We start from the raw sequence: 72,089 nt of genomic DNA on the forward strand, positions 1-72,089 counted from the left end.
TTATACGTTATTCTTTATACGTCATACGTTATACGTTTTACGATATACGTTATAAGTTATACGTTATACGTTATACGGTATACGTTATACGTTATACGTTATACGTTGTACGTTATACGTTATACGTTAAACGGTATACGTTATACGTTATACGTTATACGTTATACGTTATACGTTATACGTTATACGTTATACGTTTTACGATATACGTTATACGTTATACGTTCTACGTTATACGATATACCTTATACGTTATTCGTTATACGTTCTTTGTTACACGTTATACGTTATACGTTATGCGTTATACGTTATACGTTTTACGTTATTCGTTATACGTTATACGTTATACGTTATTCTTTATACGTTATACGTTATACGTTATTCTTTATACGTCATACGTTATACGTTTTACGATATACGTTATAAGTTATACGTTATACGTTATACGGTATACGTTATACGTTATACGTTATACGTTATACGTTATACGTTATACGTTATAAGTTATACGTTATACGTTATACTTTATACGTTATACGTTATACGTTATACGTTATACGTCATTGGTTATACGTTATACGTTATACGTTATACGTTATACGTTATACGTTTTACGTTATACGTTATTCGTTATACGTTATACGTCATACGTTATACGTTATACGTTATACGTTATACGTTATACGTTATACGATATACGTTATACGTTATACGTTATACGTTATACGTCATAGGTTATACGTTATACGTTATTCTTTATGCGTTATACGTTATACGATATACGTTATACGTTCTTCGTTACACGTTATACGTTATACGTTATACGTTTTACGTTATTCGTTATACGTTATACGTTATACGTTATTCTTTATACGTTATACGTTATACGTTATTCTTTATACGTCATACGTTATACGTTTTACGATATACGTTATACGTTCTTCGTTACACGTTATACGTTATACGTTATACGTTTTACGTTATTCGTTATACGTTATACGTTATACGTTATTCTTTATACGTTATACGTTATACGTTATTCTTTATACGTCATACGTTATACGTTTTACGATATACGTTATAAGTTATACGTTATACGTTATACGGTATACGTTATACGTTATACTTTATACGTTATACGTTATACGCTATACGTTATACGTCATAGGTTATACGTTATACGTTATACGTTATACGTTTTACGTTTTACGTTATACGTTATTCGTTATACGTTATACGTTATACGTTATACTTTATACGTTATACGTTATACGCTATACGTTATACGTCATAGGTTATACGTTATACGTTATACGTTATACGTTTTACGTTTTACGTTATACGTTATTCGTTATACGTTATACGTTATACGTTATACGTTATACGATATACGTTATACGTTATACGTTATACGTTATACGTTATACGTTATACGTCATAGGTTATACGCTATACGTTATTCTTTATGCGTTATACGTTATACGATATACGTTATACGTTATTCGGTATACGATATACGTTATGCGTTATACGTTTTACGTTATTCGTTATACGTTATACGTTATACGTTATACGTTATACGTTATACGTTATTCTTTATGCGTAATTCGTTATACGATATACGTTATACGTTATACGGTATACGATATACGTTATGCGTTATACGTTTTACGTTATACGTTATACGTTATACGTTATACGTTATACGTTATACGTTATTCTTTATGCGTTATACGTTATACGTTACACGTTATACGTTATACGTTATACGTTATACGTTATACGTTATACGTTATACGTTATACTTTATACGTTATACGTTATACGCTATACGTTATACGTCATAGGTTATACGTTATACGTTATACGTTATACGTTTTACGTTTTACGTTATACGTTATTCGTTATACGTTATACGTTATACGTTATACGTTATACGTTATACGTTATACGTTATACGTTATACGATATACGTTATACGTTATACGTTATACGTTATACGTTATACGTTATACGTCATAGGTTATACGCTATACGTTATTCTTTATGCGTTATACGTTATACGATATACGTTATACGTTATACGTTATACGTTATGCGTTATACGTTATACGTTATACGTTATACGTTATACGTTATACGATATACGTTATACGTTATACGTTATACGTTATACGTTATACGTTATACGTTATACGTTATACGTTATACGTTATACGTTATACTTTATACGTCATACGTTATACGTTTTACGATATACGTTATAAGTTATACGTTATACGTTATACGGTATACGTTATACGTTATACGTTATACGTTGTACGTTATACGTTATACGTTAAACGGTATACGTTATACGTTATACGTTATACGTTATACGTTATACGTTATACGTTATACGTTTTACGATATACGTTAAACGTTATACGTTCTACGTTTACGATATACCTTATACGTTATTCGTTATACGCTCTTTGTTACACGTTATACGTTATACGTTATGCGTTATACGTTATACGTTTTACGTTATTCGTTATACGTTATACGTTATACGTTATTCTTTATACGTTATACGTTATACGTTATTCTTTATACGTCATACGTTATACGTTTTACGATATACGTTATAAGTTATACGTTATACGTTATACGGTATACGTTATACGTTATACGTTATACGTTATACGTTATACGTTATACGTTATACGTTATACGTTATACGTTATACGTTATACGTTATACTTTATACGTTATTCGTTATACGTTATACGTTATACGTTATACGTTATACGTTATACGTTATTCTTTATGCGTAATACGTTATACGATATACGTTATACGTTATACGGTATACGATATACGTTATGCGTTATACGTTTTACGTTATACGTTATACGTTATACGTTATACGTTATACGTTATACGTTATACGTTATACGTTATTCTTTATGCGTTATACGTTATACGATATACGTTATACGTTATACGGTATACGTTATACCTTATACGTTATACGTTATACGTTATACGTTATACGTTATACGTTATACGTTATACGTTATACGTTACATGTTAAGCGTTATACGTTTTACGTTATTCGTTATACGTTCTTCGTTACACGTTATACGTTATACGTTATGCGTTATACGTTTTACGTTATTCGTGATACGTCATACGTTATACGTCATACGGTATACGTTATACGTTATACGTTATACGTTATACGTTATACGTTATACGTTATACGTTATACGTTATACGTTATACGTTATACGTTATACGTTATACGTCATACGTTATACGTTATACGTTATACGTTATACGTTATACGTTATACGATATACGTTATACGTTATACGTTATACGTCATAGGTTATACGCTATACGTTATTCTTTATGCGTTATACGTTATACGATATACGTTATACGTTATACGGTATACGATATACGTTATGCGTTATACGTTTTACGTTATTCGTTATACGTTATACGTTATACGTTATACGTTATACGTTATACGTTATACGTTATTCTTTATGCGTAATACGTTATACGATATACGTTATACGTTATACGGTATACGATATACGTTATGCGTTATACGTTTTACGTTATACGTTACACGTTATACGTTATACGTTATACGTTATACGTTATACGTTATACGTTATACGGTATACGCTATACGTTACACGTTATACGTTATACGTTATACGTTATACGTTATACGATATACGTTATACGTTATACGTTATACGTTATACGTCATAGGTTATACGTTATACGTTATTCTTTATGCGTTATACGTTATACGATATACGTTATTCGTTATACGTTATACGTTATACGTTATACGTTATACGTTATACGTTATACGTTATACGTTATACGTTATACGTTATACGTTATACGTTATACGTTATACGTTATACGTTATACGTTATACGTTATACGTTATACGTGATACGTTATACGTTATACGTTATAGGTTATACGTTATACGTTATACGTTATACGTTATACGTTATACGTTATACGTTATACGTTATACGTTATACGTTATACGTTATACGTTATACGTTATACGTTATACGTTATACGTTATACGTTATACGTTATACGTTCTACGTTATACGATATACGTTATACGTTATTCGTTATACGTTCTTCGTTACACGTTATACGTTATACGTTATGCGTTATACGTTATACGTTATGCGTTACACGTTATACGTTTTACGTTATTCGTTATACGTTATACGTTATACGTTATTCTTTATACGTTATACGTTATACGTTATTCTTTATACGTCATACGTTATACGTTTTACGATATACGTTATAAGTTATACGTTATACGTTATACGGTATACGTTATACGTTATACGTTATACGTTGTACGTTAAACGTTATACGTTCTACGTTATACGATATACGTTATACGTTATTCGTTATACGTTCTATGTTACACGTTATACGTTATACGTTATACGTTCTACGTTATACGATATACGTTATACGTTATTCGTTATACGTTCTTCGTTACACGTTATACGTTATACGTTATGCGTTATACGTTTTACGTTATTCGTTGTACGTTATACGTTATACGTTATACGTTATACGTTTTACGATATACGTTATACGTTATACGTTCTACGTTATACGTAATATGTAATGCGTCATACGTTTTACGTTATTCGTTATACGTTATACGTTATACGTTATACGTTATACGTTATACGTTATACGTTATACGTTATACGTTATACGTAATACGTTATACGTTTTACGTTATACGTTATTCGTTATACGTTATACGTTATACGTTATACGTTATACGTTATACATTTTACGATATACGTTATACGTTATACGTTCTACGTTATACGTAATATGTAATGCGTCATACGTTTTACGTTATACGTTATACGTTATACGTTATACGTTATACGTTATACGTTATACGTAATATGTAATGCGTCATACGTTTTACGTTATTCGTTATACGTTATACGTTATACGTTATACGTTATACGTTATACGTTATGCGTTATACGTTATACGTTATACGTTATACGTTATACGTTATACGTTATACGTTATACGTTATACTTTATACGTTATACGTTATACGCTATACGTTATACGTCATAGGTTATACGTTATACGTTATACGTTATACGTTTTACGTTTTACGTTATACGTTATTCGTTATACGTTATACGTTATACGTTATACGTTATACGTTATACGTTATACGTTATACGTTATACGTTATACGATATACGTTATACGTTATACGTTATACGTTATACGTTATACGTTATACGTTATACGTTATACGTTATACGTTATACTTTATACGTCATACGTTATACGTTTTACGATATACGTTATAAGTTATACGTTATACGTTATACGGTATACGTTATACGTTATACGTTATACGTTGTACGTTATACGTTATACGTTAAACGGTATACGTTATACGTTATACGTTATACTTTATACGTTATACGTTATACGTTATACGTTATACGTCATTGGTTATACGTTATACGTTATACGTTATACGTTATACGTTTTACGTTATACGTTATTCGTTATACGTTATACGTTACACGTTATACGTTATACGTTATACGTTATACGTTATACGATATACGTTATACGTTATACGTTATACGTTATACGTCATAGGTTATACGTTATACGTTATTCTTTATGCGTTATACGTTATACGATATACGATATACGTTATACGTTATACGTTATACGTTATACGTTATACGTTATACGTCATAGGTTATACGCTATACGTTATTCTTTATGCGTTATACGTTATACGATATACGTTATACGTTATTCGGTATACGATATACGTTATGCGTTATACATTTTACGTTATACGTTATACGTTATACGTTATACGTTATACGTTATACGTTATACGCTATACGTTACACGTTATACGTTATACGTTATACGTTATACGTTATACGTTATACGTTATACGTTATACTTTATACGTTATACGTTATTCGCTATACGTTATACGTCATAGGTTATACGTTATACGTTATACGTTATACGTTTTACGTTTTACGTTATACGTTATTCGTTATACGTTATACGTTATACGTTATACGTTATACGTTATACGTTATACGTTATACGTTATACGATATACGTTATACGTTATACGTTATACGTTATACGTTATACGTTATACGTCATAGGTTATACGCTATACGTTATTCTTTATGCGTTATACGTTATACGATATACGTTATACGTTATTCGGTATACGATATACGTTATGCGTTATACATTTTACGTTATTCGTTATACGTTATACGTTATACGTTATACGTTATACGTTATACGTTATTCTTTATGCGTAATTCGTTATACGATATACGTTATACGTTATACGGTATACGATATACGTTATGCGTTATACGTTTTACGTTATACGTTATACGTTATACGTTATACGTTATACGTTATACGTTATTCTTTATGCGTTATACGTTATACGATATACGTTATACGTTATACGGTATACGTTATACCTTATACGTTATACGTTATACGTTATACGTTATACGTTATACGTTATACGTTCTACGTTATACGTTATACGTTATACGTTATACGTTATACGTCATACGAAATATGTAATACGTTATACGTTATACGTCATACGAAATATGTAATAGGTAATACGTTTTACGTTATTCGTTATACGTTCTTCGTTACACGTTATACGTTATACGTTATGCGTTATACGTTTTACGTTATACGTTATGCGTTATACGTCATACGTTATACGTTATACGTTATACGATATACGTTATACGTTATTCGTTATACGTCCTTCGATACACGTTATACGTTATACGTTATGCGTTATACGATTTGCGTTATTCGTTGTACGTTGTACGTTATACGTTATACGTTATACGTTATACGTTATACGTTATACGTAATACGTTATACGTTATACGTTATACGTTATACGTTATACGTTATACGTTATACGTTATACGTTTTACGTTATACGTTATACGTTAAACGTTATACGTTATACGTTATACGTTATACGTTATACGTTACATGTTATGCGTTATACGTTTTACGTTATTCGTTATACGTTCTTCGTTACACGTTATACGTTATACGTTATGCGTTATACGTTTTACGTTATTCGTGATACGTCATACGTTATACGTCATACGGTGTACGTTATACGTTATACGTTATACGTTACACGTTATACGTTATACGTTATACGTTATACGTTATACGTTATACGTTATACGTTATACGTTATACGTTATACGTTATACGTCATACGTTATACGTTATACGTTATACGTTATACGTTATACGATATACGTTATACGTTATACGTTATACGTCATAGGTTATACGTTATACGTTATTCTTTATGCGTTATACGTTATACGATATACGTTATACGTTATACGGTATAAGTTCTTCGTTACACGTTATACGTTATACGTTATGCGTTATACGTTTTACGTTATTCGTTATACGTTATACGTTATACGTTATATGTTATACGTTTTACGATATACGTTATACGTTATACGTTATACGTTATACGTTATACGTTATACGTTATACGTTATACGTCATACGAAATATGTAATACGTTATACGTTATACGTTATACGTTATACGTTATACGTTATACGATATACGTTATACGTTATACGTTATACGTCATACGAAATATGTAATACGTAATACGTTTTACGTTATTCGTTATACGTTATGCGTTATACGTTTTACGTTATTCGTTATACGTTATACGTTATACGTTATTCTTTATACGTTATACGTTATACGTTATTCTTTATACGTCATACGTTATACGTTTTACGATATACGTTATACGTCATAGGTTATACGTTATACGTTATACGTTATACGTTATACGTTATACGTTTTACGTTATACGTTATTCGTTATACGTTATACGTTATACGTTATACGTTATACGTTATACGTTATACGATATACGTTATACGTTATACGTTATACGTTATACGTTATTCTTTATACGTTATACGTTATACGTTCTTCGTTACACGTTATACGTTATACGTTATGCGTTATACGTTATACGTTATGCGTTACACGTTATACGTTTTACGTTATTCGTTATACGTTATACGTTATACGTTATTCTTTATACGTTATACGTTATACGTTATTCTTTATACGTCATACGTTATACGTTTTACGATATACGTTATAAGTTATACGTTATACGTTATACGGTATACGTTATACGTTATACGTTATACGTTGTACGTTATACGTTATACGTTAAACGGTATACGTTATACGTTATACGTTATACGTTATACGTTATACGTTATACGTTATACGTTATACGTTTTACGATATACGTTATACGTTATACGTTCTACGTTATACGATATACCTTATACGTTATTCGTTATACGTTCTTTGTTACACGTTATACGTTATACGTTATGCGTTATACGTTATACGTTTTACGTTATTCGTTATACGTTATACGTTATACGTTATTCTTTATACGTTATACGTTATACGTTATTCTTTATACGTCATACGTTATACGTTTTACGATATACGTTATAAGTTATACGTTATACGTTATACGGTATACGTTATACGTTATACGTTATACGTTATACGTTATACGTTATACGTTATAAGTTATACGTTATACGTTATACGTTATACTTTATACGTTATACGTTATACGTTATACGTTATACGTCATTGGTTATACGTTATACGTTATACGTTATACGTTATACGTTTTACGTTATACGTTATTCGTTATACGTTATACGTCATACGTTATACGTTATACGTTATACGTTATACGTTATACGATATACGTTATACGTTATACGTTATACGTTATACGTCATAGGTTATACGTTATACGTTATTCTTTATGCGTTATACGTTATACGATATACGTTATACGTTCTTCGTTACACGTTATACGTTATACGTTATACGTTTTACGTTATTCGTTATACGTTATACGTTATACGTTATTCTTTATACGTTATACGTTATACGTTATTCTTTATACGTCATACGTTATACGTTTTACGATATACGTTATAAGTTATACGTTATACGTTATACGGTATACGTTATACGTTATACGTTATACGTTATACGTTATACGTTATACGTTATACGTTATACGTTATACGTTATACGTTATACGTTATACTTTATACGTTATACGTTATACGTTATACGTTATACGTCATTGGTTATACGTTATACGTTATACGTTATACGTTATACGTTTTACGTTATACGTTATTCGTTATACGTTATACGTTACACGTTATACGTTATACGTTATACGTTATACGTTATACGATATACGTTATACGTTATACGTTATACGTTATACGTCATAGGTTATACGTTATACGTTATTCTTTATGCGTTATACGTTATACGATATACGTTATACGTTATACGTTATACGTTATACGTTATACGTTATACGTTATACGTTATACGTTATACGTTATATGTTATACGTTATACGTTATACGTTATACGTTATACGTTATACGTTATACGTTATACGTTATACGTTATACGTTATACGTTATACGTGATACGTTATACGTTATACGTTATAGGTTATACGTTATACGTTATACGTTATACGTTATACGTTATACGTTATACGTTATACGTTATACGTTATACGTTATACGTTACACGTTATACGTTATACGTTATACGTTATACGTTATACGTTATACGTTATACGTTATACTTTATACGTTATACGTTATACGCTATACGTTATACGTCATAGGTTATACGTTATACGTTATACGTTATACGTTTTACGTTTTACGTTATACGTTATTCGTTATACGTTATACGTTATACGTTATACGTTATACGTTATACGTTATACGTTATACGTTATACGTTATACGATATACGTTATACGTTATACGTTATACGTTATACGTTATACGTTATACGTCATAGGTTATACGCTATACGTTATTCTTTATGCGTTATACGTTATACGATATACGTTATACGTTATTCGGTATACGATATACGTTATGCGTCATACGTTTTACGTTATTCGTTATACGTTATACGTTATACGTTATACGTTATACGTTATACGTTATTCTTTATGCGTAATTCGTTATACGATATACGTTATACGTTATACGGTATACGATATACGTTAGGCGTTATACGTTTTACGTTATACGTTATACGTTATACGTTATACGTTATACGTTATACGTTATTCTTTATGCGTTATACGTTATACGATATACGTTATACGTTATACGGTATACGTTATACCTTATACGTTATACGTTATACGTTATACGTTGTACGTTATACGTTCTACGTTATACGTTATACGTTATACGTTATACGTTATACGTTATACGTTATACGTTATACGTTATACGTTATACGTTATACGTTATACGTTATACGTTATACGTTATACGTTATACGTTATACGTTATACGTTATACGTCATACGAAATATGTAATACGTTATACGTTATACGTCATACGAAATATGTAATAGGTAATACGTTTTACGTTATTCGTTATACGTTCTTCGTTACACGTTATACGTTATACGTTATGCGTTATACGTTTTACGTTATTCGTGATACGTTATACGTTATACGTCATACGGTATACGTTATACGTTATACGTTATACGTTATACGTTATACGTTATACGTTATACGTTATACGTTATACGTTATATGTTATACGTTATACGTTATACGTTATGCGTTATACGTCATACGTTATACGTTATACGTTATACGATATACGTTATACGTTATTCGTTATACGTCCTTCGTTACACGTTATACGTTATACGTTATGCGTTATACGATTTGCGTTATTCGTTGTACGTTGTACGTTATACGTTATACGTTATACGTTATACGTTATACGTTATACGTAATACGTTATACGTTATACGTTATACGTTATACGTTATACGTTATACGTTATACGTTATACGTCATACGTTATACGTTATACGTTATACGTTATACGTTATACGATATACGTTATACGTTATACGTTATACGTTATACGTTATACGATATACGTTATACGTTATACGTTATACGTCATACGAAATATGTAATACGTAATACGTTTTACGTTATTCGTTATACGTTATGCGTTATACGTTTTACGTTATTCGTTATACGTTATACGTTATACGTTATTCTTTATACGTTATACGTTATACGTTATTCTTTATACGTCATACGTTATACGTTTTACGATATACGTTATACGTCATAGGTTATACGTTATACGTTATACGTTATACGTTATACGTTTTACGTTATACGTTATACGTTATACGTTATACGTTATACGTTATACGTCATACGAAATATGTAATACGTTATACGTTATACGTCATACGAAATATGTAATAGGTAATACGTTTTACGTTATTCGTTATACGTTCTTCGTTACACGTTATACGTTATACGTTATGCGTTATACGTTTTACGTTATTCGTGATACGTCATACGTTATACGTCATACGGTGTACGTTATACGTTATACGTTATACGTTACACGTTATACGTTATACGTTATACGTTATACGTTATACGTTATACGTTATACGTTATACGTTATACGTTATACGTTATACGTCATACGTTATACGTTATACGTTATACGTTATACGTTATACGTTATACGATATACGTTATACGTTATACGTTATACGTCATAGGTTATACGTTATACGTTATTCTTTATGCGTTATACGTTATACGATATACGTTATACGTTATACGGTATAAGTTCTTCGTTACACGTTATACGTTATACGTTATGCGTTATACGTTTTACGTTATTCGTTATACGTTATACGTTATACGTTATACGTTATACGTTTTACGATATACGTTATACGTTATACGTTATACGTTATACGTTATACGTTATACGTTATACGTTATACGTCATACGAAATATGTAATACGTTATACGTTATACGTTATACGTTATACGTTATACGTTATACGATATACGTTATACGTTATACGTTATACGTCATACGAAATATGTAATACGTAATACGTTTTACGTTATTCGTTATACGTTATGCGTTATACGTTTTACGTTATTCGTTATACGTTATACGTTATACGTTATTCTTTATACGTTATACGTTGTACGTTATTCTTTATACGTCATACGTTATACGTTTTACGATATACGTTATACGTCATAGGTTATACGTTATACGTTATACGTTATACGTTATACGTTTTACGTTATACGTTATTCGTTATACGTTATACGTTATACGTTATACGTTATACGTTATACGTTATACGTTATACGATATACGTTATACGTTATACGTTATACGTTATACGTTATTCTTTATACGTTATACGTTATACGTTCTTCGTTACACGTTATACGTTATACGTTATGCGTTATACGTTATACGTTATGCGTTACACGTTATACGTTTTACGTTATTCGTTATACGTTATACGTTATACGTTATTCTTTATACGTTATACGTTATACGTTATTCTTTATACGTCATACGTTATACGTTTTACGATATACGTTATAAGTTATACGTTATACGTTATACGGTATACGTTATACGTTATACGTTATACGTTGTACGTTATACGTTATACGTTAAACGGTATACGTTATACGTTATACGTTATACGTTATACGTTATACGTTATACGTTATACGTTATACGTTTTACGATATACGTTATACGTTATACGTTCTACGTTATACGATATACCTTATACGTTATTCGTTATACGTTCTTTGTTACACGTTATACGTTATACGTTATGCGTTATACGTTATACGTTTTACGTTATTCGTTATACGTTATACGTTATACGTTATTCTTTATACGTTATACGTTATACGTTATTCTTTATACGTCATACGTTATACGTTTTACGATATACGTTATAAGTTATACGTTATACGTTATACGGTATACGTTATACGTTATACGTTATACGTTATACGTTATACGTTATACGTTATAAGTTATACGTTATACGTTATACGTTATACTTTATACGTTATACGTTATACGTTATACGTTATACGTCATTGGTTATACGTTATACGTTATACGTTATACGTTATACGTTTTACGTTATACGTTATTCGTTATACGTTATACGTCATACGTTATACGTTATACGTTATACGTTATACGTTATACGATATACGTTATACGTTATACGTTATACGTTATACGTCATAGGTTATACGTTATACGTTATTCTTTATGCGTTATACGTTATACGATATACGTTATACGTTCTTCGTTACACGTTATACGTTATACGTTATGCGTTATACGTTATACGTTATGCGTTACACGTTATACGTTTTACGTTATTCGTTATACGTTATACGATATATGTTATACGTTATTCTTTATACGTTATACGTTATACGTTATTCTTTATACGTTATACGTTCTTCGTTACACGTTATACGTTATACGTTATGCGTTATACGTTATACGTTATGCGTTACACGTTATACGTTTTACGTTATTCGTTATACGTTATACGTTATACGTTATTCTTTATACGTTATACGTTATACGTTATTCTTTATACGTCATACGTTATACGTTTTACGATATACGTTATAAGTTATACGTTATACGTTATACGGTATACGTTATACGTTATACGTTATACGTTGTACGTTATACGTTATACGTTAAACGGTATACGTTATACGTTATACGTTATACGTTATACGTTATACGTTATACGTTATACGTTATACGTTATACGTTTTACGATATACGTTATACGTTATACGTTCTACGTTATACGATATACCTTATACGTTATTCGTTATACGTTCTTTGTTACACGTTATACGTTATACGTTATGCGTTATACGTTATACGTTTTACGTTATTCGTTATACGTTATACGTTATACGTTATTCCTTATACGTTATACGTTATACGTTATTCTTTATACGTCATACGTTATACGTTTTACGATATACGTTATAAGTTATACGTTATACGTTATACGGTATACGTTATACGTTATACGTTATACGTCATACGTTATACGTTATACGTTATACGTTATACGTTATACGTTATTCTTTATGCGTTATACGTTATACGATATACGTTATACGTTATACGTTATACGTTATACGATATACGTTATACGTTATACGTTATACGTTATACGTTATACGTCATAGGTTATACGTTATACGTTATTCTTTATGCGTTATACGTTATACGATATACGTTATACGTTATACGTTTTACGTTATACGTTATTCGTTATACGTTATACGTTATACGTTATACGTTATACGTTATACGTTATACGTTATACGTTATACGTTATACGTTATACGTTATACGTTATACGTTATACGTTATACGTTATACGTTATACGTTATTCTTTATGCGTTATACGTTATACGATATACGTTATACGTTATACGTTATACGTTATACGTTATACGTTATACGTCATAGGTTATACGTTATACGTTATTCTTTATGCGTTATACGTTATACGATATACGTTATACTTTATACGTTATACGTTATACGTTATACGTTATACGTCATTGGTTATACGTTATACGTTATACGTTATACGTTATACGTTTTACGTTATACGTTATTCGTTATACGTTATACGTTATACGTTATACGTTATACGTTATACGTTATACGTTATACGATATACGTTATACGTTATACGTTATACGTTATACGTTATACGTTATACGTTATTCTTTATGCGTTATACGTTATACGATATACGTTATACGTTATACGTTATACGTTATACGATATACGTTATACGTTATACGTTATACGTTATACGTTATACGTTATACGTTATACGTTATACGTTATACGTCATTGGTTATACGTTATACGTTATACGTTACACGTTATACGTTATACGTTATGCGTTATACGTTATACGTTATGCGTTACACGTTATACGTTTTACGTTATTCGTTATACGTTATACGTTATACGTTATTCTTTATACGTTATACGTTATACGTTATTCTTTATACGTCATACGTTATACGTTTTACGATATACGTTATAAGTTATACGTTATACGTTATACGTTATACGTTATACGTTATTCTTTATGCGTTATACGTTATACGATATACGTTATACGTTATACGTTATACGTTATACGTTATACGTCATAGGTTATACGTTATACGTTATTCTTTATACGTTATACGTTATACGTTATTCTTTATACGTCATACGTTATACGTTTTACGATATACGTTATAAGTTATACGTTATACGTTATACGGTATACGTTATACGTTATACGTTATACGTTATACGTTATACGTTATACGTTATACGTTATACGTTATTCTTTATGCGTTATACGTTATACGATATACGTTATACGTTATACGTTATACGTTATACGATATACGTTATACGTTATACGTTATACGTTATACGTTATACGTTATACGTTATACGTTATACGTTATACGTCATTGGTTATACGTTATACGTTATACGTTATACGTTATACGTTATACGTTTTACGTTATACGTTATTCGTTATACGTTATACGTTATACGTTATACGTTATACGTTATACGTTATACGTTATACGTTATACGTTATACGTTATACGTTATACGTTATACGTTATACGTTATTCTTTATGCGTTATACGTTATACGATATACGTTATACGTTATACGTTATACGTTATACGTTATACGTCATAGGTTATACGTTATACGTTATTCTTTATGCGTTATACGTTATACGTTATACGTTATACGTTATACGTTTTACGTTATACGTTATTCGTTATACGTTATACGTTATTCGTTATACGTTATACGTTATACGTTATACGTTATACGTTATACGTTATACGTTATACGTTATACGTTATACGTTATACGTTATACGTTATACGTTATACGTTATACGTTATACGTTATTCTTTATGCGTTATACGTTATACGATATACGTTATACGTTATACGTTATACGTTATACGTTATACGTTATACGTTATACGTTATACGTTATACGTTATACGTTATACGTTATACGTTATTCTTTATGCGTTATACGTTATACGATATACGTTATACGTTATACGTTATACGTTATACGATATACGTTATACGTTATACGTTATACGTTATACGTTATACGTTATACGTTATACGTTATACGTTATACGTCATTGGTTATACGTTATACGTTATACGTTATACGTTATACGTTATACGTTTTACGATATACGTTATAAGTTATACGTTATACGTTATACGGTATACGTTATACGTTATACGTTATACGTTATACGTTATACGTTATACGTTATACGTTATACGTTATTCTTTATGCGTTATACGTTATACGATATACGTTATACGTTATACGTTATACGTTATACGATATACGTTATACGTTATACGTTATACGTTATACGTTATACGTTATACGTTATACGTTATACGTTATACGTCATTGGTTATACGTTATACGTTATACGTTATACGTTATACGTTATACGTTTTACGTTATACGTTATTCGTTATACGTTATACGTTATACGTTATACGTTATACGTTATACGTTATACGTTATACGTTATACGTTATACGTTATACGTTATACGTTATACGTTATACGTTATACGTTATACGTTATTCTTTATGCGTTATACGTTATACGATATACGTTATACGTTATACGTTATACGTTATACGTTATACGTCATAGGTTATACGTTATACGTTATTCTTTATGCGTTATACGTTATACGATATACGTTATACTTTATACGTTATACGTTATACGTTATACGTTATACGTCATTGGTTATACGTTATACGTTATACGTTATACGTCATTGGTTATACGTTATACGTTATACGTTATACGTTATACCTTTTACGTTATACGTTATTCGTTATACGTTATACGTTATACGTTATACGTTATACGTTATACGTTATACGTTATACGATATACGTTATACGTTATACGTTATACGTTATACGTCATAGGTTATACGTTATACGTTATTCTTTATGCGTTATTCGTTATACGATATACGTTATACGTTATACGTTATACGGTATACGTTATACGTTATACGTTATACGTTATACGTTATACGTTATACGTTATACGTTATACGTTATACGTCATACGTTATACGTTATACGTTATACGTTATACGTCATAGGTTATACGTTATACGTTATTCTTTATGCGTTATACGTTATACGATATACGTTATACGTTATACGTTATACGTTATACGTTATACGTCATAGGTTATACGTTATACGTTATTCTTTATGCGTTATACGTTATACGATATACGTTATACTTTATACGTTATACGTTATACGTTATACGTTATACGTCATTGGTTATACGTTATACGTTATACGTTATACGTTATACGTTTTACGTTATACGTTATTCGTTATACGTTATACGTTATACGTTATACGTTATACGTTATACGTTATACGTTATACGATATACGTTATACGTTATACGTTATACGTTATACGTCATAGGTTATACGTTATACGTTATTCTTTATGCGTTATACGTTATACGATATACGTTATACGTTATACGTTATACGTTATACGTTATACGTTATACGTTATACGTTATACGTTATACGTTATACGTTATACGTTATACGTTATACGTTATACGTTATACGTTATACGTTATACGTTATACGTTATACGTTATACGTGATACGTTATACGTTATACGTTATAGGTTATACGTTATACGTTATACGTTATACGTTATACGTTATACGTTATACGTTATACGTCATACGTTATACGTTATACGTTATACGTTATACGTTATTCTTTATGCGTAATACGTTATACGATATACGTTATACGTTATACGGTATACGATATACGTTATGCGTTATACGTTTTACGTTATACGTTATACGTTATACGTTATACGTTATTCTTTATGCGTTATACGTTATACGATATACGTTATACGTTATACGTTATACGTTATACGTTATACGTTATACGTCATAGGTTATACGTTATACGTTATTCTTTATGCGTTATACGTTATACGATATACGTTATACTTTATACGTTATACGTTATACGTTATACGTTATACGTCATTGGTTATACGTTATACGTTATACGTTATACGTTATACGTTTTACGTTATACGTTATTCGTTATACGTTATACGTTATACGTTATACGTTATACGTTATACGTTATACGTTATACGATATACGTTATACGTTATACGTTATACGTTATACGTTATACGTTATACGTTATTCTTTATGCGTTATACGTTATACGATATACGTTATACGTTATACGTTATACGTTATACGATATGCGTTATACGTTATACGTTATACGTTATACGTTATACGTTATACGTTATACGTTATACGTTATACGTCATTGGTTATACGTTATACGTTATACGTTATACGTTATACGTCATTGGTTATACGTTATACGTTATACGTTATACGTTATACGTTTTACGTTATACGTTATTCGTTATACGTTATACGTTATACGTTATACGTTATACGTTATACGTTATACGTTATACGTTATACGTTATACGTTATACGTTATACGTTATACGTTATACGTTATACGTTATACGTTATACGTTATTCTTTATGCGTTATACGTTATACGATATACGTTATACGTTATACGTTATACGTTATACGTTATACGTCATAGGTTATACGTTATACGTTATTCTTTATGCGTTATACGTTATACGATATACGTTATACTTTATACGTTATACGTTATACGTTATACGTTATACGTCATTGGTTATACGTTATACGTTATACGTTATACGTTATACGTTTTACGTTATACGTTATTCGTTACACGTTATACGTTATACGTTATTCTTTATGCGTTATACGTTATACGATATACGTTATACGTTATACGTTATACGTTATACGATATACGTTATACGTTATACGTTATACGTTATACGTTATACGTTATACGTTATACGTTATACGTTATACGTCATTGGTTATACGTTATACGTTATACGTTATACGTTATACGTTTTACGTTATACGTTATTCGTTATACGTTATACGTTATACGTTATACGTTATACGTTATACGTTATACGTTATACGTTATACGTTATACGTTATACGTTATACGTTATACGTTATACGTTATACGTTATACGTTATACGTTATACGTTATACGTTATACGTTATACGTTATTCTTTATGCGTTATACGTTATACGATATACGTTATACGTTATACGTTATACGTTATACGTTATACGTCATAGGTTATACGTTATACGTTATTCTTTATACGTTATACGTTATACGTTATTCTTTATACGTCATACGTTATACGTTTTACGATATACGTTATAAGTTATACGTTATACGTTATACGGTATACGTTATACGTTATACGTTATACGTTATACGTTATACGTTATACGTTATACGATATACGTTATACGTTATACGTTATACGTTATACGATATACGTTATACGTTATACGTTATACGTTATACGTTATACGTTATACGTTATACGTTATACGTTATACGTCATTGGTTATACGTTATACGTTATACGTTATACGTTATACGTTATACGTTTTACGTTATACGTTATTCGTTATACGTTATACGTTATACGTTATACGTTATACGTTATACGTTATACGTTATACGTTATACGTTATACGTTATACGTTATACGTTATACGTTATACGTTATACGTTATACGTTATTCTTTATGCGTTATACGTTATACGATATACGTTATACGTTATACGTTATACGTCATACGTTATACGTCATAGGTTATACGTTATACGTTATTCTTAATGCGTTATACGTTATACGATATACGTTATACTTTATACGTTATACGTTATACGTTATACGTTATACGTCATTGGTTATACGTTATACGTTATACGTTATACGTTATACCTTTTACGTTATACGTTATTCGTTATACGTTATACGTTATACGTTATACGTTATACGTTATACGTCATTGGTTATACGTTATACGTTATACGTTATACGTTATACGTTTTACGTTATACGTTATTCGTTATACGTTATACGTTATACGTTATACGTTATACGTTATACGTTATACGTTATACGATATACGTTATACGTTATACGTTATACGTTATACGTCATAGGTTATACGTTATACGTTATTCTTTATGCGTTATACGTTATACGATATACGTTATACGTTATACGTTATACGTTATACGTTATACGTTATACGTTATACGTTATACGTTATACGTTATACGTTATACGTTATACGTTATACGTTATACGTTATACGTTATACGTTATACGTTATACGTTATACGTTATACGTGATACGTTATACGTTATACGTTATAGGTTATACGTTATACGTTATACGTTATACGTTATACGTTATACGTTATACGTTATACGTCATACGTTATACGTTATACGTTATACGTTATACGTTATTCTTTATGCGTAATACGTTATACGATATACGTTATACGTTATACGGTATACGATATACGTTATGCGTTATACGTTTTACGTTATACGTTATACGTTATACGTTATACGTTATACGTTATACGTTATACGTTATACGTTATACGTTATACGGTATACGTTATACGTTATACGTTATACGTTATACGTTATACGTTATACGTTATACGTTATACGTTATACGATATACGTTATACGTTATACGTTATACGTTATACGTCATAGGTTATACGTTATACGTTATTCTTTATGCGTTATACGTTATACGATATACGTTATACGTTATACGTTATACGTTATACGTTATACGTTATACGTTATACGTTATACGTTATACGTTATACGTTATACGTTATACGTTATACGTTATACGTTATACGTTATACGTTATACGTTATACGTTATACGTGATACGTTATACGTGATACGTTATAGGTTATACGATATACGTTATACGTTATACGTTATACGTTATACGTTATACGTTATACGTTATACGTTATACGTTATACGTTATACGTTATACGTTATACGTCATACGTTATACGTTATACGTTATACGTTATACGTTATTCTTTATACGTTATACGTTATACGTTATACGTTATACGTCATAGGTTATACGTTATACGTTATACGTTATACGTTATACGTTTTACGTTATACGTTATGCGTTATACGTTATACGTTATACGTTATACGTTATACGTTATACGTTATACGTTATACGTTATACGTTATACGATATACGTTATACGTTATACGTTATACGTTATACGTCATAGGTTATACGTTATACGTTATTCTTTATGCGTTATACGTTATACGATATACGTTATACGTTATACGGTATACGATATACGTTATGCGTTATACGTTTTACGTTATACGTTATACCTTATACGTTATACGTTATACGTTATACGTTATACGTTATACGTTATACGTTATACGTTATACGTTATACGTTACATGTTAAGCGTTATACGTTTTACGTTATTCGTTATACGTTCTTCGTTACACGTTATACGTTATACGTTATGCGTTATACGTTTTACGTTATTCGTGATACGTCATACGTTATACGTCATACGGTATACGTTATACGTTATACGTTATACGTTATACGTTATACGTTATACGTTATACGTTATACGTTATACGTTATACGTTATACGTTATACGTCATACGTTATACGTTATACGTTATACGTTATACGTTATACGTTATACGATATACGTTATACGTTATACGTTATACGTCATAGGTTATACGCTATACGTTATTCTTTATGCGTTATACGTTATACGATATACGTTATACGTTATACGGTATACGATATACGATATACGTTATGCGTTATACGTTTTACGTTATTCGTTATACGTTATACGTTATACGTTATACGTTATACGTTATTCTTTATGCGTAATACGTTATACGATATACGTTATACGTTATACGGTATACGATATACGTTATGCGTTATACGTTTTACGTTATACGTTATACGTTATACGTTATACGTTATACGTTATACGTTATACGTTATACGTTATACGGTATACGTTATACGTTATACGTTATACGTTATACGTTATACGTTATACGTTATACGTTTTACGATATACGTTATACGTTATACGTTATACGTTATACGTCATACGTTATACGTTATACGTTTTACGATATACGTTATACGTTATACGTTCTACGTTATACGTTATACGTTATACGTTATACGTTATACGTTATACGTTATACGTTATACGTTATACGTTATACGTTTTACGATATACGTTATACGTTATACGTTCTACGTTATACGATATACCTTATACGTTATTCGTTATACGTTCTTCGTTACACGTTATACGTTATACGTTATGCGTCATACGTTATACGTCATAGGTTATACGTTATACGTTATACGTTATACGTTATACGTTTTACGTTATACGTTATTCGTTATACGTTATACGTTATACGTTATACGTTATACGTTATACGTTATACGTTATACGATATACGTTATACGTTATACGTTATTCTTTATGCGTAATACGTTATACGATATACGTTATACGTTATACGGTATACGATATACGTTATGCGTTATACGTTTTACGTTATACGTTATACGTTATACGTTATACGTTATACGTTATACGTTATACGTTATACGTTATACGGTATACGTTATACGTTATACGTTATACGTTATACGTTATACGTTATACGTTATACGTTATACGTTATACGATATACGTTATACGATATACGTTATACGTTACATGTTAAGCGTTATACGTTTTACGTTATTCGTTATACGTTCTTCGTTACACGTTATACGTTATACGTTATGCGATATACGTTTTACGTTATTCGTGATACGTCATACGTTATACGTCATACGGTATACGTTATACGTTATACGTTATACGTTATACGTTATACGTTATACGTTATACGTTATACGGTATACGTTATACGTTATACGTTATACGTTATACGTTATACGTTATACGTTATACGTTATACGTTATACGTTATACGTTATACGTTATACGTTTTACGATATACGTTATACGTTATACGTTCTACGTTATACGATATACCTTATACGTTATTCGTTATACGTTCTTCGTTACACGTTATACGTTATACGTTATGCGTCATACGTTATACGTCATAGGTTATACGTTATACGTTATACGTTATACGTTATACGTTTTACGTTATACGTTATTCGTTATACGTTATACGTTATACGTTATACGTTATACGTTATACGTTATACGTTATACGATATACGTTATACGTTATACGTTATACGTTATACGTTATACGTTATACGTTATACGTTATACGTTATACGTTATACGTTATACGTTATACGTTATACGTTATACGTTATACGTTATACGTTATACGTTATACGTTATACGTTATACGTTATACGTTATACGTTATACGTTATACGTTATACGTTATAGGTTATACGTTATACGTTATACGTTATACGTTATACGTTATACGTTATACGTTATACGTTATACGTTATACGTTATACGTTATACGTTATACGTTATACGTTATACGTTATACGTTATACGTAATACGTTATACGTTATACGTTATACGTTATACGTTATACGTTATACGTTATACGTTATACGTTATACGTTATACGTTATACGGTATACGTTATACGTTATACGTTATACGTTATACGTTATACGTTATACGTTCTTCGTTACACGTTATACGTTATACGTTATGCGTTATACGTTTTACGTTATTCGTTATACGTTATACGTTATACGTTATTCTTTATACGTTAACCGTTATACGTTATTCTTTATACGTCATACGTTATACGTTTTACGATATACGTTGTACGTTATACGTTATACGTTATACGGTATACGTTATACGTTACACGTTATACGTTATACGTTATACGTTATACGTTATACGTTATACGTTCTTCGTTACACGTTATACGTTATACATTATGCGTTATACGTTATACGTTATGCGTTACACGTTATACGTTTTACGTTATTCGTTATACGTTATACGTTATACGTTATTCTTTATACGTTATACGTTATACGTTATTCTTTATACGTCATACGTTATACGTTTTACGATATACGTTATAAGTTATACGTTATACGTTATACGGTATACGTTATACGTTATACGTTATACGTTATACGTTATACGTTATACGTTATACGTTATACGTTATACGTTATACTTTATACGTTATACGTTATACGTTATACGTTATACGTCATAGGTTATACGTTATACGTTATACGTTATACGTTATACGTTATACGTTTTACGTTATACGTTATTCGTTATACGTTATACGTTATACGTTATACGTTATACGTTATACGTTATACGTTATACGATATACGTTATACGTTATACGTTATACGTTATACGTCATAGGTTATACGTTATACGTTATTCTTTATGCGTTATACGTTATACGATATACGTTATACGTTATACGTTCTACGTTATACGATATACCTTATACGTTATTCGTTATACGTTCTTCGTTACACGTTATACGTTATACGTTATGCGTTATACGTTATACGTTTTACGTTATTCGTTATACGTTATACGTTATACGTTATTCTTTATACGTTATACGTTATACGTTATTCTTTATACGTCATACGTTATACGTTATACGTTTTACGATATACGTTATAAGTTATACGTTATACGTTATACGGTATACGTTATACGTTATACGTTATACGTTATACGTTATACGTTATACGTTATACGTTATACGTTATACGTTATACTTTATACGTTATACGTTATACGTTATACGTTATACGTCATAGGTTATACGTTATACGTTATACGTTATACGTTATACGTTATACGTTTTACGTTATACGTTATTCGTTATACGTTATACGTTATACGTTATACGTTATACGTTATACGTTATACGTTATACGATATACGTTATACGTTATACGTTATACGTTATACGTCATAGGTTATACGTTATACGTTATTCTTTATGCGTTATACGTTATACGATATACGTTATACGTTATACGTTATACGTTATACGTTATACGTTATACGTTATACGTTATACGTTATACGTTATACGTTATACGTTATACGTTATACGTTATACGTTATACGTTATACGTTATACGTTATACGTGATACGTTATACGTTATACGTTATAGGTTATACGTTATACGTTATACGTTATACGTTATACGTTATACGTTATACGTTATACGTCATACGTTATACGTTATACGTTATACGTTATACGTTATTCTTTATGCGTAATACGTTATACGATATACGTTATACGTTATACGGTATACGATATACGTTATGCGTAATACGTTTTACGTTATACGTTATACGTTATACGTTATACGTTATACGTTATACGTTATACGTTATACGTTATACGGTATACGTTATACGTTATACGTTATACGTTATACGTTATACGTTATACGTTATACGTTATACGTTATACGATATACGTTATACGTTATACGTTATACGTTATACGTCATAGGTTATACGTTATACGTTATTCTTTATGCGTTATACGTTATACGATATACGTTATACGTTATACGTTATACGTTATACGTTATACGTTATACGTTATACGTTATACGTTATACGTTAGACGTTATACGTTATACGTTATACGTTATACGTTATACGTTATACGTTATACGTTATACGTTATACGTTATACGTTATACGTTATACGTGATACGTTATACGTGATACGTTATAGGTTATACGATATACGTTATACGTTATACGTTATACGTTATACGTTATACGTTATACGTTATACGTTATACGTTATACGTTATACGTTATACGTTATACGTTTTACGTTATACGTTATTCGTTATACGTTATACGTTATACGTTATACGTTATACGTTATACGTTATACGTTATACGATATACGTTATACGTTATACGTTATACGTTATACGTTATACGTTATACGTTATTCTTTATGCGTTATACGTTATACGATATACGTTATACGTTATACGTTATACGTTATACGATATGCGTTATACGTTATACGTTATACGTTATACGTTATACGTTATACGTTATACGTTATACGTTATACGTCATTGGTTATACGTTATACGTTATACGTTATACGTTATACGTCATTGGTTATACGTTATACGTTATACGTTATACGTTATACGTTTTACGTTATACGTTATTCGTTATACGTTATACGTTATACGTTATACGTTATACGTTATACGTTATACGTTATACGTTATACGTTATACGTTATACGTTATACGTTATACGTTATACGTTATACGTTATACGTTATACGTTATTCTTTATGCGTTATACGTTATACGATATACGTTATACGTTATACGTTATACGTTATACGTTATACGTCATAGGTTATACGTTATACGTTATTCTTTATGCGTTATACGTTATACGATATACGTTATACTTTATACGTTATACGTTATACGTTATACGTTATACGTCATTGGTTATACGTTATACGTTATACGTTATACGTTATACGTTTTACGTTATACGTTATTCGTTACACGTTATACGTTATACGTTATTCTTTATGCGTTATACGTTATACGATATACGTTATACGTTATACGTTATACGTTATACGATATACGTTATACGTTATACGTTATACGTTATACGTTATACGTTATACGTTATACGTTATACGTTATACGTCATTGGTTATACGTTATACGTTATACGTTATACGTTATACGTTTTACGTTATACGTTATTCGTTATACGTTATACGTTATACGTTATACGTTATACGTTATACGTTATACGTTATACGTTATACGTTATACGTTATACGTTATACGTTATACGTTATACGTTATACGTTATACGTTATACGTTATACGTTATACGTTATACGTTATACGTTATACGTTATTCTTTATGCGTTATACGTTATACGATATACGTTATACGTTATACGTTATACGTTATACGTTATACGTCATAGGTTATACGTTATACGTTATTCTTTATACGTTATACGTTATACGTTATTCTTTATACGTCATACGTTATACGTTTTACGATATACGTTATAAGTTATACGTTATACGTTATACGGTATACGTTATACGTTATACGTTATACGTTATACGTTATACGTTATACGTTATACGATATACGTTATACGTTATACGTTATACGTTATACGATATACGTTATACGTTATACGTTATACGTTATACGTTATACGTTATACGTTATACGTTATACGTTATACGTCATTGGTTATACGTTATACGTTATACGTTATACGTTATACGTTATACGTTTTACGTTATACGTTATTCGTTATACGTTATACGTTATACGTTATACGTTATACGTTATACGTTATACGTTATACGTTATACGTTATACGTTATACGTTATACGTTATACGTTATACGTTATACGTTATACGTTATTCTTTATGCGTTATACGTTATACGATATACGTTATACGTTATACGTTATACGTCATACGTTATACGTCATAGGTTATACGTTATACGTTATTCTTTATGCGTTATACGTTATACGATATACGTTATACTTTATACGTTATACGTTATACGTTATACGTTATACGTCATTGGTTATACGTTATACGTTATACGTTATACGTTATACCTTTTACGTTATACGTTATTCGTTATACGTTATACGTTATACGTTATACGTTATACGTTATACGTCATTGGTTATACGTTATACGTTATACGTTATACGTTATACGTTTTACGTTATACGTTATTCGTTATACGTTATACGTTATACGTTATACGTTATACGTTATACGTTATACGTTATACGATATACGTTATACGTTATACGTTATACGTTATACGTCATAGGTTATACGTTATACGTTATTCTTTATGCGTTATACGTTATACGATATACGTTATACGTTATACGTTATACGTTATACGTTATACGTTATACGTTATACGTTATACGTTATACGTTATACGTTATACGTTATACGTTATACGTTATACGTTATACGTTATACGTTATACGTTATACGTTATACGTGATACGTTATACGTTATACGTTATAGGTTATACGTTATACGTTATACGTTATACGTTATACGTTATACGTTATACGTTATACGTCATACGTTATACGTTATACGTTATACGTTATACGTTATTCTTTATGCGTAATACGTTATACGATATACGTTATACGTTATACGGTATACGATATACGTTATGCGTTATACGTTTTACGTTATACGTTATACGTTATACGTTATACGTTATACGTTATACGTTATACGTTATACGTTATACGTTATACGGTATACGTTATACGTTATACGTTATACGTTATACGTTATACGTTATACGTTATACGTTATACGTTATACGATATACGTTATACGTTATACGTTATACGTTATACGTCATAGGTTATACGTTATACGTTATTCTTTATGCGTTATACGTTATACGATATACGTTATACGTTATACGTTATACGTTATACGTTATACGTTATACGTTATACGTTATACGTTATACGTTATACGTTATACGTTATACGTTATACGTTATACGTTATACGTTATACGTTATACGTTATACGTTATACGTGATACGTTATACGTGATACGTTATAGGTTATACGATATACGTTATACGTTATACGTTATACGTTATACGTTATACGTTATACGTTATACGTTATACGTTATACGTTATACGTTATACGTTATACGTCATACGTTATACGTTATACGTTATACGTTATACGTTATTCTTTATACGTTATACGTTATACGTTATACGTTATACGTCATAGGTTATACGTTATACGTTATACGTTATACGTTATACGTTTTACGTTATACGTTATGCGTTATACGTTATACGTTATACGTTATACGTTATACGTTATACGTTATACGTTATACGTTATACGTTATACGATATACGTTATACGTTATACGTTATACGTTATACGTCATAGGTTATACGTTATACGTTATTCTTTATGCGTTATACGTTATACGATATACGTTATACGTTATACGGTATACGATATACGTTATGCGTTATACGTTTTACGTTATACGTTATACCTTATACGTTATACGTTATACGTTATACGTTATACGTTATACGTTATACGTTATACGTTATACGTTATACGTTACATGTTAAGCGTTATACGTTTTACGTTATTCGTTATACGTTCTTCGTTACACGTTATACGTTATACGTTATGCGTTATACGTTTTACGTTATTCGTGATACGTCATACGTTATACGTCATACGGTATACGTTATACGTTATACGTTATACGTTATACGTTATACGTTATACGTTATACGTTATACGTTATACGTTATACGTTATACGTTATACGTCATACGTTATACGTTATACGTTATACGTTATACGTTATACGTTATACGATATACGTTATACGTTATACGTTATACGTCATAGGTTATACGCTATACGTTATTCTTTATGCGTTATACGTTATACGATATACGTTATACGTTATACGGTATACGATATACGATATACGTTATGCGTTATACGTTTTACGTTATTCGTTATACGTTATACGTTATACGTTATACGTTATACGTTATTCTTTATGCGTAATACGTTATACGATATACGTTATACGTTATACGGTATACGATATACGTTATGCGTTATACGTTTTACGTTATACGTTATACGTTATACGTTATACGTTATACGTTATACGTTATACGTTATACGTTATACGGTATACGTTATACGTTATACGTTATACGTTATACGTTATACGTTATACGTTATACGTTTTACGATATACGTTATACGTTATACGTTATACGTTATACGTCATACGTTATACGTTATACGTTTTACGATATACGTTATACGTTATACGTTCTACGTTATACGTTATACGTTATACGTTATACGTTATACGTTATACGTTATACGTTATACGTTATACGTTATACGTTATACGTTTTACGATATACGTTATACGTTATACGTTCTACGTTATACGATATACCTTATACGTTATTCGTTATACGTTCTTCGTTACACGTTATACGTTATACGTTATGCGTCATACGTTATACGTCATAGGTTATACGTTATACGTTATACGTTATACGTTATACGTTTTACGTTATACGTTATTCGTTATACGTTATACGTTATACGTTATACGTTATACGTTATACGTTATACGTTATACGATATACGTTATACGTTATACGTTATTCTTTATGCGTAATACGTTATACGATATACGTTATACGTTATACGGTATACGATATACGTTATGCGTTATACGTTTTACGTTATACGTTATACGTTATACGTTATACGTTATACGTTATACGTTATACGTTATACGTTATACGGTATACGTTATACGTTATACGTTATACGTTATACGTTATACGTTATACGTTATACGTTATACGTTATACGATATACGTTATACGATATACGTTATACGTTACATGTTAAGCGTTATACGTTTTACGTTATTCGTTATACGTTCTTCGTTACACGTTATACGTTATACGTTATGCGATATACGTTTTACGTTATTCGTGATACGTCATACGTTATACGTCATACGGTATACGTTATACGTTATACGTTATACGTTATACGTTATACGTTATACGTTATACGTTATACGGTATACGTTATACGTTATACGTTATACGTTATACGTTATACGTTATACGTTATACGTTATACGTTATACGTTATACGTTATACGTTATACGTTTTACGATATACGTTATACGTTATACGTTCTACGTTATACGATATACCTTATACGTTATTCGTTATACGTTCTTCGTTACACGTTATACGTTATACGTTATGCGTCATACGTTATACGTCATAGGTTATACGTTATACGTTATACGTTATACGTTATACGTTTTACGTTATACGTTATTCGTTATACGTTATACGTTATACGTTATACGTTATACGTTATACGTTATACGTTATACGATATACGTTATACGTTATACGTTATACGTTATACGTTATACGTTATACGTTATACGTTATACGTTATACGTTATACGTTATACGTTATACGTTATACGTTATACGTTATACGTTATACGTTATACGTTATACGTTATACGTTATACGTTATACGTTATACGTTATACGTTATACGTTATACGTTATAGGTTATACGTTATACGTTATACGTTATACGTTATACGTTATACGTTATACGTTATACGTTATACGTTATACGTTATACGTTATACGTTATACGTTATACGTTATACGTTATACGTTATACGTAATACGTTATACGTTATACGTTATACGTTATACGTTATACGTTATACGTTATACGTTATACGTTATACGTTATACGTTATACGTTATACGGTATACGTTATACGTTATACGTTATACGTTATACGTTATACGTTATACGTTCTTCGTTACACGTTATACGTTATACGTTATGCGTTATACGTTTTACGTTATTCGTTATACGTTATACGTTATACGTTATTCTTTATACGTTAACCGTTATACGTTATTCTTTATACGTCATACGTTATACGTTTTACGATATACGTTGTACGTTATACGTTATACGTTATACGGTATACGTTATACGTTACACGTTATACGTTATACGTTATACGTTATACGTTATACGTTATACGTTCTTCGTTACACGTTATACGTTATACATTATGCGTTATACGTTATACGTTATGCGTTACACGTTATACGTTTTACGTTATTCGTTATACGTTATACGTTATACGTTATTCTTTATACGTTATACGTTATACGTTATTCTTTATACGTCATACGTTATACGTTTTACGATATACGTTATAAGTTATACGTTATACGTTATACGGTATACGTTATACGTTATACGTTATACGTTTTACTATATACGTTATACGTTATACGTTCTACGTTATACGATATACCTTATACGTTATTCGTTATACGTTCTTCGTTACACGTTATACGTTATACGTTATGCGTTATACGTTATACGTTTTACGTTATTCGTTATACGTTATACGTTATACGTTATTCTTTATACGTTATACGTTATACGTTATTCTTTATACGTCATACGTTATACGTTATACGTTTTACGATATACGTTATAAGTTATACGTTATACGTTATACGGTATACGTTATACGTTATACGTTATACGTTATACGTTATACGTTATACGTTATACGTTATACGTTATACGTTATACTTTATACGTTATACGTTATACGTTATACGTTATACGTCATAGGTTATACGTTATACGTTATACGTTATACGTTATACGTTATACGTTTTACGTTATACGTTATTCGTTATACGTTATACGTTATACGTTATACGTTATACGTTATACGTTATACGTTATACGATATACGTTATACGTTATACGTTATACGTTATACGTCATAGGTTATACGTTATACGTTATTCTTTATGCGTTATACGTTATACGATATACGTTATACGTTATACGTTATACGTTATACGTTATACGTTATACGTTATACGTTATACGTTATACGTTATACGTTATACGTTATACGTTATACGTTATACGTTATACGTTATACGTTATACGTGATACGTTATACGTTATACGTTATAGGTTATACGTTATACGTTATACGTTATACGTTATACGTTATACGTTATACGTTATACGTCATACGTTATACGTTATACGTTATACGTTATACGTTATTCTTTATGCGTAATACGTTATACGATATACGTTATACGTTATACGGTATACGATATACGTTATGCGTAATACGTTTTACGTTATACGTTATACGTTATACGTTATACGTTATACGTTATACGTTATACGTTATACGTTATACGGTATACGTTATACGTTATACGTTATACGTTATACGTTATACGTTATACGTTATACGTTATACGTTATACGATATACGTTATACGTTATACGTTATACGTTATACGTCATAGGTTATACGTTATACGTTATTCTTTATGCGTTATACGTTATACGATATACGTTATACGTTATACGTTATACGTTATACGTTATACGTTATACGTTATACGTTATACGTTATACGTTAGACGTTATACGTTATACGTTATACGTTATACGTTATACGTTATACGTTATACGTTATACGTTATACGTTATACGTTATACGTTATACGTGATACGTTATACGTGATACGTTATAGGTTATACGATATACGTTATACGTTATACGTTATACGTTATACGTTATACGTTATACGTTATACGTTATACGTTATACGTTATACGTTATACGTTATACGTTATACGTTATACGTGATACGTTATACGTGATACGTTATAGGTTATACGATATACGTTATAAGTTATACGTTATACGGTATACGATATACGTTATGCGTAATACGTTTTACGTTATACGTTATACGTTATACGTTATACGTTATACGTTATACGTTATACGTTATACGTTATACGGTATACGTTATACGTTATACGTTATACGTTATACGTTATACGTTATACGTTATACGTTATACGTTATACGATATACGTTATACGTTATACGTTATACGTTATACGTCATAGGTTATACGTTATACGTTATTCTTTATGCGTTATACGTTATACGATATACGTTATACGTTATGCGTTACACGTTATACGTTTTACGTTATTCGTTATACGTTATACGTTATACGTTATTCTTTATACGTTATACGTTATACGTTATTCTTTATACGTCATACGTTATACGTTTTACGATATACGTTATAAGTTATACGTTATACGTTATACGGTATACGTTATACGTTATACGTTATACGTTGTACGTTATACGTTATACGTTAAACGGTATACGTTATACGTTATACGTTATACGTTATACGTTATACGTTATACGTTATACGTTATACGTTTTACGATATACGTTATACGTTATACGTTCTACGTTATACGATATACCTTATACGTTATTCGTTATACGTTCTTTGTTACACGTTATACGTTATACGTTATGCGTTATACGTTATACGTTTTACGTTATTCGTTATACGTTATACGTTATACGTTATTCTTTATACGTTATACGTTATACGTTATTCTTTATACGTCATACGTTATACGTTTTACGATATACGTTATAAGTTATACGTTATACGTTATACGGTATACGTTATACGTTATACGTTATACGTTATACGTTATACGTTATACGTTATAAGTTATACGTTATACGTTATACGTTATACTTTATACGTTATACGTTATACGTTATACGTTATACGTCATTGGTTATACGTTATACGTTATACGTTATACGTTATACGTTTTACGTTATACGTTATTCGTTATACGTTATACGTCATACGTTATACGTTATACGTTATACGTTATACGTTATACGATATACGTTATACGTTATACGTTATACGTTATACGTCATAGGTTATACGTTATACGTTATTCTTTATGCGTTATACGTTATACGATATACGTTATACGTTCTTCGTTACACGTTATACGTTATACGTTATGCGTTATACGTTATACGTTATGCGTTACACGTTATACGTTTTACGTTATTCGTTATACGTTATACGATATATGTTATACGTTATTCTTTATACGTTATACGTTATACGTTATTCTTTATACGTTATACGTTCTTCGTTACACGTTATACGTTATACGTTATGCGTTATACGTTATACGTTATGCGTTACACGTTATACGTTTTACGTTTTACGTTATTCGTTATACGTTATACGTTATACGTTATTCTTTATACGTTATACGTTATACGTTATTCTTTATACGTCATACGTTATACGTTTTACGATATACGTTATAAGTTATACGTTATACGTTATACGGTATACGTTATACGTTATACGTTATACGTTGTACGTTATACGTTATACGTTAAACGGTATACGTTATACGTTATACGTTATACGTTATACGTTATACGTTATACGTTATACGTTATACGTTTTACGATATACGTTATACGTTATACGTTCTACGTTATACGATATACCTTATACGTTATTCGTTATACGTTCTTTGTTACACGTTATACGTTATACGTTATGCGTTATACGTTATACGTTTTACGTTATTCGTTATACGTTATACGTTATACGTTATTCCTTATACGTTATACGTTATACGTTATTCTTTATACGTCATACGTTATACGTTTTACGATATACGTTATAAGTTATACGTTATACGTTATACGGTATACGTTATACGTTATACGTTATACGTCATACGTTATACGTTATACGTTATACGTTATACGTTATACGTTATTCTTTATGCGTTATACGTTATACGATATACGTTATACGTTATACGTTATACGTTATACGATATACGTTATACGTTATACGTTATACGTTATACGTTATACGTCATAGGTTATACGTTATACGTTATTCTTTATGCGTTATACGTTATACGATATACGTTATACGTTATACGTTTTACGTTATACGTTATTCGTTATACGTTATACGTTATACGTTATACGTTATACGTTATACGTTATACGTTATACGTTATACGTTATACGTTATACGTTATACGTTATACGTTATACGTTATACGTTATACGTTATTCTTTATGCGTTATACGTTATACGATATACGTTATACGTTATACGTTATACGTTATACGTTATACGTTATACGTCATAGGTTATACGTTATACGTTATTCTTTATGCGTTATACGTTATACGATATACGATATACGTTATACTTTATACGTTATACGTTATACGTTATACGTTATACGTCATTGGTTATACGTTATACGTTATACGTTATACGTTATACGTTTTACGTTATACGTTATTCGTTATACGTTATACGTTATACGTTATACGTTATACGTTATACGTTATACGTTATACGATATACGTTATACGTTATACGTTATACGTTATACGTTATACGTTATACGTTATTCTTTATGCGTTATACGTTATACGATATACGTTATACGTTATACGTTATACGTTATACGATATACGTTATACGTTATACGTTATACGTTATACGTTATACGTTATACGTTATACGTTATACGTTATACGTCATTGGTTATACGTTATACGTTATACGTTATACGTTATACGTTTTACGTTATACGTTATTCGTTATACGTTATACGTTATACGTTATACGTTATACGTTATACGTTATACGTTATACGTTATACGTTATACGTTATACGTTATACGTTATACGTTATACGTTATACGTTATACGTTATACGTTATACGTTATACGTTATTCTTTATGCGTTATACGTTATACGATATACGTTATACGTTATACGTTATACGTTATACGTTATACGTCATAGGTTATACGTTATACGTTATTCTTTATGCGTTATACGTTATACGATATACGTTATACTTTATACGTTATACGTTATACGTTATACGTTATACGTCATTGGTTATACGTTATACGTCATACGTTATACGTTATACGTTTTACGTTATACGTTATTCGTTACACGTTATACGTTATACGTTATTCTTTATGCGTTATACGTTATACGATATACGTTATACGTTATACGTTATACGTTATACGATATACGTTATACGTTATACGTTATACGTTATACGTTATACGTTATACGTTATACGTTATACGTTATACGTTATACGTCATTGGTTATACGTTATACGTTATACGTTATACGTTATACGTTTTACGTTATACGTTATTCGTTATACGTTATACGTTATACGTTATACGTTATACGTTATACGTTATACGTTAAACGTTATCCGTTACACGTTATACGTTATACGTTATACGTTATACGTTATACGTTATACGTTATACGTTATACGTTATACGTTATACGTTATACGTTATACGTTATACGTTATACGTTATACGTTATACGTTAAACGTTATCCGTTACACGTTATACGTTATACGTTATACGTTATACGTTATACGTTATACGTTATACGTTATACGTTATACGTTATACGTTATACGTTATACGTTATACGTTATACGTTATACGTTATACGATATACGTTATACGTTATACGTTATACGTCATAGTTTATACGTTATACGTTATTCTTTATGCGTTATACGTTATACGATATACGTTATACGTTATACGTTATACGTTATACGTTATACGTTATACGTTATACGTTATACGTTATACGTTATACGTTATACGTTATACGTTATACGTTATAAGTTATACGTTATACGTTATACGTTATACGTTATACGTTATACGTTATACGTTATACGTTATACGTTATACGTTATACGTTATACGATATACGTTATACGTTATTCGTTATACGTTCTTCGTTACACGTTATCCGTTATACGTTATGCGTTATACGTTTTACGTTATTCGTGATACGTTATACGTTATACGTCATACGGTATACGTTATACGTTATACGTTATACGATATACGTTTTACGTTATTCGTTATACGTTCTTCGTCACACGTTATCCGTTATACGTTATGCGTTATACGTTTTACGTTATTCGTGATACGTTATACGTTATACGTCATACGGTATACGTTATACGTGATACGCTATACGTTATACGTTATACGTTATACGTTATACGTTATACGTTATACGTTATACGTTATACGTTATACGTCATACGTTATACGTTATACGTTATACGTTATACGTTATACGTTATACGTTATACGTTATACGTTATACGTTATACGTTATACGTTATACGTTATACGTTATACGATATACGTTATACGTTATACGTTATACGTCATAGTTTATACGTTATACGTTATTCTTTATGCGTTATACGTTATACGATATACGTTATACGTTATACGTTATACGTTATACGTTATACGTTATACGTTATACGTTATACGTTATACGTTATACGTTATACGTTATACGTTATACGTTATACGTTATACGTTATACGTTATACGTTATACGTTATACGTTATACGTTATACGTTACACGTTATACGTTATACGTTATACGATATACGTTTTACGTTATTCGTTATACGTTCTTCGTCACACGTTATCCGTTATACGTTATGCGTTATACGTTTTACGTTATTCGTGATACGTTATACGTTATACGTCATACGGTATACGTTATACGTGATACGCTATACGTTATACGTTATACGTTATACGTTATACGTTATACGTTATACGTTATACGTTATACGTTATACGTCATACGTTATACGTCATACGTTATACGTTATACGTTATACGTTATACGTTATACGTTATACGATATACGTTATACGTTATTCGTTATACGATATACGTTATACGTTATACGTTATACGTCATAGTTTATACGTTATACGTTATTCTTTATGCGTTATACGTTATACGATATACGTTATACGTTATACGTTATACGTTATACGTTATACGATATACGTTATACGTTATACGTTATACGTCATAGTTTATACGTTATACGTTATTCTTTATGCGTTATACGTTATACGATATACGTTATACGTTATACGTTATACGTTATACGTTATACGTTATACGTTATACGTTATACGTTATACGTTATACGTTATAAGTTATACGTTATACGTTATACGTTATACGTTATACGTTATACGTTATACGTTATACGTTATACGTTATACGTTATACGTTATACGATATACGTTATACGTTATTCGTTATACGTTCTTCGTTACACGTTATCCGTTATACGTTATGCGTTATACGTTTTACGTTATTCGTGATACGTTATACGTTATACGTCATACGGTATACGTTATACGTTATACGTTATACGATATACGTTTTACGTTATTCGTTATACGTTCTTCGTCACACGTTATCCGTTATACGTTATGCGTTATACGTTTTACGTTATTCGTGATACGTTATACGTTATACGTCATACGGTATACGTTATACGTGATACGCTATACGTTATACGTTATACGTTATACGTTATACGTTATACGTTATACGTTATACGTTATACGTTATACGTCATACGTTATACGTTATACGTTATACGTTATACGTTATACGTTATACGTTATACGTTATACGTTATACGTTATACGTTATACGTTATACGTTATACGTTATACGATATACGTTATACGTTATACGTTATACGTCATAGTTTATACGTTATACGTTATTCTTTATGCGTTATACGTTATACGATATACGTTATACGTTATACGTTATACGTTATACGTTATACGTTATACGTTATACGTTATACGTTATACGTTATACGTTATACGTTATACGTTATACGTTATACGTTATACGTTATACGTTATACGTTATACGTTATACGTTATACGTTATACGTTATACGTTACACGTTATACGTTATACGTTATACGATATACGTTTTACGTTATTCGTTATACGTTCTTCGTCACACGTTATCCGTTATACGTTATGCGTTATACGTTTTACGTTATTCGTGATACGTTATACGTTATACGTCATACGGTATACGTTATACGTGATACGCTATACGTTATACGTTATACGTTATACGTTATACGTTATACGTTATACGTTATACGTTATACGTTATACGTCATACGTTATACGTCATACGTTATACGTTATACGTTATACGTTATACGTTATACGTTATACGATATACGTTATACGTTATTCGTTATACGTTCTTCGTTACACGTTATCCGTTATACGTTATGCGTTATACGTTTTACGTTATTCGTGATACGTTATACGTTATACGTCATACGGTATACGTTATACGTTATACGTTATACGATATACGTTTTACGTTATTCGTTATACGTTCTTCGTCACACGTTATCCGTTATACGTTATGCGTTATACGTTTTACGTTATTCGTGATACGTTATACGTTATACGTCATACGGTATACGTTATACGTGATACGCTATACGTTATACGTTATACGTTATACGTTATACGTTATACGTTATAGGTTTTACGTTATACGTTATACGTTATACGTTATACGTTATGCGTTATACGTTATACGTTATACGTTATACGTTATACGTTATACGTTATACGTTATACGTTATACGTTATACGTTATACGTTATACGTTATACGTTATACGTTATACGTTATACGTTATACGTTATACGTTATACGTTATACGTTATACGTTATACGTTATACGTTATACGTTATACGTTATACGTTATACGTTATACGTTATACGTTATACGTTATACGTTATACGTTATACGTTATACGTTATACGTTATACGTTATACGTTATACGTTATACGTTATACGTTATACGTTATACGTTATACGTTATACGTTACACGTTATACGTTATACGTTATACGATATACGTTTTACGTTATTCGTTATACGTTCTTCGTTACACGTTATCCGTTATACGTTATGCTTTATACGTTTTACGTTATTCGTGATACGTTATACGTTATACGCTATGCGTTATACGTTTTGCGTTATTCGTTACAAGTTATACGTTATACGTATTATGTAACGCGTCATACGTTTTACGTTATTCGTTATACGTTTTTCGTTACAAGTTATACGTTATACGTCATACGTTATAAGTAATATGTCATAAGTTATACGATACCCGTTATACGTTATACGTTATACGCTATACGTTATACGTTATACGATATTCGTTATCCGTTATACGTTATACGTTATACGTTATACGTTATACGTTATACGTTATACGTTATACGTTATACGTTATACGTTATTCGTTATACGTTATACGTTATACGTTATACGTTATACGTTATACGATATACGTTATACGTTATTCGTTATACGTTCTTCGGTACACGTTATACGTTATACGTTATGCGTTATACGTTTTGCGTTATTCGTTGTACGTTATACGTTATACGTTATAGGTTTTACGTTATACGTTATACGTTATACGTTATACTTTATTCGTTATACCTTATACGTTATACGTTATGCGTTATACGTTTTGCGTTATTCGTTGTACGTTATACGTTATACGTTATAGGTTTTACGTTATACGTTATACGTTATACGTTATACTTTATTCGTTATACCTTATACGTTATACGTTATACGTTATACGGTATACGATATACGTTATACGTTATACGTTAAACGTTATGCGTTATACGTTATACGTTATACGTTATACGTTATACGTCATACGTTATACGTTCTTCGTTACACGTTATCCGTTATACGTTATGCGTTATACGTTTTACGTTATTCGTGATACGTTATACGTTATACGTCATACGGTATACGTTATACGTTATACGTTATACGTTATACGTTATACGTTATACGATATACGTTATACGTTATTCGTTATACGTTCTTCGTTACACGTTATACGTTATACGCTATGCGTTATACGTTTTGCGTTATTCGTTACAAGTTATACGTTATACGTATTATGTAACGCGTCATACGTTTTACGTTATTCGTTATACGTTTTTCGTTACAAGTTATACGTTATACGTCATACGTTATAAGTAATATGTCATAAGTTATACCATACCCGTTATACGTTATACGTTATACGCTATACGTTATACGTTATACGATATTCGTTATCCGTTATACGTTATACGTTATACGTTATACGTTATACGTTATACGTTATACGTTATACGTTATACGTTATACGTTATTCGTTATACGTTATACGTTATACGTTATACGTTATACGTTATACGTTATACGTTATACGTCATACGTTATACGTTATACGTTATACGATATACGTTATACGTTATTCGTTATACGTTATACGTCAAACGTTATACGTTATACGTTATACGATATACGTTATACGTTATTCGTTATACGTTCTTCGGTACACGTTATACGTTATACGTTATGCGTTATACGTTTTGCGTTATTCGTTGTACGTTATAGGTTTTACGTTATACGTTATACGTTATACGTTATACGTTATACGTTATACGTTATACGTTATACGTTATACGTTATACGTTATACGTTATACGTTATACGTTATACGTTATACGTTATACGTTATACGTTATACGTTATACGTTATACGTTATACGTTATACGTTATACGTTATACGTTATACGTTATACGTTATACGTTATACGTTATACGTTATACGTTATACGTTATACGTTATACGTTATACGTTATACGTTATACGTTATACGTTATACGTTATACGTTATACGTTATACGTTATACGTTATACGTTATACGTTATACGTTATACGTTATACGTTATACGTTATACGTTATACGTTATACGTTATACGTTATACGTTATACGTTATACGTTATACGTTATACGTTATACGTTATACGTTATACGTTACACGTTATACGTTATACGTTATACGATATACGTTTTACGTTATTCGTTATACGTTCTTCGTTACACGTTATCCGTTATACGTTATGCTTTATACGTTTTACGTTATTCGTGATACGTTATACGTTATACGTCATACGGTATACGTTATACGTTATACGTTATACGTTATACGTTATACGTTATACGTTATACGTTATACGTTATACGTTATACGTTATACGTTATTCGTTATACGTCATACGTTATACGTCATACGTTATACGTTCTTCGTTACACGTTATCCGTTATACGTTATGCGTTATACGTTTTACGTTATGCGTTATACGTTTTGCGTTATTCGTTGTACGTTATACGTTATACGTTATAGGTTTTACGTTATACGTTATACGTTATACGTTATACTTTATTCGTTATACTTTATACGTTATACGTTATACGTTATACGGTATACGATATACGTTATACGTTATACGTTAAACGTTATGCGTTATACGTTATACGTTATACGTTATACGTTATACGTCATACGTTATACGTTCTTCGTTACACGTTATCCGTTATACGTTATGCGTTATACGTTTTACGTTATTCGTGATACGTTATACGTTATACGTCATACGGTATACGTTATACGTTATACGTTATACGTTATACGTTATACGTTATACGATATACGTTATACGTTATTCGTTATACGTTCTTCGTTACACGTTATACGTTATACGCTATGCGTTATACGTTTTGCGTTATTCGTTACACGTTATACGTTATACGTATTATGTAACGCGTCATACGTTTTACGTTATTCGTTATACGTTTTTCGTTACAAGTTATACGTTATACGTCATACGTTATAAGTAATATGTCATAAGTTATACGATACCCGTTATACGTTATACGTTATACGCTATACGTTATACGTTATACGATATTCGTTATCCGTTATACGTTATACGTTATACGTTATACGTTATACGTTATACGTTATACGTTATACGTTATACGTTATACGTTATTCGTTATACGTTATACGTTATACGTTATACGTTATACGTTATACGTTATACGTTATACGTTATACGTTATACGTTATACGTTATACGTTATACGTTATACGTTATACGTTATACGTTATACGTTATACGTTATACGTTATACGATATACGTTATACGTTATACGTTATACGTTATACGTCATAGGTTATATGTTATACGTTATTCTTTATGCGTTATACGTTATACGATATACGTTATACGTTATACGGTATACGATATACGTTATGCGTCATACGTTTTACGTTATACGTTATACGTTATACGTTATACGTTATACGTTATACGTTATACGTTATACGTTATACGTTATACGTTATACGCTATACGTTATACGTTATACGTTATACGTTATACGCTATACGTTATACGTTATACGTTATACGTTATACGTTATCCGTTATACGTTATACGTTATACGTTATACGTTATACGTCATACGTTATACGTTATACGTTATACGATATACGTCATACGTTATACGTTATACGTTATACGTTATACGTTATACGTTATACGTTATACGTTATACGTTATACGTTATACGTTATACGTTATACGTTATACGTTATACGTTATACGTTATACGTTATACGTTATACGTTATACGTTATACGTTATACGTTATACGTTATACGTTATACGCTATACGTTATACGTTATACGTTATACGTTATACGTTATACGTTATACGTTATACGTTATACGTTATACGTTATACGTTATACGTTACACGTTATAAGTTATACGTTATACGTTATACGTTATACGTTATACATTATACGTTATACGTTATACGTTATACGTTATACGTTATACGATATACGTTTTACGTTATTCGATATTCGTTATACGTTCTTCGTTACACGTTATACGTTATACGTTATGCGTTATTCGTTTTACGTTATACGTTATACGTTATACGTTATACGTTATACGTTATACGTTATACGAAATACGTTATACGTTATACGTTATACGTTATACGTTATACGTTATACGTTATACGTTATACGTTATACGTTATACGTTATACGTTATACGTTATACGTTATACGAAATACGTTATACGTTATACGTTATACGTTATACGTTATACGTTATACGTTATACGTTATACGTTATACGTCATACGTTATACGTTATACGTTATACGATATACGTTATACGTTATTCGTTATACGTTCTTCGTTACACGTTATACGTTTTACGTTATGCGTTATACGTTATACGTTATACGTTATACGTTATACGTTATACTTTATACGATATACGATATACGTTATACGTTATACGTTATGCGTTATACGTTTTGCGTTATTCGTTACACGTTATACGTTATACGTATTATGTAACGCGTCATACGTTTTACGTTATTCATTATACGTTCTTCGTTACACGTTATACGTTATACGTTATACGTTATACGTTATACGTTATACGTTATACGTTATACGTTACACGTTATAAGTTATACGTTATACGTTATACGTTATACGTTATACATTATACGTTATACGTTATACGTTATACGTTATACGTTATACGATATACGTTTTACGTTATTCGTTATTCGTTATACGTTCTTCGTTACACGTTATACGTTATACGTTATGCGTTATTCGTTTTACGTTATACGTTATACGTTATACGTTATACGTTATACGTTATACGTTATACGAAATACGTTATACGTTATACGTTATACGTTATACGTTATACGTTATACGTTATACGTTATACGTTATACGTTATACGTTATACGTTATACGTTATACGAAATACGTTATACGTTATACGTTATACGTTATACGTTATACGTTATACGTTATACGTTATACGTTATACGTCATACGTTATACGTTATACGTTATACGATATACGTTATACGTTATTCGTTATACGTTCTTCGTTACACGTTATACGTTTTACGTTATGCTTTATTCGTTATACCTTATACGTTATACGTTATACGTTATACGGTATACGATATACGTTATACGTTATACGTTATACGTTATCCGTTATACGTTATACGTTATACGTTATACGTTATACGTCATACGTTATACGTTATACGTTATACGTTATACGTTATACGATATACGTATTATGTAACGCGTCATACGTTTTACGTTATTCATTATACGTTCTTCGTTACACGTTATACGTTATACGTTATACGTTTTCCGTTATTCGTTGTACGTTATACGTTATACGTTATAGGTTATACGTTATACGTTATACGTTATACGTTATACGTTATACGTTATACTTTATTCGTTATACCTTATACGTTATACGTTATACGTTATACGTTATACGGTATACGATATACGTTATACGTTATACGTTATACGTTATCCGTTATACGTTATACGTTATACGTTATACGTTATACGTTATACGTCATACGTTATACGTTATACGTTATACGATATCCGTTATACGTTATACGTTATACTTTATTCGTTATACCTTATACGTTATACGTTATACGTTATACGGTATACGATATACGTTATACGTTATACGTTATACGTTATCCGTTATACGTTATACGTTATACGTTATACGTTATACGTCATACGTTATACGTTATACGTTATACGTTATACGTTATACGATATACGTTATACGTTATACGTTATACGTTATACGTCATAGGTTATACGTTATACCTTATACGTTACATGTTATGCGTTATACGTTTTACGTTATTCGTTATACGGTATACGATATACGTTATGCGTTATACGTTTTACGTTATACGTTATACGTTATACGTTATACGTTATACGTTATACGTTATACGTTATACGTTATACGTTATACGTTATACGTTATACGTTATACCTTATACGTTACATGTTATGCGTTACACGTTTTACGTTATTCGTTATACGTTCTTCGTTACACGTTATACGTTATACGTTATGCGTTATACGTTTTACGTTATTCGTGATACGTCATACGTTATACGTCATACGGTATACGTTATACGTTATACGTTATACGTTATACGTTATACGTTATACGTTATACGTTATACGTTATACGTTATACGTTATACGTTATACGTAATACGGTATACGTTATACGTTATACGTTATACGTTATACGTTATACGTTATACGTTATACGTTTTACGATATACGTTATTCGTTATACGTTCTACGTTATACGTTATACGTTATACGTTATACGTTATACGTTATACGTTATACGTTATACGTTATACGTTATACGTTATACGTTATACGTTATACGTTATACGTTATACGTTATACGTTATACGTTATACGTTATACGTTATACGTTATACGTTATACGTTATACGTTATACGTTATACGTTATACGTTATACGTTATACGTTATACGTTATACGTTATACGTTATACGTTATACGTTATACGTTATACGTTATACGTTATACGTTATACGTTATACGTTATACGTTATACGTTATACGATATACGTTATACGTTATTCGTTATACGTTCTTCGTTACACGTTATACGTTATACGCTATGCGTTCTACGTTTTGCGTTATTCGTTACACGTTATACGTTATACGCTATGCGTTATACGTTTTGCGTTATTCGTTACACGTTATACGTTATACGTATTATGTAACGCGTCATACGTTTTACGTTATTCGTTATACGTGTTTCGTTACAAGTTATACGTTATACGTCATACGTTATAAGTAATACGTCATAAGTTATACGATACCCGTTATACGTTATACGTTATACGCTATACGTTATACGTTATACGATATTCGTTATCCGTTATACGTTATACGTTATGCGTTATGCGTTTTGCGTTATTCGTTACACGTTATACGTTATACGTATTATGTAACGCGTCATACGTTTTACGTTATTCATTATACGTTCTTCGTTACACGTTATACGTTATACGTTATACGTTATACGTTATACGTTATACGTTATACGTTATACGTTATACGTTATACGTTATACGTTATACGTTATACGTTATACGTTATACGTTATACGTTATACGTTATACGTTATACGTTATACGTTATACGTTATACGTTATACGTTATACGTTATACGTTATACGTTATACGTTATACGTTATACGTTATACGTCATACGTTATACGTTATACGTTATACGTTATACGTTATACATTATACGTTATACGTTATACGTTATACGTTATACGTTATACGATATACGTTTTACGTTATTCGTTATTCGTTATACGTTCTTCGTTACACGTTATACGTTATACGTTATGCGTTATTCGTTTTACGTTATACGTTATACGTTATACGTTATACGTTATACGTTATACGTTATACGAAATACGTTATACGTTATACGTTATACGTTATACGTTATACGTTATACGTTATACGTTATACGTTATACGTTATACGTTATACGTTATACGTTATACGTTATACGAAATACGTTATACGTTATACGTTATACGTTATACGTTATACGTTATACGTTATACGTTATACGTTATACGTCATACGTTATACGTTATACGTTATACGATATACGTTATACGTTATTCGTTATACGTTCTTCGTTACACGTTATACGTTTTACGTTATGCGTTATACGTTATACGTTATACGTTATACGTTATACGTTATACTTTATACGATATACGATATACGTTATACGTTATACGTTATGCGTTATACGTTTTGCGTTATTCGTTACACGTTATACGTTATACGTATTATGTAACGCGTCATACGTTTTACGTTATTCATTATACGTTCTTCGTTACACGTTATACGTTATACATTATACGTTTTCCGTTATTCGTTGTACGTTATACGTTATACGTTATAGGTTATACGTTATACGTTATACGTTATACGTTATACGTTATTCTTTATTCGTTATACCTTATACGTTATACGTTATACGTTATACGTTATACGGTATACGATATACGTTATACGTTATACGTTATACGTTATCCGTTATACGTTATACGTTATACGTTATACGTTATACGTTATACGTCATACGTTATACGTTATACGTTATACGATATACGTTATACGTTATACGTTATACTTTATTCGTTATACCTTATACGTTATACGTTATACGCTATACGGTATACGATATACGTTATACGTTATACGTTATACGTTATCCGTTATACGTTATACGTTATACGTTATACGTTATACGTCATACGTTATACGTTATACGTTATACGTTATACGTTATACGATATACGTTATACGTTATACGTTATACGTTATACGTCATAGGTTATACGTTATACCTTATACGTTACATGTTATGCGTTATACGTTTTACGTTATTCGTTATACGGTATACGATATACGTTATGCGTTATACGTTTTACGTTATACGTTATACGTTATACGTTATACGTTATACGTTATACGTTATACGTTATACGTTATACGTTATACGTTATACGTTATACCTTATACGTTACATGTTATGCGTTACACGTTTTACGTTATTCGTTATACGTTCTTCGTTACACGTTATACGTTATACGTTATGCGTTATACGTTTTACGTTATTCGTGATACGTCATACGTTATACGTCATACGGTATACGTTATACGTTATACGTTATACGTTATACGTTATACGTTATACGTTATACGTTATACGTTTTACGATATACGTTATTCGTTATACGTTCTACGTTATACGTTATACGTTATACGTTATACGTTATACGTTCTACGTTATACGATATACGTTATACGTTATTCGTTATACGTTCTTCGTTACACGTTATACGTTATACGTTATGCGTTATACGTTTTACGTTATTCGTTATACGTTATACGTTATACGATATACGTTATACGTTATACGTTATACGTTTTACGATATACGTTATACGTTATGCGTTCTACGTTATACGTTATACGTTATACGTTATACGTTATACGTTATACGTTATACGTTATGCGTTACACGTTATACGTTATACGTTATACGTTATACGTTATACGTTATACGTTATACGTTATACGTTATACGTTATACGTTATACGTTATACGTTATACGTTATACGTTATACGTTATACGATATACGTTATACGTTATTCGTTATACGTTCTTCGTTACACGTTATACGTTATACGCTATGCGTTATACGTTTTGCGTTATTCGTTACACGTTATACGTTATACGCCATGCGTTATACGTTTTGCGTTATTCGTTACACGTTATACGTTATACGTATTATGTAACGCGTCATACGTTTTACGTTATTCGTTATACGTTTTTCGTTACAAGTTATACGTTATACGTCATACGTTATAAGTAATACGTCATAAGTTATACGATACCCGTTATACGTTATACGTTATACGCTATACGTTATACGTTATACGATATTCGTTATCCGTTATACGTTATACGTTATGCGTTATGCGTTTTGCGTTATTCGTTACACGTTATACGTTATACGTATTATGTAACGCGTCATACGTTTTACGTTATTCATTATACGTTCTTCGTTACACGTTATACGTTATACGTTATACGTTATACGTTATACGTTATACGTTATACGTTATACGTTATACGTTATACGTTATACGTTATACGTTATACGTTATACGTTATACGTTATACGTTATACGTTATACGTTATACGTTATACGTTATACGTTATACGTTATACGTTATACGTTATACGTTATACGTTATACGTTATACGTTATACGTTATACGTTATACGTTATACGTTATACGTTATACGTTATAGGTTATACGTTATACGTTATACGTTATACGTTATACGTTATACGTTATACGTTATACGTTATACGTTATACGTTATACGTTATACGTTATACGTTATACGTTATACGTTATACGTTATACGTTATACGTTATACGTTATACGTTATACGTTATACGTTATACGTTATACGTTATACGTTATACGTTACACGTTATAAGTTATACGTTATACGTTATACGTTATACGTTATACGTCATACGTTATACGTTATACGTTATACGATATACGTTATACGTTATACGTTATACTTTATTCGTTATACCTTATACGTTATACGTTATACGCTATACGGTATACGATATACGTTATACGTTATACGTTATACGTTATCCGTTATACGTTATACGTTATACGTTATACGTTATACGTCATACGTTATACGTTATACGTTATACGTTATACGTTATACGATATACGTTATACGTTATACGTTATACGTTATACGTCATAGGTTATACGTTATACCTTATACGTTACATGTTATGCGTTATACGTTTTACGTTATTCGTTATACGGTATACGATATACGTTATGCGTTATACGTTTTACGTTATACGTTATACGTTATACGTTATACGTTATACGTTATACGTTATACGTTATACGTTATACGTTATACGTTATACGTTATACGTTATACCTTATACGTTACATGTTATGCGTTACACGTTTTACGTTATTCGTTATACGTTCTTCGTTACACGTTATACGTTATACGTTATGCGTTATACGTTTTACGTTATTCGTGATACGTCATACGTTATACGTCATACGGTATACGTTATACGTTATACGTTATACGTTATACGTTATACGTTATACGTTATACGTTATACGTTTTACGATATACGTTATTCGTTATACGTTCTACGTTATACGTTATACGTTATACGTTATACGTTATACGTTCTACGTTATACGATATACGTTATACGTTATTCGTTATACGTTCTTCGTTACACGTTATACGTTATACGTTATGCGTTATACGTTTTACGTTATTCGTTATACGTTATACGTTATACGATATACGTTATACGTTATACGTTATACGTTTTACGATATACGTTATACGTTATGCGTTCTACGTTATACGTTATACGTTATACGTTATACGTTATACGTTATACGTTATACGTTATGCGTTACACGTTATACGTTATACGTTATACGTTATACGTTATACGTTATACGTTATACGTTATACGTTATACGTTATACGTTATACGTTATACGTTATACGTTATACGTTATACGTTATACGATATACGTTATACGTTATTCGTTATACGTTCTTCGTTACACGTTATACGTTATACGCTATGCGTTATACGTTTTGCGTTATTCGTTACACGTTATACGTTATACGCCATGCGTTATACGTTTTGCGTTATTCGTTACACGTTATACGTTATACGTATTATGTAACGCGTCATACGTTTTACGTTATTCGTTATACGTTTTTCGTTACAAGTTATACGTTATACGTCATACGTTATAAGTAATACGTCATAAGTTATACGATACCCGTTATACGTTATACGTTATACGCTATACGTTATACGTTATACGATATTCGTTATCCGTTATACGTTATACGTTATGCGTTATGCGTTTTGCGTTATTCGTTACACGTTATACGTTATACGTATTATGTAACGCGTCATACGTTTTACGTTATTCATTATACGTTCTTCGTTACACGTTATACGTTATACGTTATACGTTATACGTTATACGTTATACGTTATACGTTATACGTTATACGTTATACGTTATACGTTATACGTTATACGTTATACGTTATACGTTATACGTTATACGTTATACGTTATACGTTATACGTTATACGTTATACGTTATACGTTATACGTTATACGTTATACGTTATACGTTATACGTTATACGTTATACGTTATACGTTATACGTTATACGTTATACGTTATAGGTTATACGTTATACGTTATACGTTATACGTTATACGTTATACGTTATACGTTATACGTTATACGTTATACGTTATACGTTATACGTTATACGTTATACGTTATACGTTATACGTTATACGTTATACGTTATACGTTATACGTTATACGTTATACGTTATACGTTATACGTTATACGTTACACGTTATAAGTTATACGTTATACGTTATACGTTATACGTTATACGTTATACGTTATACGTTATACGTTATACGTTATACGTTATACGATATACGTTTTACGTTATTCGTTATTCGTTATACGTTCTTCGTTACACGTTATACGTTATACGTTATGCGTTATACGTTTTACGTTATACGTTATACGTTATACGTTATACGTTATACGTTATACGTTATACGAAATACGTTATACGTTATACGTTATACGTTATACGTTATACGTTATACGTTATACGTTATACGTTATACGTTATACGTTATACGTTATACGTTATACGAAATACGTTATACGTTATACGTTATACGTTATACGTTATACGTTATACGTTATACGTTATACGTCATACGTTATACGTTATACGTTATACGATATACGTTATACGTTATTCGTTATACGTTCTTCGTTACACGTTATACGTTTTACGTTATGCGTTATACGTTATACGTTATACGTTATACGTTATACGTTATACTTTATACGATATACGTTATACGTTATACGTTATACGTTATGCGTTATACGTTTTGCGTTATTCGTTACACGTTATACGTTATACGTATTATGTAACGCGTCATACGTTTTACGTTATTCATTATACGTTCTTCGTTACACGTTATACGTTATACGTTATACGTTTTCCGTTATTCGTTGTACGTCATACGTTATACGTTATAGGTTATACGTTATACGTTATACGTTATACGTTATACGTTATACTTTATTCGTTATACCTTATACGTTATACGTTATACGTTATACGTTATACGGTATACGATATACGTTATACGTTATACGTTATACGTTATCCGTTATACGTTATACGTTATACGTTATACGTTATACGTTATACGTCATACGTTATACGTTATACGTTATACGATATACGTTATACGTTATACGTTATACGTTATACGTTATACGTTATACGTTATACGTTATAGGTTATACGTTATACGTTATACGTTATACGTTATACGTTATACGTTATACGTTATACGTTATACGTTATACGTTATACGTTATACGTTATACGTTATACGTTATACGTTATACGTTATACGTTATACGTTATACGTCATACGTTATACGTTATACGTTATACGATATACGTTATACGTTATTCGTTATACGTTCTTCGTTACACGTTATTCATTATACGTTCTTCGTTACACGTTATACGTTATACGTTATACGTTTTCCGTTATTCGTTGTACGTTATACGTTATACGTTATAGGTTATACGTTATACGTTATACGTTATACGTTATATGTTATACTTTATTCGTTATACCTTATACGTTATACGTTATACGTTATACGTTATACGGTATACGATATACGTTATACGTTATACGTTATACGTTATCCGTTATACGTTATACGTTATACGTTATACGTTATACGTTATACGTCATACGTTATACGTTATACGTTATACGATATACGTTATACGTTATACGTTATACTTTATTCGTTATACCTTATACGTTATACGTTATACGTTATACGGTATACGCTATACGTTATACGTTATACGTTATACGTTATACGTTATCCGTTATACGTTATACGTTATACGTTATACGTTATACGTCATACGTTATACGTTATACGTTATACGTTATACGTTATACGTTATACGATATACGTTATACGTTATACGTTATACGTTATACGTCATAGGTTATACGTTATACCTTATACGTTACATGTTATGCGTTATACGTTTTACGTTATTCGTTATACGGTATACGATATACGTTATGCGTTATACGTTTTACGTTATACGTTATACGTTATACGTTATACGTTATACGTTATACGTTATACGTTATACGTTATACGTTATACGTTATACGTTATACGTTATACCTTATACGTTACATGTTATGCGTTACACGTTTTACGTTATTCGTTATACGTTCTTCGTTACACGTTATACGTTATACGTTATGCGTTATACGTTTTACGTTATTCGTGATACGTCATACGTTACACGTCATACGGTATACGTTATACGTTATACGTTATACGTTATACGTTATACGTTATACGTTATACGTTATACGTTATACGTTATACGTTATACGTAATACGGTATACGTTATACGTTATACGTTATACGTTATACGTTATACGTTATACGTTATACGTTATACGTTTTACGATATACGTTATTCGTTATACGTTCTACGTTATACGTTATACGTTATACGTTATACGTTATACGTTCTACGTTATACGATATACGTTATACGTTATTCGTTATACGTTCTTCGTTACACGTTATACATTATACGTTATGCGTTATACGTTTTACGTTATTCGTTATACGTTATACGTTATACGTTATGCGTTATACGTTATACGTTATACGTTATACGTTATACGTTATACGTTATACGTTATACGTTTTACGATATAGGTTATACGTTATACGTTCTACGTTATACGTAATATGTAATGCGCCATACGTTTTACGTTATTCGTTATACGTTATACGTTATAAGTCATTCTTTATACGTCATACGTTATACGTTTTACGATATACGTTATACGTTATACGTTATACGTTATACGGTATACGTTATACGTTATACGTTATACGTTATACGTTATACGTTATACGTTATACGTTATACGTTATACGTTATATGTTATACGTTATACGTTATACGTTATACGTTATACGTTATACGTTATACGTTTTACGATATACGTTATACGTTATACGTTCTACGTTATACGTAATATGTAATGCGTCATACGTATTACGTTATTCGTTATACGTTATACGTTATACGTTATACGTTATACGTTATACGTTATACGTTATACGTTATACGTTATACGTTATACGTAATACGTTATACGTTATACGTTATACGTCATACGTTATACGTTATACGTTATACGTTATACGTTATACGTTATACGTAATACGGTATACGTTATACGTTATACGTTATACGTTATACGTTATACGTTATACGTTATACGTTTTACGATATACGTTATTCGTTATACGTTCTACGTTATACGTTATACGTTATACGTTATACGTTATACGTTATACGTTATACGTTCTACGTTATACGATATACGTTATACGTTATTCGTTATACGTTCTTCGTTACACGTTATACATTATACGTTATGCGTTATACGTTTTACGTTATTCGTTATACGTTATACGTTATACGTTATGCGTTATACGTTATACGTTATACGTTATACGTTATACGTTATACGTTATACGTTTTACGATATAGGTTATACGTTATACGTTCTACGTTATACGTAATATGTAATGCGTCATACGTTTTACGTTATTCGTTATACGTTATACGTTATAAGTCATTCTTTATACGTCATACGTTATACGTTTTACGATATACGTTATACGTTATACGTTATACGTTATACGGTATACGTTATACGTTATACGTTATACGTTATACGTTATACGTTATACGTTATACGTTATACGTTATACGTTATATGTTATACGTTATACGTTATACGTTATACGTTATACGTTATACGTTTTACGATATACGTTATACGTTATACGTTCTACGTTATACGTAATATGTAATGCGTCATACGTTTTACGTTATTCGTTATACGTTATACGTTATACGTTATACGTTATACGTTATACGTTATACGTTATACGTTATACGTTATACGTTATACGTAATACGTTATACGTTATACGTTATACGTCATACGTTATACGTTATACGTTATACGTTATACGTTATACGTTATACGTTATACGTTCTTCGTTACACGTTATACGTTATACGTTATGCGTTATACGTTTTACGTTATTCGTTATACGTTATACGTTATACGTTATTCTTTATACGTTATACGTTATACGTTATTCTTTATACGTCATACGTTATACGTTTTACGATATACGTTGTACGTTATACGTTATACGTTATACGGTATACGTTATACGTTATACGTTATACGTTATACGTTATACGTTATACGTTATACGTTATACGTTATACGTTTTACGATATACGTTATACGTTATACGTTCTACGTTATACGATATACGTTATACGTTATACGTTATACGTTATACGTTATACGTTATACGTTATACGATATACGTTATACGTTATACGTTATACGTCATAGGTTATACGTTATACGTTATACGTTATACGTTATACGTTATACGTTATAGGTTATACGTTATACGTTATACGTTATACGTTATACGATATACGTTATACGTTATTCGTTATACGTTCTTCGTTACACGTTATACGTTTTACGTTATGCGTTATACGTTATACGTTATACGTTATACGTTATACGTTATACGTTATACGTTATACGTTATACGTTATACGTTATACGTTATGCGTTATACGTTATACGTTATACGTTATACGTTATACGTTATACGTTATACGTTATACGTTTTACGATATACGTTATACGTTATACGTTCTACGTTATACGTTATACGTTATACGTTATACGTTATACGTTATACGTTACACGATATACGTTATACGTTATACGTTATACGTCATAGGTTATACGTTATACGTTATACGTTCTACGTTCTACGTTATACGTTATACGATATACGTTATACGTTATACGTTATACGTTATACGTCATAGGTTATACGTTATACGTTATTCTTTATGCGTTATACGTTATACGATATACGTTATACGTTATACGGTATACGATATACGTTATACGTTATACGTTATACGTTATACGTTATACGTTATACGTTATACGTTATACGTTATACGTTATACGTTATACGTTATACGTTATACGTTATACGTTATACGTTATACATTATACGCTATACGTTTTACGATATACGTTATACGTTATACGTTCTACGTTCTACGTTATACGTTATACGATATACGTTATACGTTATACGTTATACGTTATACGTCATAGGTTATACGTTATACGTTATTCTTTATGCGTTATACGTTATACGATATACGTTATACGTTATACGGTATACGATATACGTTATGCGTTATACGTTTTACGTTATACGTTATACGTTATACGTTATTCGTTATACGTTATACGTTATACGTTATACGTTATACGTTATACGTTATACGTTATTCTTTATGCGTTATACGTTATACGATATACGTTATACGTTATACGGTATACGATATACGTTATGCGTTATACGTTTTACGTTATACGTTATACGTTATACGTTATACGTTATACGTTATACGTTATACGTTATACGATATACGTTATACGTTATACGTTATACGTCATAGGTTATACGTTATACGTTATACGTTATACGTTATACGTTATACGTTATAGGTTATACGTTATACGTTATACGTTATACGATATACGTTATACGTTATTCGTTATACGTTCTTCGTTACACGTTATACGTTTTACGTTATGCGTTATACGTTATACGTTATACGTTATACGTTATACGTTATACGTTATACGTTATACGTTATACGTTATACGTTATACGTTATGCGTTATACGTTATACGTTATTCGTTATACGTTATACGTTATACGTTATACGTTTTACGATATACGTTATACGTTATACGTTCTACGTTATACGTAATATGTAATGCGTCATACGTTTTACGTTATTCTTTATACGTTATGCGTTATAAGTTATTCTTTATACGTCATACGCTATACGTTTTACGATATACGTTGTACGTTATACGTTATACGTTATACGGTATACGTTATACGTTATACGTTATACGTTATACGTTATACGTTATACGTTATACGTTATACGTTATACGTTATACGTTATACGTTATACGTTATACGTTATACATTATACGTTATACGTTTTACGATATACGTTATACGTTATACGTTCTACGTTCTACGTTATTCGTTATACGTTATACGTTATACGTTATACGTTTTACGATATACGTTATACGTTATACGTTCTACGTTATACGTAATATGTAATGCGTCATACGTTTTACGTTATTCTTTATACGTTATACGTTATAAGTTATTCTTTATGCGTTATACGTTATACGATATACGTTATACGTTATACGGTATACGATATACGTTATGCGTTATACGTTTTACGTTATTCGTTATACGTTATACGTTATACGTTATACGTTATACGTTATACGTTATTCTTTATGCGTTATACGTTATACGATATACGTTATACGTTATACGGTATACGATATACGTTATGCGTTATACGTTTTACGTTATACGTTATACGTTATACGTTATACGTTATACGTTATACGTTATACGTTATACGATATACGTTATACGTTATACGTTATACGTCATAGGTTATACGTTATACGTTATACGTTATACGTTATACGTTATACGTTATACGTTATAGGTTATACGTTATACGTTATACGTTATGCGATATACGTTATACGTTATTCGTTATACGTTCTTCGTTACACGTTATACGTTTTACGTTATGCGTTATACGTTATACGTTATACGTTATACGTTATACGTTATACGTTATACGTTATACGTTATACGTTATACGTTATACGTTATGCGTTATACGTTATACGTTATTCGTTATACGTTATACGTTATACGTTATACGTTTTACGAAATACGTTATACGTTATACGTTCTACGTTATACGTAATATGTAATGCGTCATACGTTTTACGTTATTCTTTATACGTTATACGTTATAAGTTATTCTTTATACGTCATACGTTATACGTTTTACGATATACGTTATACGTTATACGTTATACGTTATACGATATACGTTATACGTTATACGTTATACGTCATAGGTTATACGTTATACGTTATACGTTATACGTTATACGTTATACGTTATAGGTTATACGTTATACGTTATACGTTATACGATATACGTTATACGTTATTCGTTATACGTTATACGTTATACGTCATAGGTTATACGTTATACGTTATTCTTTATGCGTTATACGTTATACGATATACGTTATACGTTCTACGTTATACGTAATATGTAATGCGTCATACGTTTTCCGTTATTCGTTATACGTTATACGTTATACGTTATACGTTATACGTTATACGTTATACGTTATACGTTATACGTTATACGTTATACGTTATACGTTATACGTTATACGTTATACGTTATACGTTATACGTTATACGTTATACGTTATACGTTATACGTTATACGTTATACGTTATACGTTATACGTTATACATTATACGCTATACGTTTTACGATATACGTTATACGTTATACGTTCTACGTTCTACGTTATACGTTATACGATATACGTTATACGTTATACGTTATACGTTATACGTCATAGGTTATACGTTATACGTTATTCTTTATGCGTTATACGTTATACGATATACGTTATACGTTATACGGTATACGATATACGTTATGCGTTATACGTTTTACGTTATACGTTATACGTTATACGTTATTCGTTATACGTTATACGTTATACGTTATACGTTATACGTTATACGTTATTCTTTATGCGTTATACGTTATACGATATACGTTATACGTTATACGGTATACGATATACGTTATGCGTTATACGTTTTACGTTATACGTTATACGTTATACGTTATACGTTATACGTTATACGTTATACGTTATACGATATACGTTATACGTTATACGTTATACGTCATAGGTTATACGTTATACGTTATACGTTATACGTTATACGTTATACGTTATAGGTTATACGTTATACGTTATACGTTATACGATATACGTTATACGTTATTCGTTATACGTTCTTCGTTACACGTTATACGTTTTACGTTATGCGTTATACGTTATACGTTATACGTTATACGTTATACGTTATACGTTATACGTTATACGTTATACGTTATACGTTATACGTTATGCGTTATACGTTATACGTTATTCGTTATACGTTATACGTTATACGTTATACGTTTTACGATATACGTTATACGTTATACGTTCTACGTTATACGTAATATGTAATGCGTCATACGTTTTACGTTATTCTTTATACGTTATACGTTATAAGTTATTCTTTATACGTCATACGTTATACGTTTTACGATATACGTTGTACGTTATACGTTATACGTTATACGGTATACGTTATACGTTATACGTTATACGTTATACGTTATACGTTATACGTTATACGTTATACGTTATACGTTATACGTTATACGTTATACGTTATACGTTATACATTATACGTTATACGTTTTACGATATACGATATACGTTATACGTTATACGTTCTACGTTCTACGTTATTCGTTATACGTTATACGGTATACGATATACGTTATGCGTTATACGTTTTACGTTATACGTTATACGTTATACGTTATACGTTATACGTTATACGTTATACGTTATACGATATACGTTATACGTTATACGTTATACGTCATAGGTTATACGTTATACGTTATACGTTATACGTTATACGTTATACGTTATAGGTTATACGTTATACGTTATACGTTATACGATATACGTTATACGTTATTCGTTATACGTTCTTCGTTACACGTTATACGTTTTACGTTATGCGTTATACGTTATACGTTATACGTTATACGTTATACGTTATACGTTATACGTTATACGTTATACGTTATACGTTATACGTTATGCGTTATACGTTATACGTTATTCGTTATACGTTATACGTTATACGTTATACGTTTTACGATATACGTTATACGTTATACGTTCTACGTTATACGTAATATGTAATGCGTCATACGTTTTACGTTATTCTTTATACGTTATACGTTATAAGTTATTCTTTATACGTCATACGTTATACGTTTTACGATATACGTTGTACGTTATACGTTATACGTTATACGGTATACGTTATACGTTATACGTTATACGTTATACGTTATACGTTATACGTTATACGTTATACGTTATACGTTATACGTTATACGTTATACGTTATACGTTATACATTATACGTTATACGTTTTACGATATACGTTATACGTTATACGTTCTACGTTCTACGTTATTCGTTATACGTTATACGTTATACGTTATACGTTTTACGATATACGTTATACGTTATACGTTCTACGTTATACGTAATATGTAATGCGTCATACGTTTTACGTTATTCTTTATACGTTATACGATATACGTTATACGTTATACGTTATACGTCATAGGTTATACGTTATACGTTATACGTTATACGTTATACGTTATACGTTATAGGTTATACGTTATACGTTATACGTTATACGATATACGTTATACGTTATTCGTTATACGTTCTTCGTTACACGTTATACGTTTTACGTTATGCGTTATACGTTATACGTTATACGTTATACGTTATACGTTATACGTTATACGTTATACGTTATACGTTATACGTTATACGTTATGCGTTATACGTTATACGTTATTCGTTATACGTTATACGTTATACGTTATACGTTTTACGATATACGTTATACGTTATACGTTCTACGTTATACGTAATATGTAATGCGTCATACGTTTTACGTTATTCTTTATACGTTATACGTTATAAGTTATTCTTTATACGTCATACGTTATACGTTTTACGATATACGTTGTACGTTATACGTTATACGTTATACGGTATACGTTATACGTTATACGTTATACGTTATACGTTATACGTTATACGTTATACGTTATACGTTATACGTTATACGTTATACGTTATACGTTATACGTTATACATTATACGTTATACGTTTTACGATATACGTTATACGTTATACGTTCTACGTTCTACGTTATTCGTTATACGTTATACGGTATACGATATACGTTATGCGTTATACGTTTTACGTTATACGTTATACGTTATACGTTATACGTTATACGTTATACGTTATACGTTATACGATATACGTTATACGTTATACGTTATACGTCATAGGTTATACGTTATACGTTATACGTTATACGTTATACGTTATACGTTATAGGTTATACGTTATACGTTATACGTTATACGATATACGTTATACGTTATTCGTTATACGTTCTTCGTTACACGTTATACGTTTTACGTTATGCGTTATACGTTATACGTTATACGTTATACGTTATACGTTATACGTTATACGTTATACGTTATACGTTATACGTTATACGTTATGCGTTATACGTTATACGTTATTCGTTATACGTTATACGTTATACGTTATACGTTTTACGATATACGTTATACGTTATACGTTCTACGTTATACGTAATATGTAATGCGTCATACGTTTTACGTTATTCTTTATACGTTATACGTTATAAGTTATTCTTTATACGTCATACGTTATACGTTTTACGATATACGTTGTACGTTATACGTTATACGTTATACGGTATACGTTATACGTTATACGTTATACGTTATACGTTATACGTTATACGTTATACGTTATACGTTATACGTTATACGTTATACGTTATACGTTATACGTTATACGTTATACATTATACGTTATACGTTTTACGATATACGTTATACGTTATACGTTCTACGTTCTACGTTATTCGTTATACGTTATACGTTATACGTTATACGTTTTACGATATACGTTATACGTTATACGTTCTACGTTATACGTAATATGTAATGCGTCATACGTTTTACGTTATTCTTTATACGTTATACGTTATAAGTTATTCTTTATGCGTTATACGTTATACGATATACGTTATACGTTATACGGTATACGATATACGTTATGCGTTATACGTTTTACGTTATTCGTTATACGTTATACGTTATACGTTATACGTTATACGTTATACGTTATTCTTTATGCGTTATACGTTATACGATATACGTTATACGTTATACGGTATACGATATACGTTATGCGTTATACGTTTTACGTTATACGTTATACGTTATACGTTATACGTTATACGTTATACGTTATACGTTATACGATATACGTTATACGTTATACGTTATACGTCATAGGTTATACGTTATACGTTATACGTTATACGTTATACGTTATACGTTATACGTTATAGGTTATACGTTATACGTTATACGTTATGCGATATACGTTATACGTTATTCGTTATACGTTCTTCGTTACACGTTATACGTTTTACGTTATGCGTTATACGTTATACGTTATACGTTATACGTTATACGTTATACGTTATACGTTATACGTTATACGTTATACGTTATACGTTATACGTTATGCGTTATACGTTATACGTTATTCGTTATACGTTATACGTTATACGTTATACGTTTTACGAAATACGTTATACGTTATACGTTCTACGTTATACGTAATATGTAATGCGTCATACGTTTTACGTTATTCTTTATACGTTATACGTTATAAGTTATTCTTTATACGTCATACGTTATACGTTTTACGATATACGTTGTACGTTATACGTTATACGTTATACGGTATACGTTATACGTTATACGTTATACGTTATACGTTATACGTTATACGTTATACGTTATACGTTATACGTTATACGTTATACGTTATACGTTATACGTTATACATTATACGTTATACGTTTTACGATATACGTTATACGTTATACGTTCTACGTTCTACGTGATACGTTATACGATATACGTTATACGTTATACGTTATACGTTATACGTCATAGGTTATACGTTATACGTTATTCTTTATGCGTTATACGTTATACGATATACGTTATACGTTATACGGTATACGATATACGTTATGCGTTATACGTTTTACGTTATACGTTATACGTTATACGTTATACGTTATACGTTATACGTTATACGTTATACGTTACATGTTATGCGTTATACGTTTTACGTTATTCGTTATACGTTCTTCGTTACACGTTATACGTTATACGTTATACGTTATGCGTTATACGCTTTACGTTATTCGTGATACGTCATACGTTATACGTCATACGGTATACGTTATACGTTATACGTTATACGTTATACGTTATACGTTATACGTTATACGTTATACGTTATACGTTATACGTTATACGTTATACGTTATACGTCATACGTTATACGTTATACGTTATACGTTATACGTTATACGATATACGTTATACGTTATACGTTATACGTCATAGGTTATACGTTATACGTTATTTTTTATGCGTTATACGTTATACGATATACGTTATACGTTATACGGTATACGATATACGTTATACGTTCTACGTTATACGTAATATGTAATGCGTCATACGTTTTACGTTATTCGTTATACGTTATACGTTATACGTTATACGTTATACGTTATACGTTATACGTTATACGTTATACGTTATACGTTATACGTTATACGTTATACGTTATACGTTATACGTTATACGTTATACGTTATACGTTATACGTTCTACGTTATACGCTATACGTTATACATTATACGTTATACGTTTTACGATATACGTTATACGTTATACGTTCTACGTTCTACGTTATACGTTATACGATATACGTTATACGTTATACGTTATACGTTATACGTCATAGGTTATACGTTATACGTTATTCTTTATGCGTTATACGTTTTACGATATACGTTATACGTTATACGGTATACGATATACGTTATGCGTTATACGTTTTACGTTATACGTTATACGTTATACGTTATACGTTATACGTTATACGTTATACGTTATACGTTACATGTTATGCGTTATACGTTTTACGTTATTCGTTATACGTTCTTCGTTACACGTTATACGTTATACGTTATACGTTATGCGTTATACGCTTTACGTTATTCGTGATACGTCATACGTTATACGTCATACGGTATACGTTATACGTTATACGTTATACGTTATACGTTATACGTTATACGTTATACGTTATACGTTATACGTTATACGTTATACGTTATACGTTATACGTTATACGTTATACGTTATACGGTATACGATATACGTTATGCGTTATACGTTTTACGTTATTCGTTATACGTTATACGTTATACGTTATACGTTATACGTTATACGTTATACGTTATACGTTATACTATATACGTTATACGTTACATGTTATACGATATACGTTTTACGTTATTCGTTATACGTTCTTCGTTACACGTTATCCGTTATACGTTATGCGTTATACGTTTTACGTTATTCGTGATACGTTATACGTTATACGTCATACGGTATACGTTATACGTTATACGTTATACGTTATACGTTATACGTTATACGTTATACGTTATACGTTATACGTTATACGTTATACGTTATACGTTATACGTTATACGTTATACGTTATACGTCATACGTTATACGTTATACGTTATACGTTATACGTTATACGTTATACGTTATACGTTATACGTTATACGTTATACGTTATACGTTATACGTTATACGTTATACGTTATACGTTATACGTTATACGTTATACGTTATACGTTATACGTTATACGTCATAGGTTATATGTTATACGTTATTCTTTATGCGTTATACGTTATACGATATACGTTATAGGTTATACGGTATACGATATACGTTATGCGTTATACGTTTTACGTTATACGTTATACGTTATACGTTATACGTTATACGTTATACGTTATACGTTATACGTTACATGTTATGCGTTATACGTTTTACGTTATTCGTTATACGTTCTTCGTTACACGTTATCCGTCATACGTTATACGTTATACGTTATACGTTATACGTTATACGATATACGTTATACGTTATACGTTATACGTCATAGTTTATACGTTATACGTTATTCTTTATGCGTTATACGTTATACGATATACGTTATACGTTATACGTTATACGTTATACGTTATACGTTATACGTTATACGTTATACGTTATACGTTATACGTTATACGCTATACGTTATACGTTATACGTTATACGTTATACGTTATACGTTATACGTTATACGTTATACGTTATACGTTATACGTTATACGTTATACGTTATACGTTATACGTTATACGTTATACGATATACGTTATACGTTATACGTTATACGTCATAGTTTATACGTTTTACGTTATTCTTTATGCGTTATACGTTATACGATATACGTTATACGTTATACGTTATACGTTATACGTTATACGTTATACGTTATACGTTATACGTTATACGTTATACGTTATACGTTATACGTTATAAGTTATACGTTATACGTTATACGTTATACGTTATACGTTATACGTTATACGTTATACGTTATACGTTATACGATATACGTTATACGTTATACGATATACGTTATACGTTATTCGTTATACGTTCTTCGTTACACGTTATCCGTTATACGTTATGCGTTATACGTTTTACGTTATTCGTGATACGTTATACGTTATACGTCATACGGTATACGTTATACGTTATACGTTATACGATATACGTTTTACGTTATTCGTTATACGTTCTTCGTCACACGTTATCCGTTATACGTTATGCGTTATACGTTTTACGTTATTCGTGATACGTTATACGTTATACGTCATACGGTATACGTTATACGTGATACGCTATACGTTATACGTTATACGTTATACGTTATACGTTATACGTTATACGTTATACGTTATACGTTATACGTCATACGTTATACGTTATACGTTATACGATATACGTTATACGTTATTCGTTATACATTATACGTCAAACGTTATACGTTATACGTTATACGATATACGTTATACGTTATTCGTTATACGTTCTTCGGTACACGTTATACGTTATACGTTATGCGTTATACGTTTTGCGTTATTCGTTGTACGTTATAGGTTTTACGTTATACGTTATACGTTATACGTTATACGTTATGCGTTATACGTTATACGTTATACGTTATACGTTATACGTTATACGTTATACGTTATACGTTATACGTTATACGTTATACGTTATACGTTATACGTTATACGTTATACGTTATACGTTATACGTTATACGTTATACGTTATACGTTATACGTTATACGTTATACGTTATACGTTATACGTTATACGTTATACGTTATACGTTATACGTTATACGTTATACGTTATACGTTATACGTTATACGTTATACGTTATACGTTATACGTTATACGTTATACGTTATACGTTATACGTTATACGTTATACGTTATACGTTATACGTTATACGTTATACGTTATACGTTATACGTTATACGTTACACGTTATACGTTATACGTTATACGATATACGTTTTACGTTATTCGTTATACGTTCTTCGTTACACGTTATCCGTTATACGTTATGCTTTATACGTTTTACGTTATTCGTGATACGTTATACGTTATACGTCATACGGTATACGTTATACGTTATACGTTATACGTTATACGTTATACGTTATACGTTATACGTTATACGTTATACGTTATACGTTATACGTTATACGTTATACGTTATACGATATACGTTATACGTTATTCGTTATACGTTCTTCGGTACACGTTATACGTTATACGTTATGCGTTATACGTTTTGCGTTATTCGTTGTACGTTATACGTTATACGTTATAGGTTTTACGTTATACGTTATACGTTATACGTTATACTTTATTCGTTATACCTTATACGTTATACCTTATACGTTATACGTTATACGTTATACGGTATACGATATACGTTATACGTTATACGTTAAACGTTATGCGTTATACGTTATACGTTATACGTTATACGTTATACGTCATACGTTATACGTTCTTCGTTACACGTTATCCGTTATACGTTATGCGTTATACGTTTTACGTTATTCGTGATACGTTATACGTTATACGTCATACGGTATACGTTATACGTTATACGTTATACGTTATACGTTATACGTTATACGTTATACGATATACGTTATACGTTATTCGTTATACGTTCTTCGTTACACGTTATACGTTATACGCTATGCGTTATACGTTTTGCGTTATTCGTTACAAGTTATACGTTATACGTATTATGTAACGCGTCATACGTTTTACGTTATTCGTTATACGTTTTTCGTTACAAGTTATACGTTATACGTCATACGTTATAAGTAATATGTCATAAGTTATACGATACCCGTTATACGTTATACGTTATACGCTATACGTTATACGTTATACGATATTCGTTATCCGTTATACGTTATACGTTATACGTTATACGTTATACGTTATACGTTATACGTTATACGTTATACGTTATACGTTATTCGTTATACGTTATACGTTATACGTTATACGTTATACGTTATACGTTATACGTTATACGTCATACGTTATACGTTATACGTTATACGATATACGTTATACGTTATTCGTTATACGTTATACGTCAAACGTTATACGTTATACGTTATACGATATACGTTATACGTTATTCGTTATACGTTCTTCGGTACACGTTATACGTTATACGTTATGCGTTATACGTTTTGCGTTATTCGTTGTACGTTATAGGTTTTACGTTATACGTTATACGTTATACGTTATACGTTATACGTTATACGTTATACGTTATACGTTATACGTTATACGTTATACGTTATACGTTATACGTTATACGTTATACGTTATACGTTATACGTTATACGTTATACGTTATACGTTATACGTTATACGTTATACGTTATACGTTATACGTTATACGTTATACGTTATACGTTATACGTTATACGTTATACGTTATACGTTATACGTTATACGTTATACGTTATACGTTATACGTTATACGTTATACGTTATACGTTATACGTTATACGTTATACGTTATACGTTATACGTTATACGTTATACGTTATACGTTATACGTTATACGTTATACGTTATACGTTATACGTTATACGTTATACGTTATACGTTATACGTTATACGTTATACGTTATACGTTATACGTTACACGTTATACGTTATACGTTATACGATATACGTTTTACGTTATTCGTTATACGTTCTTCGTTACACGTTATCCGTTATACGTTATGCTTTATACGTTTTACGTTATTCGTGATACGTTATACGTTATACGTCATACGGTATACGTTATACGTTATACGTTATACGTTATACGTTATACGTTATACGTTATACGTTATACGCTATACGTTATACGTTATACGTTATACGTTATACGTCATACGTTATACGTTATACGTTATACGATATACGTTATACGTTATTCGTTATACGTTCTTCGGTACACGTTATACGTTATACGTTATGCGTTATACGTTTTGCGTTATTCGTTGTACGTTATACGTTATACGTTATAGGTTTTACGTTATACGTTATACGTTATACGTTATACTTTATTCGTTATACCTTATACGTTATACGTTATACGTTATACGGTATACGATATACGTTATACGTTATACGTTAAACGTTATGCGTTATACGTTATACGTTATACGTTATACGTTATACGTCATACGTTATACGTTCTTCGTTACACGTTATCCGTTATACGTTATGCGTTATACGTTTTACGTTATTCGTGATACGTTATACGTTATACGTCATACGGTATACGTTATACGTTATACGTTATACGTTATACGTTATACGTTATACGATATACGTTATACGTTATTCGTTATACGTTCTTCGTTACACGTTATACGTTATACGCTATGCGTTATACGTTTTGCGTTATTCGTTACACGTTATACGTTATACGTATTATGTAACGCGTCATACGCTTTACGTTATTCGTTATACGTTTTTCGTAACAAGTTATACGTTATACGTCATACGTTATAAGTAATATGTCATAAGTTATACGATACCCGTTATACGTTATACGTTATACGCTATACGTTATACGTTATACGATATTCGTTATCCGTTATACGTTATACGTTATACGTTATACGTTATACGTTATACGTTATACGTTATACGTTATACGTTATACGTTATACGTTATACGTTATTCGTTATACGTTATACGTTATACGTTATACGTTATACGTTATACGTTATACGTTATACGTTATACGTTATACGTTATACGTTATACGTTATACGTTATACGTTATACGTTATACGTTATACGTTATACGTTATACGATATACGTTATACGTTATACGTTATACGTTATACGTTATAGGTTATATGTTATACGTTATTCTTTATGCGTTATACGTTATACGATATACGTTATACGTTATACGGTATACGATATACGTTATGCGTCATACGTTTTACGTTATACGTTATACGTTATACGTTATACGTTATACGTTATACGTTATACGTTATACGTTATACGTTATACGTTATACGCTATACGTTATACGTTATACGTTATACGTTATACGCTATACGTTATACGTTATACGTTATACGTTATACGTTATCCGTTATACGTTATACGTTATACGTTATACGTTATACGTCATACGTTATACGTTATACGTTATACGATATACGTCATACGTTATACGTTATACGTTATACGTTATACGTTATACGTTATACGTTATACGTTATACGTTATACGTTATACGTTATACGTTATACGTTATACGTTATACGTTATACGTTATACGTTATACGTTATACGTTATACGGTATACGTTATACGTTATACGTTATACGTTATACGCTATACGTTATACGTTATACGTTATACGTTATACGTTATACGTTATACGTTATACGTTATACGTTATACGTTATACGTTATACGTTATACGTTATACGTTATACGTTATACGTTATACGTTATAGGTTATACGTTATACGTTATACGTTATACGTTATACGTTATACGTTATACGTTATACGTTATACGTTATACGTTATACGTTATACGTTATACGTTATACGTTATACGTTATACGTTATACGTTATACGTTATACGTTATACGTTATACGTTATACGTTATACGTTATACGTTATACGTTATACGTTATACGTTATACGTTATACGTTATACGTTATACGTTATACGTTATACGTTATACGTTATACGTTATACGTTATACGTTATACGTTATACGTTATACGTTATACGTTATACGTTATACGTTATACGTTATACGTTATACGTTATACGTTATACGTTATACGTTATACGTTATACGTTATACGTTATACGTTATACGATATACGTTATACGTTATTCGTTATACGTTCTTCGTTACACGTTATACGTTATACGCTATGCGTCATACGTTATACGTTATACGTTATACGTTAT

The sequence above is a fragment of the Ptiloglossa arizonensis genome, unplaced genomic scaffold, assembly GCF_051014685.1.
Source record: "Ptiloglossa arizonensis isolate GNS036 unplaced genomic scaffold, iyPtiAriz1_principal scaffold0508, whole genome shotgun sequence".
Classification (NCBI taxonomy): domain Eukaryota; kingdom Metazoa; phylum Arthropoda; class Insecta; order Hymenoptera; family Colletidae; genus Ptiloglossa; species Ptiloglossa arizonensis.